A 72,089-nucleotide genomic window follows, 5' to 3' on the forward strand; every position below is an offset into this window, starting at 1 on the left:
TTTACAATATAATATTAGTTCCAGGTGTACAGTATAGTGATTCAGTATTTTATAGATTGTACTCCATTAAAAGTTATTACAAGATAATGGCTATAAATCCCTGTGCTCTACTGTATATCCTTGTTGCTTGTCTATTTTATACACAGTAGTCTGCCTCTGTTAATCCCATATCCTTAATTTGTCCCTCTCCTCTTCCAACTCCTCACTAGTTACCACTAGCTTGTTTTCTATATCTGTGAGTCTGTTTTGTTTTGCATATACATTCATCTGTACTCTTTTTCATTCCACATATGTGATATAAAATATGTCTCTGATTTTTGATATTCAAAGCTTTTTGCTGTGTTGTTCCTCACTCCTAACTGCAAGAATAGGAGCCATGGAAAATTTAGTGGTGCTATAGTTTCTTTAGCCACTCCTCTGTTTTTCTCAAGACCAATGTCTGAAACACTTGACAAATGTCTAAGTTTGCAATGTCTAAAAAGCTTTGCAAACCTCTGGGAGACTTTCCCAGACTTATGAACTGTGCTAGCTCAGATGGCATTTCTCTACTCAGGAAACTGATCAGTTCTCTATTTTTTTATGCAGTCCTGAGGTAAAGGGACATCTTCTCCAAGAACTCAAAATCTAGGAATTTATCATGTCTCTCCGTCCACTCTGAAACTTTTTCCACAATCACCTGGGGAGACAGGCTGAGCGCTCATCTTATTCACTCAAATTTAAAGGAAGTTTTCTTTGAGGGGAGAAGTTTCTGACTACACTTCAATTAAATAACCTCTCCTTGAGTGTGGAAATGTTGCACATTTAGACATGCATTTTTAGAAAATGACTTCTGATTGCAAAATCTGAGTTATTTTGTTTCATATTAGCCTAATATTCTGACCCAGATTCTTAATAAAGTAAATTTGCTTAATATAAATGTAAAACCATATTGACAAATCTAAAAAATAGTTATCCATTTGTCCACAAATATTTTAAGATCTTTTCAGTGTTATATTCCAAATCAAGTCATTGATAGCCATCATTTTTTAGTGAGATGGTAGAGTTTGGCTTGGCAAAGTTACTTTTAAGAAAATCAGGATAGTAAGATTATTTCTCAAAGGTGAATACCTAACCACAATTTAATAGTGTCAGTTATCTCTTTATCATCACAGTTGTATGTGAAATGCACTGTTAGATATGCATTGCTTTTCTCTAACACCGTGACAAGATTCCTTAATACTTACTTTAGTTTTCAGAGACACACATTTATTTGGTGAAAATGATCATTTAACCTTTACAGTTACTAAGATTTTAATGTTTCAAATACAACCTGTTCCTCAAGATTAGACCAGAAAAATTATAAATATTTTGAGAATAGAGGTTTTAAAGAGTTCTCCATTCTTCCTGAGGGAGGCATGTCATTTAACTACATATTAGTTTTTTGTTGTTGTTTGTTTGTAATGATTATTAATTTGTTTACTTATATGACTGCACTGGGTCTTAGTTGCAGCATGCAGGATTTTTGATCTTCATTGTAACATTCAGTGTCTTTTAGTTGTGGCATGTGGGTTCTAGTTCCTAGACCAGGGATTGAACCCAAGTCAACCTGCATAGGAGTATGAAGTCTAAGCCACTAGACCACCAGGGAAGTTCCATACAATGATCTTTTAATGTAGCCTATAGTCTATAATGTAGTCTACAATCTGGTAAATGGAAAAAGGAAAAGGCATGGACACAAATAGAAGAAAAATGTTATTGGGGTTAAGATGTAAATGTTTAAATATTAGTGTAGCCAAGCATAAGAGGAGTGGCTAGTTTTAAGAAAAGAAAGGAAAAAATGTGGGATAAATGCAGCTAGAATGAGAGGCAGAAATAGATCAGAGATGATATCCTTTAGGCTGAAAAAGTAGTAAATCTGAATATAGTTCTGATTGTTCTTAATAGTGCACACTTATGGCTTTTGGGGGGGGGGGCAAGGGGTTTCCCTGATAGCTCAGCTTGTAAAGAATCTGCCTGCAATGCAGGAGACCCCAGTTTGATTTCTGGGTTGGGAAGATCTGCTGGAGAAGGGATAGGCTACCCACTCCAGTATTCTTGGGCTTCCCTTAAGGGTCAGCTGGTAAAGAATCCTTCTGCAATGAGGGAGATCTGGGCTCGATCCCTGGGTTGGGAAGAGCCCCTGGGGAAGGGAAAGTCTACTCACCCCAGTGTTCTGGCCTGGAGAATTCCATGGGCTGTATAGTCCAAGGGGTCGCAAAGAGTCAGACATGCCTGAGCCACTTTCATATGGCTTTTAGTTCATAGTGTCCTTACTGGTGTCTACCCTTTCTCTATTCTGTTGACAGCTTTATTTACTCTGGTAGTAAGGAGTAACTGGGATTATTATTTAGTTATTGCACAAGGAGAATCTCATCAGTAATTTCATAAGACTAAAATACTACTCATTTTTCTCCAGCATTTAAATAGCTACTGTAGAAAGTGGAATAATGACCCCACCAAGATATCTAAATTATCAATCCCTGAAACCTATGAATTATATTTTGTTAGGCAGCAGAGGGGGAGAAGGCAATGACACCCCACTCCAGTACTGCTGCCCGGAAAATCCCATGAATGGAGGAGCCTGGTAGGCTGCAGTCCATGGGGTCGCTAAGAGTCAGACATGGCTGAGTGACTTCACTTTCACTTTTCACTTTCATGCATTGGAGAAGGAAATGGCAACCCACTCCAGTGTTCTTGCCTGGAGAATCCCAGGGACGGGGGAGCCTGGTGGGCTGCCGTCTATGGGGTCGCACAGAGTCGGACAGGACTGAAGTGATTTAGCAGCAGCAGTAGCAGGGGGCAGAAGAGAACAGGGTTGCAGATGAAATCAATGCTGTTAGTAAACAGACTTTACTGAGCATGCTCTGGTTTTCCCGGTGGGTCCAATATAATCACAAGGCTATTTTAAGAGTGGAAGAAGGAGTCAAGAGAAATAGATGGCAGCATGAGAAGGATTCAATCCGATGTTGCTGAGAATTGAAGATTTCCCAAAGAACCATGAGAAAAAGAGCAGATGGCCTTGAGAATTTGGAAAAGACAAGGAAATAAATTCTCCCCTAGAACATCCAGTGAAGAAAGTAGGCCTGCATCTTGATTGTAGGGTATTGAGACCCATGTCAGATTTCAAAACTGTAGCATAATAAATCACTTATTGGCTTTTTGGCCAAGATCAACTGTAACATGAGGGCTTCTGCGGTAAAGAGGTGGCAAAGTGGTAAAGAATCTGCCTGCTAATAGAGGAGATGCAAGAGACACACGCTTGATCCCTGGTCAGAAAGATCCCCTGGAGCAGGAAATGGCAACCCTCTAGTATTCTTGCCTGAAAAATACCATGTCCAGAGGAACCTGGTATGCTACGGTCCATGGGGTCGCAAAGAGTTGGATACGACTGAGCACAACATAATCAATATGTGTTAAGACTCCAAATTTGAGATATTTTTGTACAGCAGACACAAAAACAAATAGAGCTATCTTCAATAACCTCTTATTTGGGAACTTGAAGTCTATTTTTTGTTAATTTAGCCTGGCTCTCAACCCCTATGATAAAGTATGATAAAAGATTATCTGGTTTAAAAAAAAATCTGGCTTTGATTTAATCAACAGATATGTCTGGAGCCCTTGCTACAGACTAACAGTCCCTTCTTTTGTGGGGCTTAAAGTCTGATGAGGAAGTAGGAAAAAATAAAGCAAGGACTTTTATTAAGTGCAACCAAAGAAAAGTCCCACAAGCAATAAGCAGTTATAGGCAGACAAGCTAAACTAGAAGTTTGAAAGATCTCTTTCCATGAAAAAATAATATTTAAATAGTAACCTCAATGATGAACAGAAATTATCCCTAAGTAGCGCTTGGGTTGCAGAATTCTAGAGATCAGAATCTGTGACTGTTCCCTCAAGTGCAAAGGAGGTCACACATTTCAGTTCAGGGAATTGAAAGGAACCATTATCTGTTCTCTAACAGAACCCCTTGATGAGATTTCACTCACACCCTCCACTCACCAGTGTTTTTACCATGGTGTTTGGAAAGTCTCTTTCCCTCTCATAGCCATATATCCATACTTCATTTACTTTTCTAGTTCTGTATAAAAAAAATCACCTCTCACATCTCACGGCTGGAAACAGTCTTTCTGCCTACTTCTTTAGCACTTTATCTGTTCCTCTTCTCTGGCATTTATCACTCTCTGCTTTGTGGTATGGTTATTTTTGAGAATTTCTTACTTCCCAGACTAGACTATAGATTTTAGCTTTTCAAGTGTTCTTGGAAAGTGTGAAAGGGCAGAAAGCAGCATATGGTGTGAAAGCGCTGGGTGTGATACAGAGATTGAGTCAGAAAAAAATTAAAAAATTGGAAAGCTGAAAAACATGAACATGCTGCAAAAGGATGAGGAGCTGAATAGAGGCACTGGGAGCATTTAGCCTTTTTGATTTCTCACAAGCCCTGTAGTCACAGACGGATAATCACTTCTCAGTTAAACAATTGTTATGACTGCTATTCCCAGTTCTCTGCCAATTACTTCAATCTGGAGATAGACGACAAGTATCTATTTAAGTAAAATGTATCTAAAGGATTTTCAACTCTATGTCTCCAAATGAGCTGGCACATTCTAGTCACAAGCCTATACCTAACGTGAGAGCATATGGAAGAAAGTATAAAATATAAAGAGTTAACCAAGTTTTCACTGCTTAGCATAGACTATCTGAATATTTGAAAACACTCCCATATTGCATTTGGATATTTTAGTGATGGGCAAATACTGAAGGCATAATTTTAAAACTCTTATGTAAGATATTGTACAATATCTCACTATATATGTCATGATATATTGTAATATAACTTTAAACTCAATTATTTAAAGCAATAAAAGAGTTGTCTCTACATATAATTCAAAAGTTGCGTAGGGTCTTCTCCTCACGGTTCTCATCCAGGGACCAGGAGATGAAGTCTCAAGCAGCAGTCCCCAACCTTTTTGGCACCAGGGACCAGTTTAGGGGAAGACCATTTTTCCATGGAGGTAGAGGCGAGGGGTTCAGGCAGTAATGCGAGTGATAAGGAGAAATGAGGAACCACAGATAAAGCTTGGCTCCTTTGCCCCCAGCTCACCTCCTGCTGTGCTGCACATCCTTACAAAGGCAGACCTCTATCCTCTATCGTGACACAGGGGTTGGGGATGTGTGCACGTGCGCACGCACTCAGTCGCTAAGTCACGTCCCACTGTTCCCAACTCCATGGAGTGTAGCCCGCATCTGGGGACGTGTGTGTGTGCGCGCACGTGCGCGCACACTCCATCGCTAAGTCATGGTCTGCTGTTTGCAACCCCATGGAGTGTTGCCTGCCAGGCTCCTCTATCCATGGGATTTTCCAGGTAGGAATATTGGAGTGGGTTGCCATTTCCTTCTCCAGGGGATTGTCTTGATCCAGGGATGGAACCCATGTCTCGTGCATTGGCAGGCTGGGACCACTGAGCTAGAGGGATATTTGCTATGGCTGTGTGAAGACAGAGGATGAAAAATTGAGTTTGTAGTACCGCTCAGTTGCAGCATATTAACTTTTATCTTCTCGCAGGATTATGCCATCCTTACTTAAAGGGAGCCAGGAAACTCAGTGGTCTCACAGCCTGGCACCAAAGAGGGAAGGCAGAAATATCGGTGAATAGTAATACATCCTATGTTGATTTATTGATATACACCATTTAAAAATAGTATTTTAAAATGTTAAGGACCAAAAAATAAAACAGAAAAATAAAGAGCAAAATGTTGTTGATGACCAATGTGACTGTTACACAAATAACCTCTACTGAAAAATAGTAATTAAATGTAAGAAGTAAATACATTTCTAATTTCAACGCGAATCATATTCAATAATAAAAAAGGCCCCAGTTGACAAAGAAAGACACTTATTTGTAGAAGGATACTGACTATCTTCTCTTGTGGCTCAGCTGGTGAAGAATCTGCCGCAATGAGGGAGACCTGGGTTCAATCCCTGGGTTGGGAAGATCCCCTGGAGAAGGGAAAGGCTACCTACAGTATTCTGGCCTGGAGAATTCCGTAGACTGTATAGTCCATGAGGTCGCAAAGAGTCCGACAGGACTGAGCGACTTTCACTCACTCACCAACTAGTAATTATGGAAGGAATGCTGCTGCGGCTAACAACTGGGAGTTTGCAACACTAAGGAAACGATTGACTCCAGGACGGAGCGGCTTCGGTACTAAAATCAGTAGATGAAAGGTTGATTGGACCTGGACCTTCTCATAAAACCAGATTTTCATCACACAGATAGCTTGTGGCTCACAAGCAGGAAAATGTGGCTCCAACTTGGAGAGAGGTAACTCTGTTAACAATTACCAACAGTGGGGAGGGGGGAGTGGGAGAAACATGAGTCATTGTTATAAAGTATCACCTGTGAAGTTTTCTTCCAAATACATTTAACTTGTGTTAAATACATTTTTATCTAATTGTGTATAACATTCAAAAGATAAGAGATAGAAGTTAAATGACAAAAATCAGTACATAACAAATTTGTTCAGATGAAATCAGAAGAGAAAATATTCTACAGGATAACTAAGCAAGCCTCAATAAATTGATGTCATAGAAAAAACAAAATTTTGGGGAGGTGGAATTATTCTGTTTTAGAGACAGAGTATCCAAAAGCAAGCTATGTGGTTTTTGACTGAATCTTGATCTAAATAATCCAATAGTGGGAAATTTAGAAAATTTGAATATACCTATATGCTCTTAGGTAATTTTTGCCAATTTTTATGTATAGTAATGGCTGAGAGATTTTGTATTAGAAATAAAACAACCTAGCTTTATAGAGATATATACTAATATCTTTAGGAATAAAATGTAATGGTACACTTAATCTATTTAAAACTATCTTAGCAAGAATTAAGCAAGTATGGCAAATTGTTAACAATTGTTCCCTATGAGAGGAGGCTTTGTGGGTCTTTTGATTAGGAAGATTGAGAAGGCTGGCCAGGCTTGGGTCTTGTATTGTCCATGGGATCTGGCTGCTCAGGGTCGAAAAGCCATTAAAGAGGCCAGGTTGGTGGAAAGGAAAGTTGCTTTATTTTGGTTGCCAGCAACTGGGCTGGGGGAGGAAGTCTGTCCAAAAGCTGGTTCCCTGCCCACGACAGTGAGGGGGAAAGAGGTTTTACATAGACAGGGGGGCTACATGCAGAAACAGGATGGTCAGCTCTGATAGTCGTCTTCAGATCAGTCCTTGGTGGTCTGATCAGCATCATCTTTGTTGCTTTAGGTACAGTTAATCTTCAGTTTCAGAGTCAGTTAGTTTCCATCTTTGAGGCCAATTCTCAGAATTGTGGCAGCTTATGTCGTGGCTATGGCACCCCACTCCAGTATTCTTGCCTGGAAAATCCCATGGATGGAGGAGCCTGGTAGGCTGCAGTCCATGGGGTCGCTAAGAGTCAGACACAACTGAGCAACTTCACTTTCACATTTCACTTTCATGCATTGGAGAAGGAAATGGCAACCCACTCCCGTGTTCTTGCCTGGAGAATCCCAGGGACGGGGGAGCCTGGTGGGCTGCCGTCTATGGGGTCGCACAGAGTCTGGACACGACTGAAGCGACTTAGCAGCAGTAGCAGTAGCATGTCGTGGCTACATTCTGATCAGCATGGAGTTATCTTTTCCAGATGGTGGGGTTTCAGTTATCTATAAGACAGCTCACAGGATATGGCTCAGAATACATCTGTAGCCTTTGAGGAGGAACTAAACATCCTTGACTTTGCTTCGTGATTGCATTATCATCATTTGGTCACCTTTGACTGTTTTGCTTTGTTTTTGTACATTCGCACATCTTTCTCTGATTAAACTTATTCTTTGGCTAAAGTTTTTCCACAGATAAAAGGCAAGCAGAGGCCATGGGGTGGCAAGGATGATAGGGTCCTTCTCTGTTTCACACAGCTGAGGATGGAAGTAGATGATCAGTCCAACTTGAAATCATGGATGAAGAGTTAAAAGGGGATTGTTTCCTAAAAGAAAGTCAGGGTGTGATTACTTGGAAAAAATATAAATGGATTCTGGATCAGGAAAATAACTGGTAATTATTGATCCATGATTCAAATTTAGATGTCTGACTCTATAAATACTAGATTCTTCCAGCCACACTACACTATGGAATGAATCACTCCCTCTTTGTTCTTCCATAGCCCTTTGACCATAATGAATATAATTTATTTGTCATTTTGGTTTGTTGTACACATGTTTGTTCCTCTATGAGTAGAAACTGATGATTTTGTATTCATCTCTGTTTAGCTTGTGAGTAGCATCCAGTGGTCTCCAGTGATGTATGCTAGAGTGAATTAGTTGGGACTGGTGCTCAGCAAATACTTGTTTGATTATGAATAAATGAGATAATTGAAGTGAATTGTATTTTTAAAACTCTTATTGTGAGTGTGCTTTGTAGTAACAAATTCATATGCTCCTATAAAGTGTTTAAGAGTTTCTTGGTAGGTTCAACAACTTTGTTTTTACCACAGTAAAATTGGAATTGACTAATGTCTGGTGAAATCTGCAAGATGTCCCTGTACTAAGCCATTTAAATACATACATCAAAGTTTACAACTGAGTAAATTTTATTTGCTTGACACTTTTAATGCCTTTAATCACATATTGGCTTTTCTCCAAAACTGGAATTAATAGCTTCTATTGTCAATCAATGTTTATAAAACTGCCTGGAGAAATATTGTGTTTTTAATTTCATGTTTTGGGGAGTAAGCAAAGTACTACAGTAATTATTCCCATGAATAAACTATAACTGTTTTTATCTGTATGTTTATCTTAATATTCTCCTAAATTGTTTACTTCTCTCTACCAAGCCTATATCATTTAGCATGTTAATTCATTTATAATCTCTGAATTTTATTTGTTCTGTCATACCCAAACAGCTTTGAATATAAGACATACTTCTGCATTTATATTACTCTAATATTTTATCTGAAGTTTTTAAGTGAATTTGTCCATCCATGACCATATCAAACCTTTTTTGCCCACATCAGATAAGCTGGCTAAAATTGGATAAAATTTGTATTGCTATAAATAAAGGATATTTCAAAGCTAGCTTCCTCTTTAGATATTTTCTACCTCAGCAAGTGTGCTGAATATAACTTATAAAAATAACCTTTGTTGTCAATTTGCTTAGCAGCATAAATAATCTCATTAGATATTCCAAAAACCCTAAAGAAACATTTACTATCCCATTTTACATATATAGAAACTTACATAATTTCACTCGAGTCACTCAGCTCCAAAGTGGCATGTGGATGAATGCTTGCTTTTATACTCAGCCTATAAAAACTTGGAGTTTTCTAAAAGGCAAGCATGCATGCCCCACTTCTGCAAGGAACCATCTTGATTTGGTGGTGGAGGTGCCAGGCAAAGCTGACATGGAGCCTTGGGGAGATGGTGAGCCTGAGTGAACAGTGGGGACTGCTCAATTAACCTGCAGTACAATCTGATGCATCCAAAGATGAAGTAGCCCAGCAAGGAAAGTGCAATAGCAGTAGAAACCCCAGAATCCAGCTTGCTTATAAGCACAGGTAGGACACTCTAGTCTCCAGATAGACTTAGCAGACACTTAGGTGGATGTGGTTCTGGGTGAGCAGGTAGGTTAAACGCCATCAAGATCCCACTATTCCCATGGTATTGTCTCATCTGAAAGAAAGCAGCAGGTCTACCAGTGAATTTTGATTAATTTGATTTGTTTCTACCTGGATATGCTATAAGTTAGTCATTAAAAATATACCTTAATTTTTGTTCTAGTCAATAAAATTCATTTATCTCTAGAATCCTAAACTATAAGAATCCCACAGATGTTACTTTTTACATTAAAGAATAGAAAAGCTATTAGGGAGAAATGAATGGAAGAAGTCAAGAAAGTACTGGAAATCATGTAAAATAAGAATTTAAAACAACATTAAGGAAACAACAAAAATAATCTTGAAATTAAATAGTTCCCTTACTACATTAAGTAATTTAGTTTTGCCCAGACATCCTACATATTACATCTATGTTAAATTCAAAAATTGCTCTTATTTTTCATTTTTATTTAATGACACATATCTACCTGCCAAATTAGGGAGAGGCTATATATTATATATTTTGTTCAGTGAAAACTTTAAATGCCTCACTGAATTGAATAATGTCCTTGTTTCACTAATGTTTGAAGTCCTTAATAATAAGTCTTTAATGATCATATTCCTTGTAAATTTCTTTCAGAATAATATAAGGTATAATAATGTTTATTTATAGAAACTCTTGTCACCATATACAGGTCAAACCATTTGGCCAACCAAGAAAGCATTCACAAGCATTTTCATTACTTCTCCCTTGATAAATTATCATAAATAAATGAAGCATTCTGTTGTAAATGATCTATTGTTAAAAAACAAACAATAAGCATTTTGGTAACGGGTATAAATGAAAATTCAACAAGAGTTTGAGAAACTGTTGACACAATTTTTAAAGGTGAAATTTGTAAGTGTTATCATTTCCATGACGTTTTTAAGATCATCAGTGCATTGTGTAATACATAAGTGGTGCTTAGTTTACCAAATCATGAAAAACAACTTAAAGAGCAGCAATGACTGATCATAAATAAAAATTATAAATACAACAGAAGTCTCTTTGACTTGACCTTCTCTATTATAGGTTTTGTAGAAATAATGTCACTATTTTGACTTCACATTTATTTTTATACTATCATTAAATAGTCATTGTTGATCAACTTAATAATATAAAACACAAGTAAATTTAAGAAAACACATTGGTTTAATAAATTTTTACAATTCTCCACTGAGGAATATATACACCTAAAGTTTCATATAAACTTCAAAATGTTAAAAATATTTCCTAAAAAAAAATCCTTTCTCAATCTTTTTTTTTTTTTTTTTTTTTTACTTTGGCTACTCTTCCTAGAAATTAAAAAAAAGAACCATGGCTATACTTACCATTTTTTATACTACATATTTGGAGGAATCTATATTGAAATCATAGGTCATTTTTAGTGAATATTTTAGAGTTCAGGCAAAAGAATGCTGAGAACAAAATTTCTTAAAATTGTTTACCTTTTTCTGAGTCTTCAAATAAAACAGTTTTTTTTTTTTCACCATAATCCCTCAGTTTTTTGTTCCATCAATATTTATTGAATGTCTACTATGCACCAGACACAGTTTAGATGCTCTAAAATGTACACTGAATAAAAATCAAATCCCTTCCCTCCTATAGCTTATAGTGGGAAAGTCAGACAAGAAACAAATACATTATATGAAGTCACATGCTCTGTAGAAAATACAGCATGTAAAGAGAAAGCGTGAAACATTTGTGGAATGAGAAGTACTTAGATGCACATTTAAGACCAGAACAAAAGGGCTGGCTGATAAGGGGCAGGAAGAAGAGAGAAGGCAAAACTCACTCCTATAATTTTGAGGCTGAGCAGAATTAAATGTAGCTGCCATTGTCTAAGCTTGGAGGAAGACAGGGGATGTAATTAGTATTGAGAAACATGAATTTATGTTTTGCACATCTTAAACTTAAAAAAGCAGTCCAAGAGGAGATGTTAAATAGGACACTGGATATATGTGTCTGGTATTCAGATAGAGGGGCAGAACTCATGTATAATTTCAGTAATCAACATATACATGGTTTTCTATGTAATCTTTTTAGGAAACAAATTTATATTTCTTTCACATATTGGGTGGGGGAGATTTCAACATTTTATATCTGTATGGCTGATAGGATCAGATAGGAGTCCCTTCTTTCCACCAACTCACAATCTGCATAACTTGGAATGGTTACAAAATTCTAAGACTTCTGCCTCATAAATCTTCTTTCCTATCCTTTCTTTTGCAAAACAGTGTTTGAAAACAACTGAAATAAAAACAGACATAATAATAATTTGAGAGAGAGCTCAGAAGTAATTGAATAGTCCATCAGTTCAGTTCAGTTCAGTCGCTCAGTCGTGTCTGACTCTTTGCAACCCTGTGACTCTTTGCAGCACACCAGGCCTCCCTGTCCATCACCAACTCCCAGAGTTTACAAAACTCATGTCCATTGAGTCAGTGATGCCATTCAAACACCTCATCCTCTGGCGTCCCCTTCTCCTCCATTCTTCAGTCTTTCCCAGCATCAGGGTCTTTTCAAATGAGTCAGTTCTTCACAACAGGTGGCCAAAGTATTGGAGTTCCAGCTTCAGCATCAGTCCTTCCAATGAATATTCAGGGCTGATTTTTTTTAGGATGGACTGGTTGAATCTTCCTGAAGTCCAAGGGACTCTCAAGAGTCTTCTCCAACACCGCAGTTCAAAAGCATCAATTCTTCGGTGCTCAGCTTTCTTTATAGTCCAACTCTCACATCCATAGCTTAAACTAATTAAAAAAAAATCTCCAAACATGAAATGATAATACTCTTTTTAAATACACCACTGTAAAAATATAGCCAATTCTCTTTTTGGGCTGTTCTCAGCTTTTAAATTCACATTTGTAAGCTGCACTAGATAATTTATATTTAGGAATGTTCTTTGTCAGATTAAGGAAAACTAGTTTTAATTATCCACATGTTTTCCCCAAACTCTTCTTGTGTCCAATTCCTATAATGATAAATTTGATGCCTGTGGGTAGGAATGTGAACTTTAGTTATAAACAGAATAAAGGCTTAGTTTTGAACCTTAACTGAATAAGGAGTTAAGGTTCAAAACTAACTGAATAGCAAGATATTGTGTAATCTGTTCAAGTTCACATCATCTCTAGGAATGGACAATAGGTGATTTTTTTTTTTTTTTAGCACTTACAGTATGAAAGTCTATATTTATTCAATAGTCCACAGATGTTTCTTGAACATCTACTTTGGGTTGAACAATGCCTTGGTATTTAAAATACATCAAGAAGAAGTCAGATCTAGAAGCATGAGCTTCTAGAAAGGTGAGCTATTTGTAAAAGTACTACTAAAAACAAGCTAAAATATTAGTTCAAATAATTAGATGAAATCCCTGTAAAATCAGATACATACAAGCTAGACAACCATTGTTATTTCTACTAGGGTTGCAATTGGTGGGCATGTGTGTAGGTGTGTTAGTCTCTCAGTTGTGTCTGACTCTTTGCAATCCCATGGACTGTATAGCCCACCAGGCTCCTCTGTCCATGGCATTCTCCAGGCAAAAATGCTGGTGTGGGTAACCATTCCCTTCTCCAGAGGATCATCCTGACTCAGGGATGGAACAGGGGTCTCCTGCATTGCAGGTCAATTCATTACCTTCTGAGCCACTGGGGGGCTAAACAGGCTAGAAAAGGCAACCAGGAAGTATCCTAGCTCTATCATTTAAAACATTCAACAGTTACTGATTTTTTTTTTTTACTTCATTTTCATCATTTGTAAAATTTAAATAATTACCTACCTTGTCTAGAGTATTGTGAGTTTTGAATATGTTACTAAATGTACTTTAGATGAATCCTAGGACATAATAAACTCTCAATAAATGTTACCCTTTAGTATCATCTACCCTTTTATTCAGTATTGGATTGGAGTTCCTACTCATGCAATAAGAAAATAATCGTGCATCGAACCTGGACTGGCAACTCATTTCATACATGATATTTTACATGTTTCAATGCCATTCTCCCAAATCTTCCCACCCTCTCCCTCTCCCACAGAGTCCATAAGACTGTTCTATACATCAGTGTCTCTTTTGCTGTCTCGTACACAGGGTTATTGTTTTTAAAACAAGATTTTGAAAAATAAAACTGCTATTATGATAAAATATTTCAAGAAAATCTTCAGAAAATTTTAATTTACAAGAAAAGCTCAATTACTCACCATGGTAGCAAATATATACAGTGCCAAGAATACATATCAGAGAAGGCAATGGCACCCCACTCCAGTACTCTTGCCTGGAAAATCCCATGGATGGAGGAGCCTGAAAAGCTGCGGTCCATGGGGTCGCTGAGGGTCGGACAGGACTGAGTGACTTCCCTTTCACATTTCACTTTCATGCATTGGAGAAGGAAATGGCAACCCACTCCAGTGTTCTTGCCTGGAGAATCCCAGGGACGGGGGAGCCTGGTGGGCTGCCGTCTATGGGGTCGCACAGAGTCGGACACGACTGAAGTGACTTAGCAGCAGCCGCAGCAGCAGCAGCAGGACTAAATATAACAAATTATTATAAGACATTTATAAATATTATAAAACTCAGTGGAATAAAAGAGAAACAATGTAGAGATATACCATTTTAATGGGTGTGATGAGTTAATTTGTTTTAAAAATCCTTTTAAAAGCAACTTATTATAATTGAAGTTAAAATAATAATAGAGAATATATATGCTTATGTATGCTGCTGCTGCTGCTGTTAAGTCGCTTCAGTCGTGTCCAACTCTGTGCGACCCCATAGACGGCAGACCACCAGACTCCCCCGTCCCTGGGATTCTTAAGGCAAGAACACTGGGGTTGCCATTTCCTTCTCCAATGCATGAAAGTGAAAACTGAAAGTGAAGTCTCTCAGTCGTGTCCAACTCTTAGCAACCCCATGGACTGCAGCCTACCAGGCTCCTCCATCCATGGGATTTTCCAGGCAAGAGTACTGGAGTGGATTGCCATTGCCTTCTCTCATGCTTATGTAACTTAAAAAGCTGGTTTTGACAGGCACAGAGAAGGTATATGAGAGGTTTCCTTCCCCACGGGATCTTCCCAACCCAGGGATGGAACCCGGGTCTCCCGCATTGTAGACAGACGCTTTACCGTCTGAGCCACCAGGGAAGTCCATAGGAGAGGTTAGGCAATTTTAAATATTATATATCTTTATACATGACTTGAAAGTGCTAGTCACTCAGTTGTGTCCAACTCTTTGGGACACCATGGACTGTAGCCTGCCGGGCTCCTCTGTCCATGGAATTCTTCAGGCAAGAACACTGGAGTGGGTTGCCATTACCTTCTCCTGGGTATCTTCCTGATCCAAGGATTGAATCCCAGGTCTTCTGCATTGCAGACAGTCTCTTTAACCACTGAGCCACCAGGGAAGACACTGATACATGACTTAAACACCAAAACATATAATAGTTGTATAGAGGGTGCTTTTTTTTTCCTTAAAAGAGAGTGCTTTTCATGTAAGATTAATCAAGTAGGCCAATGGAAGAAAATGGCAAGAACAGAAGCACTTATATGTGAATATAAGCCATTGATACATACAAATCACTCAGGAAGAGGTTAGTAAATCATGTTGAAATAATTAGCTATCTCCCTGAAAGTTAGTGCTCTGTCTCATAAAGAAAGACAAATTCTATATGTTAATGACCTAAATGTAAAAAGCATTTTGGAAACATTTCTTCAAAAAAGGTAAAATGCTTTAATCACACAAAAAAATTAATCTTATCTCAAATTAAAACTATAGCAAAAGCACACCAGTAACAATATTAAGCTACAAAAAAAAAAAAAGGCAACAGAAAAAGGTAAAAGGAGTCATAGATTGGCAGAAGATATTTGTAATACATTTATGAAGGGCAATGGACTCAAAATTCATTCCACAAATCAGTAAGAAAAACAGCCACAAGACCATTTCAGACATTGCAAATATATAAATAGGTGATTCACAGAAGAGGAAACAGGAATGACCAAAAATAAAAGTGACAATCTTGCCATTATGCATGAAGGGTGAATTTAAATAATGATACAGCATTTTACATTTGTCAGATTGACACAGTTTGGCAATGTTGAAAATGCTGTTGGGGGCGAGGGGAAATGAAAATGTAAATCCGGTTCATTGAGTGGCTCACCACTGAGAAGGGCATATTTCAGGCATTCTCCCAGGCAGAGAGAAAACTCAGCTAAGTGACTTTGTAACTCTTAATTGAGTATCAACCTCTGATGTAAAAAATGCACAAAACTAAGCTATAATTTGTCCATTGAAAGCATTTTCTGTCATATACATTTTAAAGTAAGGGTTTGCCTTCCTGGAATCACAATACTTCATGAATCAGAAACAATAAGCAGAGCAATTCTATGTGAACAGGAATTAGGAAAGCAAAGCAGTTCTAAGTGAACAGGAATTAGGAAATGGAACCGTTATTCTGATTTAGACCAAGTATCCAACATAACCTCCTCACATTTGGTATCCTGTGGCGCTTGTGTTGCAATACACAGTTCCTTATTTCGAGATTAAAATTTCAGATGTGACAATCCTAGAACATCAGCGAACAGATGAGAAGAATATTAAAGTCCCCTAGCAGCTGTATGATCGGATTATATACTATTATACTAGATAGGGGGCGGGGGCTTTCCCTGATGGCTCAGTAGCTGAAAAATCCACCTGCCATGCAGGAATCACAGGAGACGTTGATTCAATCCCTGGGTCAGCAAGATCGGCTGGAGGAGGAAATGGCAACTCACTCCAATATTCTTACCTAAAAAATCCCATGGACAGAGGAGCCTGGCAGGCTATAGTCCACAGAGTTGCAAAGAATCAGATATGACTGAGTGACTAGGCATACTAGGTTAGACACATTTTCAAGAACCTAAACTAGAATTTATGTATGTATAAAATACATATTAGGCTTTAATCCACAAGAAAAAGATCAAATAGATCAAACATTTCCACAATTCTAATTACTTGTGTGTACTCTTTAAAGGTCTCCCAAAAGCATGTGGCAACTATCATTCAAAGATCACACTCAATCTCACTTCAAGGTCCTCAACATTCAGTTAAAAATGCCAATTTATGACTTTGGAGATAAGTTGAGATCTCAGTTTCTCAGTTTGCTTATAATTTACTCTTACATTCATTAAATGCATATGAATATAAAATTCTATTTTGTCTTTATATATGAAACTAATAGACTTGGCTGAAATATGTTAGTGTTTTTACATTTGAATTATATATTAAAGCTTAAGGAAAATACTCCTAATATAGGAAAAAAGAAATTTTGCCTTTCTGAAGAACAGCATGAAAGTCACATGAGCAAGTATACAAGTTTTGAAGTGAAAAAAGAGTAGAGGTTGAATTCTGATTCTGCTATCTAACAGCAATACCCTACTTAAGTTAGTTTTGCTTGCTTTTTCTTCATTATCTCATTTTAGACTTGGAAATATAATCCCCTCTCTCTCAATAACGTTTGGGTCCTATGTGTCCTCTATTGGTACGTAAAAATTGTGTAGTCCTTCCCCACACTGAATCTGGCCTGGTCTGTGGCTTGAATTAACCAGTTGAAGGTAAGACTGAAGAATCTAGATATTAAAGACTTCAAGCTTCTACTTTTGACCTTTTGGAGTACCTGAGCTACTACAAAGAAATCTAGTTACCCTCTGGAAAGATCAAGTGGAAAGGGGACATGAAGAAGGAGAGTTTCTGAGTGTGTACAAATGGCAAAGAAGCCTGGCCATCCCAGTATTACATTAGAGGCCCCAGCAAACATCTGTCTGGAACCACATAAAGAATTAAGTGAGATGACCAGAACTCCCTAGCTAAACCGAGTCAATCCACAGACCCTTGAGACACATTGAATGATTGCTGTTTTAAGCCATCAAATTAATTAAAAAAAAAGGAAAAAATAAGCCAAAAACAAAAACCTAAATATGAAAAACATTTTATCAAAATATTTTGTAGAGCCTTCAACTCATTCATTAAAATAGAATTTGTTGAGCTTCTATTATGAGCCAGACCCTATAATAAGGATAGAGTGGTGAACTCAAACAGTAAAACATTTCTATATAAAATTAGAGTCTAGTAGAATTATATACATGAAGACAAAATGATTACAATGAAGTGCTGTGATGGAAAGTTACAAATACTGTGAGGAAGTGTTATATGAACAAGACCATCATGCAGAATCCTGAAAAGGTTAGATTGGAATTGACACCAGGAGAAATAGAGGCTAAGTAGGCAAAGTCACAGTGGAAGATGCATGGTGTGGTGGAAGGGAAAGCTTGTGCAAATATTCTTTAGCTACCGAGACTGGAGCACTGTGAGTAAAGGTGAAAGGAGAATGAGTTTGATTAAGGCCAGATTAGGATGAGCTTTGCAGACCATGGTAAAGGAGAACTGATTTAGCTACAAAGAGCGTACCCTCAATTTCTTTCTAATTATATATAGAATGATCTAACTCTTACCTTAAGAGGGTTATTTTTTTATGATTCAAGTTTGTCTTTTTGAGGGAGGACAGTCTTATAGAAATGGATTTACAAGTCACACTTGAATTTCACTGAGTGCAAATAATCAGAAGCTGCATATCAGAATTCAGTGTGTGTGTGTGTGTGTGTGTATTTAAAGGTCTTTTTTCACTTCTGATGCAAAGGATCCATAGACATTGGTATTACGGAAACACAGGTCTAGAGGAGCAAAAGCTAAGTATATGTACTGTTTACTTTATCTGCTTTATCTCACTTAATCCTCACAGTTCTGGGGCTTTCTCCATTTTATAACTAAAAAGGCAGAAATAAATGAAATTCAACAGCATAACTAAGTTGCAGAGTTAGCAAGTAGGGTAGTTGAAATTCTAATGCAAGCAACTTGACTCCAGAACCCATCCTTTGAAGCCATCAACCACAGTAGACATTAATCCCATCTTTAATACTGACTTGAACAAGTGGTTTAAGTTTCTCCTTCTTCTTTTTCTTTTTGGCATGTGGGATTGTAGTTCCCCAACCAGGGATCAAACTCATGCCCTGGTAGAGGAAGTGCAGAGTCTTAATCACTAGACTGTGCAAGGACACTGGACTACCCTATTTATTTAGTCACTTTAAACAACCCAATCAAAAAATGGGCCAAAGAACTAAATAGACATTTCTCCAAAGAAGACATACAGATGGCTAACAAACACATGAAAAGATGTTCAACATCATTCATTATCAGAGAAATGCAAATCAAAACCACTATAAGAAACCATTTCAAGCCAGTCACAATGTCTGCCATCCAAAAGTCTACAAGCAATAAATGCTGGAGAGGGTGTGGAGAAAAGGGAACCCTCTTACACTGCTGGTGGGAATGCAAACGAGTACAGCCGCTATGGAAAACAGTGTGGAGATTCCTTAAAAGACTGGAAATAGAACTGCCATACGACCCAGCAATCCCACTGCTGGGCATACACACCGAGGAAACCAGAATTGAAAGAGACACGTGTACCCCAATATTCATCACAGCACTGTTTATAATAGCCAGGACATGGAAGCAACCTAGATGTCCATCAGCAGATGAATGGATAAGAAAGCTATGGTACATATACACAATGGAGTATTACTCAGCCATTACAATGAATACATTTGAATCAGTTCTAATGAGGTGGATGAAACTGGAGTCTATTATACAGAGTGAAGTAAGCCAGAAAGAAAAACACCAATACAGTATACTAACGCATATATATGGAATTTAGAAAGATGGTAATGACAACCCTGTATGCGAGACAGCAAAAGAGACACAGATGTATAGAACAGTCTTTTGGACCCTGTGGGAGAGGGAGGGGGGGATGATTTGGGAGAATGGCATTGAAACATGTATAATATCATATAAGAAATGAATCGCCAGTCCAGGTTTGATGCAGGATACAGGAAGCTTGGGGCTGGTGCACTGGGATGACCCAGAGGGATGGTATGGGGAGGGAGGTGGGAGGGGACTTAAGGATGGGGAACATGTGTACACCCGTGGTGGATGCCTATTAATGTATGGCAAAACCAATATAATATTGTAAAGTAAAAAAATAATAAAATAAATAAATAAATAAAAAGAATTTTGTCTACCTTTTCCCCTAGATTTGGGGAATGGGCATCAGTGTACAATATGAGAACATGAAAGAACTCACTGATACTCAAGTAATCACATAATTACTTCCATATACACGAGGTATGCCATTAATTTGCACTTGCAGGTTCTATATCTCCAGAACAAAAGAGGCCTCCAGTCATGTTTCAAAGAAGCTAAGATCCTATTAAAACAGGAATAAGCAGGATAAGTGGATTAATTTTTCAGAGTGTAGATTCATTGCTGGTGTCTGGTTATTGACCTGAGTGAGAGAAAAACACAGGTACCACCTGTGGAGCTGCAGGTGAGCCAAAACACTGGTGTTAGCTGACGCCTGAATCAACTCAAGCACATCGTCAAAATACGGTAGATCAGCTTAAAGGAGATGTTGAGTTTTGTGAACATTGAAAAGAAATGAACTAATGATATGTTAGTGTGATCGATATTAGAAAAACTGGTAGAGCTTGAGGAATGGTGAAGTGGTGAAAAGATAGAAGTGCTTTAAGGGCTTTTTATAAATTCCCCGTGGCATCTTTTCTGGGTCAATAAGGCCACACTAAGAGGGACCGAATTTTCTTCTCTGTCCACCTTTATCATGAGCCAACCCATTTTATCTGATGCGTCTTTGGGGCTGAATGAATTAAGAAAGGAAGTTCTGAATATACAACAATATTTTTATCTGGAAAATATCTGTCAGTGTCAGATTTTACTTGTTTCAACAACTCAATTCACTGTGGTGAATGAGAGGATAAGTACACTGCACACTTGAAGGATTTTAAAATAATTATTAAGTGATAATTATTAACATAACCTGAATTTATTAAATTTCTTTATAAATCCTGTTTAACTTCAAGGGATTATGTAGGCACAGAAAACTCCAAGGTAGTTTTCATTAAAATAATACTCTTCCTTCCTCTACAGACAGTTACAAAAATTTGTCCTTGAATGAATGTCACTGAACTAAAGTCTAAGGCATAAATGATTATGAGATAAGATAAAGGCAGACGTTTTTTCATCAGTTTACTGTCTAATGAACAGTTTCTAATCACTTCCTCCCATATCCCCAGCATGGAATAAATATCTGACAAGAAATGAGTATTTTTCAGAGTAGATTTCTAGGAGACTGAATTATACAGGAACATTTCCATCTCAAATTTTATGATGTGGGTTTTGTTTTTCTAAAGAAGAATTACTCTCATGGCGAAATGATATTTTAGTGTATCATACATAAAATAAATTCAGTTATGAAAGTAAAGGATAAATAATATTTTAAAGGATCAAAGAGACAGTTTTTTTGAGGTCTGCAGTTGGTTTTATCTATCTTCAATTATTATGATCATATGCCAAAAAAATATCCTGAAATGATGTGTCTCTGTTAATTTGGAAGTAGTCTTGGTATATTTTTATAATTTGTGTCTTTCACAGTATCATGTAAAACTTGAGTATTCCATATGCCAATTTGGTTCCTTGAAATACTTGATCATTAAAGTTATATATTGGAGTATTTCCATATTTAAGAGCTATAAACCTGAGGAGACAGATGGCTAAATGCTGGGAAGATAAATAAAAATGATGAATAATTCAAGAAAGGTTACTAACAGTACATTTGTCCACCACTTTAGTTCAATTTGTTTCTGTCTAGACTACAGCTTGATTACTGAGGAAATATTCAATGAGGAAAATAATTTTTATATTTCATTTCCTTGATTAAACATTACATGTTACTTGAAACCATATATCTTATATATGTTACATTTTGTTATAGATACAGTTAAATATATTTTGTATTAGCCCATCACTCTTAAGTAGAGCATATCTTAGTATCTGTTATCTGAAATTATAGCTTGTATTTTCAAAAATTCTTAGATTTTTACTAAGCTTGTATCACTTTGATGTTTTAAGTATGAAGGATTTAATTTAAAAACTATCCCTATAAAAGACTCTGATGCTGGGAGTGATTTGGGGCAGGAGGAGAAGGGGACAACAGAGGATGAGATGGCTGGATGGCATCACTGACTCGATGGACGTGAGTCTGAGTGAACTCCGGGAGTTGGTGATGGACAGAGAGGCCTGGCGTGCTGCGTTTCATGGAGTTGCAGAGTCAGACACGACTGAGCGACTGATCTGATCTGATCCCTATGAATCAATGCTAAATATATTGAGCAAAAATTACCAGAAAACAATTTAGAATTTGAGCTTAAGGCATATTAAATATGTTGAAAGCTTATTTCAAATCTCTTCCCTGCCTTTCTCATAGAACATAATAAATGAATAACTCAGTAATCACATAGATTTAAAAAGAAAAGAAAGGTTAAAACTTAAAAAAATAAATATTTGAAGATCTTTTGTTAAATTTGATAGCTTAAACACATGAGCTTTTAACCAGTACTTCCGGAAATCCCACTAATGTTTAATGAGTACATGAAAAAGTTATAAACTTCTGGGTAAAGATGTGAATTACTAAAGAATAGATGTCAAAAACTTTGCAAAAAGAAAGTGAATTGTATCCAAAATAAATTAGCAAAATACAGAAAGCTGAAAACTTAAAAATAGCAAAGGATAAGCCAAAGCAAGTTAAAAAATTGGAGGCACTCATTAATTGTGAAGATAGGTAGGGGATATAGTTCGATGAAAAAGTATGTAATTAGATACTCAGAGTATCACTAAATCAGGTTAGTGTGTGTGTGTGTGTGTGTGTGTGTGTGTGTGTGTTAAGTTACTTCTGTTGTGTCTGACACTTTGCGACCCTATGGACTGTAACCCTTCAGGCTCCTCTGTTCATGGGATTCTCCAGGCAAGAATGCTGGAATGGATTGCTGTATTCTCCTCCAGGGGATCTTTCTGACTCAGGGTCCAAACCCAAGTCTTTTTAAGTCTCCTGTGTTGGTGAGCAGATCCTTTACCACTTACACCACTGCACACATATACAACTGGACAGTTTGAACCACAGACCCCAGGGACTACAGAAGGAAGAGGTTTGCTCTTCTACCGAATTCTGGGCTGGGAGAGTAAGTGAGAATCCATCTAGGAATGCTAACCCCAGCAGCTAAATTTATTAAATCATTTCCCTTCCCTAAGCCCCCACTATAAACACATATATATGAGTGCATAACATGCACACACCCTCTGAGCTCCATCACACCAGCAGAATAGTGATGAGACCAAGAAAGATGACCTGCAGAATGGTTTTGTTCTCACTTGATTATCCTACTTGAAAGCCCCAAAATAACAAATCATACTCTCATTAAAATGTTTTGTAATCATTTTCTAGGGCTGCCAGAACAAATTAACACTAACTGGTTGGTTAAAAACAACAATGATTTATTCTCGTTCAATTTTAAAGGCTAGAAATTCAAAATATAGGTGTATGCATGCAAGGCTATGGTCCCTCTAAAAGCACTTGCCTTGTCCTAACTTTCGGTGGTTGCTAGCAATCCTTCGGAGAAAGCAATGGCACTCCATTCCAGTACTCCTAACTGGAGAATCCCATGGATGGAGGAGCCTGGTAGGCTACAGTCCATGGGGTCGCTAAGAGTTGGACACGACTGAGTGACTTCCCTTTCACGTTTCGCTTTCATGCATTGGAGAAGGAAATGGCAACCCACTCCAGTGTTCTTGCCTGGAGAATCCCAGGGACAGAGGAGCCTGGTGGGCTGCCGTCTATGGAGTCGCAGAGTCGGACATGACTGACGCGACTTAGCAGCAGCAGCAACAGCAGCAGCAGCAGCAGAACCAATCCTTAGTTTCTTTGGCTTAGAGTTATCCCTCTGATCTCTGCCACCATCTTCACCTGACCTTCTTTCCTCTGTATCTCTGTGTCTGAATTACCCTTACTTATAAAACACAGTCATTGGATTTAGGGCCCACCCTAATCCAATAGGACTTCATCTTGACTTAATTAATTACATCTGCAAAGGCTATTTTCAAATAAAGTCAAGTGGATATTAATTTTGGAAGACATTATTCAACCCTAGTGCAGGTTCCTTGCATTTTGAAAGTGGATAGACATAAAAAATTACTAAGCATTTGAGAAAAGCATAGGAGAAACAGAACTGGATGACTGGGAAAAAAAAAAAAGGAACTTGAGAAATGTGTAAATGTAAGAAGATAATGAAACCAAAATCAATATTTTTAAAGATCCAATAGAAGATATACTTATGAAATAATAAAATGATTTGTTTTAAAAATCAGAAAATATAGAACAAAATATTAAAATTATAAATATGATAGTAAAAATATATTTTTAAAACCTATTAACATTTGAAAAATGAAGTTGAGGGACTATTCCAGAAAATAAAATTTTATAAAATAAGAAAAAATAAAATACTAGTAAAAAGATGAGAAATTTAGAGGCTCAATCCAGGCATTTTAGTATCTATTAGAACTTTCAAAAAGGGAGAGGAAGGTAAATAAATGGTAGGAAAAAAAAGGTTGTTTTTTTTTTTTTTCCAGAAAAAAATGAAAAAGCCCAATAGTAGCCAACATTATTGAGATAAAAAGAGTTATATCAGGACATATCATTGTAAAATCTCAGAAAACCAAAAAAAGGATTTCTTTTAAGATTTTAAGAAGGAATTCAGGGAATAGAATAAGTAGTATGGATTGATCATCAGAATAGTAGTAAACTGATTCAGAGCTATACCGGAATCCAAAAGATACTAAATTAATGCTTTAAAAATTTTGAGTCAAAGCTCTGTGGGAGAGGGAGAGGGTGGGAAGATTTGGGAGAATGGCATTGAAACATGTAAAATATCATGTATGAAATGAGTTGCCAGTCCAGTTTCGATGCACGATACTGCATGCTTGGGGCTGGTGCACTGGGAGGACCCAGAGGGATGGAATGGGGAGGGAGGAGGGAGGAGGGTTCAGGAGGGGGAACACATGTATACCTGTGGCGGATTCATTTTGATATTTGGCAAATCTAATACAGTTATGTAAAGTTTAAAAATAAAATAAAATTAAAAAAAAAATCTATAGTTCTTGACCACTAAGCCAGTGTTTGGGCTGGAATGATAGATGATATAGAAATAGATAGGTATCTATTCTAACTTATATGGTACCAAGGATATTTTTCTCTGCATGCTTTCTCATACTTCTAACACTATCTTCTACCAATTTATACCACATATTTGATTCATTGTGAAAGAACACTGATTCATTATTGCTTAAACATAGTGAACAAAATAAAAATTTCAGGTAGACTTTCTAGCATAGTTGGATGCATTTTCTAGGTTTTAATAGAACCTTGTCTCTAAGTGACTTTGTCTATAAACCCTACTTTCCTTCATTTGGCTTCATTCTCAGTGTCTCTCTCCCCGTCACTGAAAAGGACCCTCCCTCAGTGTCCTCCAAGGAAAACCATTCTTGGAGGTTCCTTTGGAAGTCACACGTCTCCCTGCATTTCAGTTCACTCACACACACACAAAATCACTTGTATTAAGATATTAGTTTCTCTCTTTGTCTAACCTGTATCTTCTTTTCTTCTTTCAATAGAGGAATAAGATTATGTGATTGACAGATAGAGGCAGATACATAAGAGGAAGGAGAAGGAAATCTCTTGTTTTTATCTCAGGAGAAATAAAAACAATCCAAACAAACAGAAGATGCCTACCAGAATAGCTTTTGGTTCTATTAAATTTTATATCTAAAATGTATTTTACTCTGTTACTAATACAGATTATATGCATGGCAGGTACTTGTGACAAGTGTGATTAGTATTCACAGAGATTCCCTACTTTTTGAAAGTTTGTTCAGACCACTTCACTTTTAGGAAAGACTTACATGAGCACCACTTTTGCTAACCAAAAGATAAAGGAAGAGGAATTTCACTTTTATGAAAAAAGGCAAAACTCAAACATAGCATTCAAGGTTTGCTTTGCAGTGAGCTATTAAAGAGGCAATGCCTATGGCTGATTCATGTTAATATATGGCAGACAACAACACAATAGTATAAAGTAATCATCTTCCAACTAGACATGTGATGGTAGCCGCTCAGTCGTGTCCAACTCTTTGCGACCCATGGACTTTTACCCACCTGGCTCCTTTGTCCATGGGATTCTCCAAGCAAGAACACTGGAATGGGTTGCCATTTCCTTCTCCCACCAATTAAAAATAAATAAATTTAAATTTAAAAACAGAGACAGTGCAAATCTGGAGCAAGGATAGTGGTACAACCAAGCTCCTTTCCTGGGAACTATGCATAGCAGCAACTAACCGTCATATTTTGAACTGTGTCTATGAGTATCCGTGTTTTATCTGAATTTATTTTATGCACCCTTTAGCAGGATGTCTCCTAAGGTGATTGCTTCTTTGCTTTAAGTCTTTTTGGCTTACAAAAATTTCGTAAGAGTGCTCTACTTTCAGATAGCAAGGGAAACCTGTATTGAGATTTATGCCTATCAAAAAAAAAATGTACTATTTTCATCTTCTACCTGAGAAATACAGTCTAATGGGTATGTTGATTTAAAAATCAGAGCAAAATATACTTGAAGCACATGAACTCAGTAACTTAAATATTTTCCCTCAGCTATAGTATAAAGATATATTCTTTATTTCAGGATATGTCGTGGATAAAAGAACTATTCAGAATTTAATTTCTAAGATCGTTTTTGAAAATAGGGTCAACCTATCATTAAATCCTTGTTTTCACAATAATCTTATTTTTCCCAGGAAAATATCAAGCAAGCAAATTCAAAGTCATGCATCAGCAACTGGCTCTGTGTGATTTATTTTTGAAAAGAATAAAAGCAACTATATTTATTTTTCTTTTTCATATCTTCCATCAATCCTAAACTCAAAAGCACAATTCAAGTTTCTGACAACATCTTTTTTTCCAATATGACTTCTATGTTTTATATTTCAAGGTATTTACTTGTTCTGCTAGAGTAAATTTATGATTATACAATCATTAAGAAAACATTTTTTATATAACTCTGGCTACTAATTCTTGTGTAGTGTAACAGGCTACTTAACCCTAAGCTTCAGTGTTTTCATTTGAAAAGAGGGATAATAATGTCTACTTTATCAAAACAGTATGAGAATTAAATGAGACAATGTAATTATAGCACTTAGCAACATAAGAGACATGTCCATTCATTCATTTATTCATACTAATTATCTTAAACACGTAGGGCTTCCTTGATGGCTCAGATGGTAAAGAATCTGCGTGCAATATAGGATACCCTGGTTCGATTCCTGGATTGGGAAGATCCCCTGCAGAAGGGATAGGCTACCCACTCTAGTATTCTTGGGCTTGCCAAGTGGCTCAGATGTTAAAGGATCCACCTGCAATGCTGGAGACCTGGGTTCAATCCCTGGGTTGCAAAGATCCTCTGGAAGAGGGCTTGGCAACCCTCTCCAGTATCCTTGCCTGGAGAATCCCCATGGACAGAGGTGCATGGCAGGCAATGGATTGCAGATTCGGACATGATTGAGTGACTAAGCACAGCCTAGTGTATCAATTATTATATTATTATTTTAGATATAATTTTGAATGAGTAAGTGGAAAATATGACCTCATGAAATTTAGGACATTAAATGCCTAAGAAGTGGGGACTGTAGCCCACCAGGCTCCTCTGTCCATGGGATTCTCCAGGCAAGAATACTGGAGTGGGTTGCCATTTCCTTCTCCAGGGGATCTTCCTGACCCAGGGATCGAACCCAGGTCTCCTGCATTGGAGGCAGACGCTTTAACCTCTGAGCCACCAGGGAAGCCCTAAGAAGTAGGGACTACAGTTACTAAAACTGAAACTACCTATGAAGATAAATGCTACATTAAAAGGATCAGCATAGCATGACTATAATTATAAACTTATGAAACTATATTTGCCACAGATTAATTTGATTATTTGTATTAACCAATGCATGCATGGGCTCGATAAAGGACAGAAATGGTATGGACCTAACAGAAGCAGAAGATATTAAGAAGAGATGGCAAGAATACACAAAAGAACTCACAATGGTGTGATCACTCACCTAGAGCCAGACATCCTGGAATGTGAAGTCAAGCGGGCCTTAGAAAGCATCATTACGAACAAAGCTAGTGGAGGTGATGGAATTCCAGTTGAGCTATTCCAAATCCTGAAAGATGATGCTGTGAAAGTGCTGCACACAATATGCCAGCAAATTTGGACAACTCAGCAGTGGCCACAGGACTGGAAAAGGTCAGTTTTCATTTCAATCCCAAAGAAAGACAATCCCAAAGAATGCTCAAACTACCGCACAATTGCACTCATCTCACACGCTAGTCAAGTAATGCTCAAAATTCTCCAAGCCAGGCTTTAGCAATATGTGAACCATGAACTTCCTGATGTTCAAGCTGGTTTTAGAAAGGGCAGAAGAATCAGAGATCAAATTGCCAACATCCGCTGGATCATGGAAAAAGCAAGAGAGTTCCAGAAATATATCTATTTTTGCTTTATTGACTATGCCAAAGCCTTTGACTGTGTGGATCACAATAAACTGTAGAAAATTCTGAAAGAGATGGGAAAACCAGACCACCTGATCTGCCTCTTGAGAAATTTGTATGCAGGTCAGGAAGCAACAGTTAGAGCTGGACATGGAACAACAGACTGGTTCCAATTAGGAAAAGGAGTACGTCAAGGCTCTATATTGTCACCCTGCTTATTTAACTTAAATGCAGAGTACATCATGAGAAACACTGGGCTTGAAGAAACACAAGCGGGAATCAAGATTGCCAGGAGAAATATCAATAACCTCAGATATGCAGATGACACCACCCTTATGGCAGAAAGTGAAGAGGAACTAAAAAGCCTCTTGATGAAGGTGAAAGTGGAGAGTGAAAAAGTTGGCTTAAAGCTCAACATTCAGAAAACGAAGATCATGGCATCCGGTCCCATCACTTCATGGGAAATAGATAGGGAAACAGTGGAAACAGTGTCAGACTTTATTTTTCTGGGCTCCAAAATCACTGCAGATGGTGACTGCAGCCATGAAATTAAAAGACGCTTACTCCTTGGAAGGAAAGTTATGACCAACCTAGTTAGCATATTCAAAAGCAGAGACATTAGTTTGCCAACAAAGGTTCATCTAGTCAAGGCTATGGTTTTTCCTGTGGTCATGTATGGATGTGAGAGTTGGACTGTGAAGAAGGCTGAGTGCCAAAGAATTGATGCTTTTGAAGTGTGGTGTTGGAGAAGACTCTTGAGAGTCCCTGGGACTGCAAGGAGATCCAACCAGTCTATTCTGAAGGAGATCAGCCCTGGGATTTCTTTGGAAGGAATGATGCTAAAGCTGAAACTCCAGTACTTTGGCCACCTCATGCGAAGAGTTGACTCATTGGAAAAGACTCTGATGCTGGGAGGGATTGGGGGCAAGAGGAGAAGAGGACGACAGAGGATGAGATGGCTGGATGGCATCACTGACTCGATGGATGTGAGTCTGAGTGAACTCCGGGAGTTGGTGATGGACAGGGAGGCCTGGCGTGCTGCAATTCATGGGGTCACAAAGAGTTAGACACGACTGAGTGACTGATCTGATCTGATCTGATGCATGCATGGCAACCCACTCCATTATTCTTGCCTGGAGAATCCCCACAGACAGAGGACCCTGGCGTGCTACAGTCCATGGGTTCACAAAGAATCAGACACAACTGAGCAACGAAGCACATGCATGCTGTTCAGGTCATTGTTCCAACTATTACTTGATGTTCAGTGTTTGCTCTACATTCTGTTTCTTTGAAATCTTGACACAAGCTATAAATTTATGTTGTGTCCTGATGAAATAGTACAACGGATGAAACCCCTTCCTACCATAAAACTAGTGTGGAGTAACTAGCCTGAGCCATCCCTCTCTACACACACACTGACACACACACACACACAGTGCTGCAACCTAGCACTGAGTCATCAGAGATAAGATTGCATGCCTATTTATCTTTGTATCCAACAGGGTGATGAGGACAGTGTTTCATATTTCAGAAAGTCATTTTGGAATTGAAATGAATTGTATTGATTTTGGTGTTTAGTCACCACTATTATCCTAATTGAGCAATTTCCTCATTTTTCTTGTCAAATTAAAGGGTTAAACAAGAGGATCCCTCCTTTCCCTATGCTACCCACAACTGTAACTTATACTTACCTTCATCATAATCTTCATTATATGCAGTTATGATTTGCCTACTATATAGTAAAAACTTCAATATGTGATTTTGTTAATAGTATCTACTTGATACATTCACTTAGAAAATATTTGTTAAATAAATAAATGAACTGCAAACTTAAAGAATGCATCCTTATTATGTTTATAACACATATAATAATAATCTAATGTATTCCTGACTACATGCCTTATTTTAATTATTGAATTGTGCTTATTTCCACCTAAAACATTTGAGAACGCCTAATGAGCAGTTAGGGAAATATAATATTTTATGAGGGTTGTTAGATAAAATATTGAGTAAGGATTTTCAGCACACCTGCACAAACTCATTTGCAAACAGAAGATAGAGAGTTGTTTGTCTAGCAGAACAGTGCCTTGGTGATAAAACAGAAAATACATGCATTATATTTTATTTCCAGATGGCACAGTTTTACAAAAGTGAGTCCAACTAAATTATTGTATGAGATGTCTATTCTTTAAAAATATGTGTGCATAATAAATTACTTCTAAAATTCTAAGGACTGAGTTTGCACTATTCATGCAATAAAAATTGCACACCTAACAGTGAAATTCCAATTAAATATCAGTAATTTCCTTTTTCCTTTGGCTATTAAAAAAATTAGAGGAGCCTCATTTGAAAAGAGCAGCTTGTTCAGTACATCATAAGCTCTGATTTACAAGTCAAAGTGATTAAACTGTTCAGCAAAAGAAAATGTCATTGAGAATGAAGAAGGTCTTGTGGATTAAAACAATATCAATCACTTTAAATAATTATTGAAAAGCATGTTTATATGAATATCCAGCAAAACAAAGAAGGAAAAAGATACTTCTGAATTGAAGTATAGTTGATTTACAATATTAGTTTCAGGTATACAACTTGGTGGCTCAAAACTTTTCTAAATTTATTGTAAAGTATTGGCTATATTCCCTGTGCTGTAAAGTATATCCTTGTAGCTTATTAATTTTACGTTTAATAGTACAGACCTTTTAATTGCCTATCCCCACTTTGCTTCTTCTCCCTTCCTTATCCCCCTGATAATCTCTAGTTTGTTCTTTCTGTGAGTCTATTTCTATTTTTTTATATTTATTCATTTGTTTTATATTTAGATTCCACATATAAGTGGTAGCATACAGTATTTGTCAGTCTCTGTCTGACATTTCGTTAAGAATAATTCCTTCCAGGTCCATTCATGTTGTTTTGAGCGGCAAAATTTCATTCTTTCTTATGGCTGAGTAGTATTCCTGATGCTGGGAAAGATTGAAGGCGGAGAATAAGGGGATGACAAAGGATGAGATGGTTGGATGGCATCACCGACTCAAAGTACACGAGTTTGAGCAAGGTCCGGGAGTTGGTGATGGACAGGGAAGCCTGGCGTGCTGCAGTCCATGGGGTCACAAAGAATCAGACATGACCCAGCAACTGAACTGAACTCTATATTCCATTTGTGTGTGTGCATGTGTAGGGAACAGTAAGCCCTATTTTCTTTTATCTATTCATCTGTTAGATTGCTTCCACATTTTGGCTATTGTAAATAATTCTGCGGTGAACATTCAAAAGCTACTTTTTCTTTTTTTTTTTTTTTTTTTAAATTTTATTTTATTTTTAAACTTTACATAACTGTATTAGATTTGCCAAATATCAAAATGAATCCGCCACAGGTATACATGTGTTCCCCATCCTGAACCCTCCTCCCTCCTCCCTCCCCATTCCATCCCTCTGGGTTGTCCCAGTGCACCAGCCCCAAGCATCCAGTATCGTGCATCGAACCTGGACTGGCAACTCATTTCATACATGATATTTACATGTTTCAATGCCATTCTCCCAAATCTTCCCACCCTCTCCCTCTCCCACAGAGTCCATAAGACTGTTCTATACATCACTGTCTCTTTTGCTGTCTCGTACAAAAGCTACTTTTTCAATTCTGGCTTCCTCAGTGTGTATGCCCAACAGTGGGATTGCTGGATCATAAGGCAGTTCTATTTCCAGTTTTTTAAGGAACACATGTATACCTGTGGCTGATTCATTTTGATATATGGCAAAACCAATACAATATTGTAAAGTTAAAAAATAAAATAAAATAAATTAAAAATTTTAAAAAAGCTACTTTTTAAAAGGAAAGAAGAATGGCTTTTTTCTGTATGCTACAATACTCTTTTCACTATTGGGTGATGTATTAGCATTCTAACTGCTGACAAAAAAAAAAAAAAAAAAAAAAAAAAAAAACCTCTAAAATTTCACTGACTTTAGCCAACAGAAATTCATTTCTTGATCATTTAAGTTCAATATGGAAGTTCCTAGTTCATGGGATTCCCTGGTGGCACAGATGGTAAAGAATCCACCTGCAGTGAGGGAGACCTGGGTTTGATCCCTGGGTTAGGAAGATCGCCTGGAGGAAGGCTTGGCAACCCTCTCCAGTATCCTTACCTGGAGAATCCCCAGTGACAGAGGAGCCTGGTGGGCTGCAGTCCTGGGGTTGCAAAGAGTTGGACACGACTGAGCAACTAAGCACAGTTCCTGAGTAGCTTTCCATTTCAGGGCTGGTTAGAGATGCAGGCCTCTTTCTTTTCTGTAGTTTCACTATTCCTAGGGCTTCATAGTCTTCTTCATTTAGCTAGCAGATGGGGAAGAGAGAGTAGACAATGTAAACAGTTACAACTGTACATGGAACAACAGACTGGTTCCAAATAGGGAAAGGAGAATGTCAAGGCTGTATATTGTCACCCTGCTTATTTAACTTACATGCAGAGTACATCATGAGAAATGTGGGCTGGAAGAAGCACAAGCTGGAATCAAGACTGCTGGAAGAAATATCAATAACCTCAGATATGCAGATGATACCACCCTTATGGTAGAAAGAGAAGAACTAAAGAGCCTGTTGATGAAAGTGGAAGAGTAGAGTCCAAAGGTTGGCTTAAAACTCAACATTCAGAAAACTAAGATCATGGCATCCTTTTCAAACACTTCATGGTGAATAGATGGGGAAACAATAGAAACAGTGAGAGCCTTTATTTTTTGGGGAGCTCCAAAATCACTGTTTCTCATGATGTACTCTACATATAAGTTAAATAAACAGGGTGAAAATATACAGCCTTGACGTACTCCTTTTCCTATTGGGAACCAGTCTGTTGTTCCATGTCCAGTTCTAACTGTTGCTTCCTGACCTGCATACAGATTTCTCAAGAGGCAGATCAGGTGGTCTGGTATTCCCATCTCTTTCAGAATTTTCCACAGTTTATTGTGATCTACACAGTCAAAGGCTTTGGCATAGTCAATAATACAGATATAGATGTTTCTCTGGAACTCTCTTGCTTTTTCCATGATCCAGCAGATGTTGGCAATTTGATCTCTGGTTCCTCTGCCATTTCTAAAAGCAGCTTGAACATTTTGAAGTTCATAACTCACGTATTGCTGAAGCCTGGCTTGGAGAATTTTGAGCATTACTTTACTAGCGTGTGAGATGAGTGTAATTATGCACTAGTTTGAGCATTCTTTGGCATTGCCTTTCTTTGGGATTGGAATGAAAACTGACCTTTTCCAGTCCTGTGGCCACTGCTGAGTTTTCCAAATTTGCTGGCATATTGAGTGCAACACTTTCACAGCATCATCTTTCAGGATTTGAAATAGCTCAACTGGAATTCCATCACCTCCACTAGCTTTGTTCGTAGTGATGCTTTCTAAGGCCCACTTGACTTCACATTCTAGGATGTCTGGCTCTAGGTGAGTAATCACACCATCGTGATTATCTGGGTCGTGAAGATCTTTTTTGTACAGTTCTTCTGTGTATACTTGCCATCTCTTCTTAATATCTTCTGCTTCTGTTAAGTTCATACCATTTCTGTCCTTTATCGAGCCCATCTTTGCATGAAATGTTCCCTTGGTATCTCTAATTTTCTTGAAGAGATCTCTAGTCTTTCCCATTCTGTTATTTTCCTCTATTTCTTTGCACTGGTTGCTGAAGAAAGCTTTCTTATCTCTCCTTGCTATTCTTCGGAACTCTGCATCAGATGCTTATATCTTTCCTTTTCTCCTTTGCTTTTCGCTTCTCTTCTTTTCACAGCTATTTTTAAGGCCTCCCCAGACAGCCATTTTGCTTTTTTGCATTTCTTTTCCATGGGGATGGTCTTGATACCTGCCAGAGTCTTTTCCAATGAGTCAACTCTTCGCATGAAGTGGCCAAAGTACTTGAGTTTCAGCTTTAGCATCATTCCTTCCAAAGAAATCCCAGGGCTGATCTCCTTCAGAATGGACTGGTTGGATCTCCTTGCAGTCCAAGGGACTCTCAAGAGTCTTCTCCAACACCACAGTTCAAAAGCATCAATTCTTCGGTGCTTAGCCCTCTTCACAGTCCAACTCTCACATCCATACATGACCACAGGAAAACCATAGCCTTGACTAGACGAACCTTTGTTGGCAAAGTAATGTCTCTGCTTTTGAATATGCTATCTAAGTTGGTCATAACTTTCCTTCCAAGAAGTAAGCGTCCTTTAATTTCATGGCTGCAGTCACCATCTGCAGTGATTTTGGAGCCCAGAAAAATAAAGTCTGACACTGTTTCCAATGTTTCCCCATCTATTTCCCATGAAGTGATGGGACCGGATGCCATGATCTTCATTTTCTGAATGTTGAGCTTTAAGCCAATTTTTCCACTCTCCACTTTCACTTTCATCAAGAGGCTTTTGAGTTCCTCTTCACTTTCTGCCATCAGGGTGGTGTCATCTGCATATCTGAGGTTATTGATATTTCTCCCAGCAATCTTGATTCCAGCTTGTGCTTCTTCCAGTAGAAGAGTTGACTCATTGGAAAACACTCTGATGCTGGAGGGATTGGGGACGACAGAGGATGAGATGGCTGGATGGCATCACTGACTCGATGGACATGAGTCTGGGTGAACTCCGGGAGTTGGTGATGGACAGGGAGGCCTGGTGTGCTGCAATTCATGGGGTTGCAAAGAGTTGGACACGACTTAGTGACTGAACTGACTGACTGACTGACTGAAAATCACTGTAGATGGTGACTGCAGCCATGAAATTAAAAGACACTTGCTCCTTGGAAGAAAAGCTATGACCAACCTGTACAGCATATTAAAAAACAGAGACATTACTTTGCCAACAAAGGTCCATCTAGTCCATCTAGTCAAAGCTATGGTTTTTCCAGTAGTCATGTATGAATGTGAGAATTGGGTTATAAAGAAAGCTAAGCACCAAAGAATTGATGCTTTTGGACTGTGCTGTTGGAGAAGACTCCTCAGAGTCTCATGGATCAAGGAGATCCAACCAGTCCATCCTAAAGGAAATCAGTAATGAATATTCATTGGAAGGACTGATGTTAAAGCTGAAACTCCAATGCTTTGACCACCTGATGGGAAGAGCTGAAAATAAAATATGCACAATGCATTTTAGAATACAAGGGAAAGGGGGCCACAGATTTTTGATGGAAAGTTTATCTCTACTTCATTCACTCAGGGTCCCTCTTGCATAGGAAATTAAGTCATAATCTTACATATTGCTTTAACATTCTGACTTGAAACTCACTAAGAGTTTAATGTCTATGTCTTCCTCTTTAATTTGGGAATGGAGGGTCTAAACAATAAAGTAATGCTGACAAAAACATTTTATAAGCAGATAGTTAACAGATAAAGATTTTCCATAAATCAATTAAGATTGAAAATTTCTGATCCATGCTCCTTTTTGTAACACCTGATTATCCATCTTTATAAAGAGCTTTTGCTAATAGCTATAGCATAAATATAGATATTTCATCTAACTGAGCTCTTCCTTGTGACCACCTTTAGATAATACATGAAAGAGATTATAATCTTTAATAATCTACTTTTTTTTTCAGCAAGGAAGGCTTATAGTTATCATCAATTAAGCCAAAATTAAAATTTAAGTCATTGTGAGACTCTTCCCTGAAATAGTATTCAGGAAAATATGTATTGGAAATGAGTTAAATTGAAATTAATATAAAATTTTATTTTAACAATTGGATTATATCTTCTAGAGTATTTTAATTATGACACAAGGGAAATGTTTTGAAGTAGAATTTAAATTTCTCTTTTTGATCTTACAAGCTACCTGAACGGTGACTCAAACTGTTAATAAATACCATGGGAGACAGGGAAGACAGAAATGATTTGAACTTTTTAAACTAAAATATCTACTCATGGATTATGAAGACAGAAATGATTTAAACTTTTATAAACTATCTTCTCCTGGCTTATGTGTCTTTTGTGTAGGAGTCTCATATTATTTACATGAAAATAAAATATGCACAATGTATTTTAGAATATAAGAAATATTACATGATGCTGCTTGTGAGTAAAACCTGAAATTCTCATATTGTTTGTTTAGTTATTCTTTATTGCATTTTTATAATTTTCATTTACAATTAATTTATCAATCTTATATCACCCACCTTTCTTAATTATTATTATCCCTCTGGCCTCAATAAATTCATTTTCTGTTGCAGTTAAGACAAAAACCATTAACATTATCTGAAAGATTCTGCATGATCCAAACTTTGACTACTGTGTCAGACTTCTCTGCATCTTTCACCACTATAGCGCCAATGTGCAAAAGTTGTTCACCTATAATTCTGGCATGTCTAAACTGGAAATAATTGTTAAATATTACCCGAACTGATTGCTTCATTCATTCATTCATTCATGTAAGAATACTTACTGATCAAATGTTCTGTGCTACACATTGTACTTTGCCTAGAGATATGGCAATGAACAATATAGATATGTTCTCCATGATCATGAACTACTTTATTCAATAGCTACAAACACACACACACACACAAGCCTTTTGAAACTTCATAGGTATATACATAAATATACATTTGCATACAAATATATTTAATATATATTTATATATTTAATATAATATATAATCATATATATATTTATCCTTTGTCCTTATTTATTTTTACCTACATCTTAAGGATCAAAACCTCTATCATTATTTCTTTTTTCTTATTCCTATCGAATATAAATTTTTTTCAAATTGTAAGTTATACTTAAAGTTTACCATCTTTAACCATTTTTGTGGCTACAGTTAATTATATTAAGCATTTTCACCTTGTTATGCAACAAATATCCAGAACTTTTTCATCTTGTGAAATTGAAACTCTATACCCACTAAACAACTCTCCATTTTCTCCTATCCAAACCCTGGCAACCACCATTCTTTGTGTTTCTATGAATATGACTACTCTAGAACAAAACCTCATTTAAGTAGAGCATACTGTATTTTTCTTTTTATGTTGGCTTATTTCATTAAGCATAATGTCCTCAAGGTTCATCCATATTATAACATGCGCAAGAAATTCCCTTTTTTCTAAGGCTGAATAATAGTTAATTGTATGTATATACCACGTTTATTTATTCATTTATCTGCTAATGAACACTTGGGTTGCTTTTATTTCTTGGCTATTTTAAATAATGCTGCTATGAATATGGATATACAAATGTTTCATGTTGCCAATTTCAAATTTTTTTCTGATATGTACTCAGAAGTGGGATTGATGGATTATATGGTATATGTCTTTAATTTTTAGAGGAACCTCTATACTATTTTCCCACAATGACTGCACTATTTTATATTCCCAACATACGAGAGTTCCAATTTCTTTACATCCTCTTCAATACTTTATTTTTTTTTTTTAATTTTTTGCTGCATTGGCCTAAAGTTGTTTATAAAATGTAGTTCTTTTAATATCTTTATAATCTATAGTGAAATTTTCTATTTAGTTACTTGGGATTCTGTGTTTTTTTCTCTTTATATCCTTGATTATAGCGATGTGTTATGGAAATGTACTGTACAACTTAAAAATCCTTGGGACATTTACAGATGTTCTTTTTTTTAAAGATTTCTAATTAAATTTCATGTATTCATATGGAATATGACTGATTTCAAATTTTTGACATTTATAGATACTTATTTTATGAACTAGCAAGCACATGGTCTGAGTGACCATATGCTCTTAAGAAGAATGATTATTCTATATTTATAGGGAGAATTGTGCTATAATATAAATTAGGTTTACGTGGTTGATAATGTGTTCATATTTTATAACCTTATTATCTTTTTGAATAGAAGATATTCCAACAATTATTAAGAAACTGGTGTTAAATTTTCAACTTTTAGATTTGTCTTTATCTCCACTAAGGTTGTTGTTTCTGATGAGTTGACTGTTTCATCATTGTATAATGTCCATCTTTATACTTCAAAATACTCATTTTCTTGAAGAGCATTATTTAGTAATAGAGCTGCTCTAGCTTTCTTTTCGTTATTGTTTCAGTAGTATATCATTTCCTTCATTTAGAAAAATAATATTTCAACCTGTACCTTTCATATTTAATTTGCCTTTTGTACACAATATAGTAAATAATGTCTTGTTCTGGGGAGTATGTGAATATGAGTCTGGCAATGAGTGACCTGATAAATAGCCCCTAAGCATCATCCAGGTCATTTTTATAGTCTTTCGGGAAGCTAAGAGTGCCAGTCAAGATTTTTAAGGACTGACTGCCTTTTGTACTCACCAAAGATAGTATTTGATAGAGTTATGGTGGGCACCTGTATATTAGGCATTATGTCATTATTTGTTGAATTGTATCGAAGTCCAGGGATAGAAAGAAATTTGGAAGCTAGAGGAGGTAGCTCGTCTTGGCCACTGCCTCTGACCTCGGTGTGCGGTAGCTCGTCTCGGCTGCCATCCCTGACCCTGGATGTGGGTAGCTTCTCTCGCCTGCTGCCCCTGACCACACACCCAAGGTCAGGGGTGGCGGCCAAGAGGAGCAACCCCACACCAAGGAGCTGTGGCTGCGTGGGCGCAGGAAGGCCGAGGGGAGCTACTCCACGTTCAAGGACAGAAGAGGTGGCCATGAGGAGATACCCCTCGTCCAAGGTAAGGAGCAGTGGCTGCACTTTGCTGGAGCAGCCATGAAGAGGAACCCCACGCCCAAGGTAAGAGAAACCCAAGTAAGACGGTAGGTATTGCGAGAGGGCATCAGAGGGCAGACACACTGAAACCATAATCACAGAAAACTAGCCAATCTGATTACATGAACTACAGCCTTGTCTAACTCAATGAAACTAAGCCATGCCACGTGGGGCCACCCAAGACCAGTGGGTCATGGTGGAGAGGTATGACAGAATGCGGTCCACTGGAGAAGGGAATGGCAAACCACTTCAATATTCTTGCCTTGAGAACCCCATGAACAGAATGAAAAGGCAAAATGATAGGATACTGAAAGAGGAACTCCCCAGGTCAGTAGGGGCCCAATATGCTACTGGAGATCAGTGGAGAAATAACTCGAGAAAGAATGAGGGGATGGAGCCAAAGCAAAAACAATACCCAGCTGTGTATGGGACTGGTGATAGAAGCAAGGCTCGCTGCTGTAAAGAGCAATATTGCATAGGAACCTCGAATGTTAGGTCCATGAATCAAGCAAAACTGGAAGTGGTCAAACAGGAGATGGCAAGTGTGACATCGATATTCTAGGAATGAGTGAACTAAAATGGACTGGAATGGGTGAATTTAACTCAGATGACCATTATATCTACTACTGCAGGCAGGAATCCCTCATTAGAAATGGAGTAGCCATCATGGCCAACAAAAGAGTCCAAAATGCAGTACTTGGATGCAATCTCACAAACAACAGAATGATCTCTGTTTGTTTCCAAGGCAAACCATTCAATATCACAGTAATCCAAGTCTATGCCCCAACCAGTAACGATGAAGATGCGGAAGTTGAACGGTTATAGGAAAACCTCAAAGACCTTTTATAAATAACACCCAAAAAAGATGTCCTTTTCATTATAGGGGACTGGGATACAAAAGTAGGAAGTCAAGAAACACCTGGGGTAACAGGCAAATTTGGCCTTGGAATACGGAATGAAGCAGGGCAAAGGCTAATAGAGTTTTGCCAAGAGACACACTGGTCATAACAAACACCCTCTTCCAACAATAGAAGAGAATACTTTATACATGGACATCACCAGATGGTCAACACCAAAATAAGATTGATTATATTCTTTGCAGCCAAAGATGGAGAAGCCCTATACAGTCAGCAAAAACCTGACTGGGAGATGACTGTGCTTCAGATCATGAACTCCTTATTGCCAATTCAGACTTAAATTGAAGAAAGGAGTGAAAACCACTAGACCATTCAGGTATGACCTAAATCAAATCCCTTATGATTATACAGTGGAAGTGAGAAATAGATTTAAGGGACTAGATCTGATAGAGTGCCTGATGAACTATGGACTGAGGTTCGTGACATTGTATAGGAGACAGATCAAGACCATGCTCATGGAAAAGAAATGCAAAAAAGCAAAATTGCTGTCTGAGGAGGCCTTACAAATAGCTGTGAAAAGAAGAGAAGTGAAAAGCAAAGGAGAGAGGAAAGATATACCCATTTGAATACAGAGTTTCAAAGAATAGCAAGGAGAGATAAGAAAGCCTTCTTCAGCGATCAATGCAAAGAAATAGAAGAAAAAAACAGAATGGGAAAGACTAGAGATCTCTTCAAGAAAATTAGAGATACCAAGGGAACATTTCATGCAAAGATGGGCTCGATAAAGGACAGAAATGGTATGGACCTAACAGAAGCAGAAAATATTAAGAAGAGATGGCAAGAATACACAGAAGAACTGTACAAAAAATATTTTCATGACCAAGATAATCACGATGTTGTGATCACTCACCGAGAGCCAGACATCCTGGAATGTGAAATCAAGTGGGCTTTAGAAAGCATCACTACGAACAAAGCTAGTGGAGGTGATGGAATTCCAGTTGAGCTATTATGATGCTGTGAAAGTGCTGCACTCAATATGCCAGCAAATTTGGAAAACTCAGCAGTGGCCACAGGACTGGAAAAGGTCAGTTTTCATTCCAATCCCAAAGAAAGGCAATACCAAAGAATGCTCAAACTACCACACAATTGCACTCATCTCACATGCTAGTCAAGTAATGCTCAAAATTCTGCAAGTCAGGCTTCAGCAATACATGAACTGTGAACTTCCAGATGTTCAAGCTGGTTTTAGAAAAGGCAGAGGAACCAGAGATCAAATTGCCAACATCAACTAGATCATGGAAAAAGCAAGAGAGTTCCAGAAAAAAAAACATCTATTTCTGCTTTATTGACTATGCCAAAGCCTTTGACTGTGTAGATCACAATAAACTGTGGAAACTTCTGAAAGAGATGGAAATACCAGACCACCTGATCTGCCTCTTGAGAAATCTGTATGCAGGTCAGGAAGCAACAGTTAAAACTGGACATGGAACAACAGACTGGTTCCAAATAGGAAAAGGAGTACATCAAGGCTGTATATTGTCACCCAGCTAATTTAACTTATATGCAGAGTACATCATGAGAAATCCTGGGCTGGAAGAAGCACAAGCTGGAATCAAGATTTCCGGGAGAATTATCAATAACCTCAGATATGCAGATGACACCACCCTTATGGCAGAATGTGAAGAAGAACCAAAGAGTCTCTTGATGAAAGTGAAAGAGGAGAGTGGAAAAGTTGGCTTAAAGCTCAACATTCAGAAAATGAAGATCATGGCATCTGGTCCCATCACTTCATGGGAAATAGACAGGGAAACAGTGGAAACAGTGTCAGACTTTGTTTTTTTGGACTCCAAAATCACTGCAGATGGTGATTACAGCCATGAAATTAAAAGATGCTTACTCCTTGGAAGGAAAGTTATGACCAACATAGATAGCATATTCAAAAGCAGAGACATTAGTTTGCCAACAAAGGTCCAGCTAGTCAAGGCTATGGTTTTTCCAGTAGTCATGTATGGATGTGAGAATTGGGCTGTGAAGAAAGCTGAGCACAGAAGAATCGATGCTTTTGAACTGTGGAGTGGAGAAGACTTGAGAGTCTCTTGGACTACGAGGAGATCCAACAAGTCCATTCTAAAGGAGATCAGTCCTGGGTGTTCTTTGGAAGGACTGATGCTGAAGCTGAAACTCCAGTACTTTGGCCACCTCATTCTACGAGTTGACTCATTGGAAAAGACCCTGGTTCTGGGAGGGATTGGGGGCAGGCGGAGAAGGGGATGACAGAGGATGAGATGGCTGGATGGCATCACCGACTAGATGGACATGAGTTTGAGTAAACTCTGGAAGTTGGTGATGGTAGGGAGGCCTGGTGTGCTGTGATTCATGGGGCCCCATAGAGTTGGAAAAGACTTAGGGACTGAACTGAACTGAGAGGAGGTAGGTTTTTACCAGCAGTTCAGTATGTTACAAAGAGGTGCAATTGTATCAATGTGCTGGGCTAAATATCAGCCTTGTTTATATGCACTCTTATCTTCAGTAAGTAATAATTTTCTCTTAGCATCTTTATTTTCTATTTCAATACTGAGGTATCATTCTCCATTTAGTTGGTGTCCATGTTTATACTAATATATTAATTTTTGGTTTCCCTGGTGGCTCAGATGGTAAAGAATCTGCCTGAAATACAGGAGACCCTGATTTGATCCCTGGATCAGGAAGATCCCCTGGAGAAGGAAATGGTAATCCACTCCAGTATTCTTGCCTGGAGAATTACATGGACTCAGGAGCCTGGCAGGCTACAGTCCATGGGGTGCAAAGAGTTGGACATGACTGAGGAACTAATATGCTCAATACTAATTTTATTTCATGCAATTATAAAATATCTTACATCTAGCAGGCCATTCTTTTCCTTTGTCCATCTTTTTTAATGGAATAGTTTTCCATTCTTATAAATATTACAAGGAATTTCTTGCATTCTTAAAAAATTCAATGAGAGTTTTAATTACTATTTCTTCAAATATATAGATTGTTATATAATTGTTATGTTTCCCAAGTGGTTCAGTGGTAAAGAATCTTCCTGCCCAGCAGGTGATGTGGGTTCAATTCCTGGGTCCAGAAGATCCCCTGGAAAAGGAAATTGCAACCCACTCCAGTATTTTTGCCTGGAAAATTCCATGGACAGAGAAGCCTTGTGGGCTACTGTCCACGAGGTTGCAAAAGAGTCAGACACAACTTAGTGACTATTACAACAACATAGTTGTTATATTCACTTCTTTATTGTACCACTCATGATTATGTTGTAAATCTTAAAATCATTATAGGAAAAATATCTTATTAATTGTAAGTTTAATTAGCATTTTAGAATACATTTTTAGTTATTTTCTAAGATTGCCTTAATTGTAATTTTTTACCTTGCTTTATATTTATAATATATATTTATATATATTTATATTTATTTATTTTTATTATTTATACATATATTAATTAATATTAATTAAAATTAAATTAAATTTAATTAAAATTAAAATTAATAAAAATTAAAAATTAAATAAAATTTAATTAAAATTAAAATTAATAAAAATTAAAAAAATTAAATAATAATTTATTATTATTATATTTATTTATTATTTATTTATTTATTTATTAATACATTTTTAGTTATTTTCTAAGATTGCCTTAATTGTAATTTTTTACCTTGCTTTATATTTATAATATATATTTATATTTTATATTTATTTATAATATATATTATTATTCCTGGTACAGGGGTTATTTAATAAAAATTACATTGGATAGTAACATACATATGGAAAAGTGTATAAATCATACATTTATACCTTAGTAATCATCACAAGGTTGAATATAATTGTTTAAACTTCATCTGGTCAAGAAATAATACTCAATCTTCTAGTGCTTCCAACTAAACACTGTTCTCTTCCCCACTCAAATACTATTCCAGATTTTATGCCAAGATTTGTTTTATCCTTCATTGAACATTGTATAAATTAATTCATATAATAAATAGTATTTGGCCTGGTTTCTTTCATTTAAAATTATGCCTTCAAACTTATCACTGTTTTCTGTGTCTCATAACTTCATTCATATTGTGGTTTTGAGATATTCCATTATATAAATGCATCATTATTTCAAAATCTAAATTCGATGTGCTTCCTTGAGATGTTTCTAGTTTTGCCTACTATCACTTATACTACTACAAGTGTTTTTGTCCATATATTTTGGAGCGTATATATAATGCATTTTTGTTGGATGAATACCTAGGATAGAATGGTTGGGTCCCTAGGGGATGTGCATGGATACTATATTGAGATTTCTTCAAAGGGTTGGGATCGGTTTATGTTCTGTTTCATTTTTGGTCAGTTTTGGTATTGGACCTTTTTTTTTAAAATAAGCCTTAATAGATGTGTGAATGGGAAATCATGAGCATGTCCATAAGGAGCTTTGGGCTGGCATGATTTAAAAATGGAACTTTATTTTCTCTTCTTGAAACTCTCAATTTTATTGTCATCTGAAAAACTACTGTATTCTATTTATACATCTATTAATCTTCCTTCTTTGTTATCTCAATCAGTCTAGGTCAAATCAGGAAAAAGAAACCATAGAGTAATTTGACCAGGATAAGTACAGCATAAGGAATTATTGACTACAAGATGGAAGTAGAGCAATAAGAGGTCGACAAGTAAGCAGTAGAGAAAACTTTAAAGATGATAGGAATAGCAAATTTATAAAATAGTAATGGAAATAATATACTATGTCATTACTCAGAGAGCTGATATAGAACTCCCAAGTAAGAGTTTCCTCCCTGCCAGAAATGTGATCCATACTTTGTTGGGGTGGGGCCGGGGGGGCCGGGGGGGCGGGGCCGGGGGGGCCGGGGGGTGGGGGGGGCCGGGGGGGGCAGGGGGCGGGCGCATAACTGTGAGTAACTGAATGGCAGAAAAATTGCTGTAGTGATGGCAGAACTTGCAGGAAATCCACTCTATAGAATGCCAGGAAAAGCTTTTCACAAGGAGGCATCTCATTAGAAATTCTGACTACAAAACAGTCTGATGAGGTTGCTGGCAAAAGTTGTTGGCTTTGAGTGGTGTTAGGTGCTGTGAATTGAAAGAGCAGGGCCATGGGGAAACTGTGCTCTGCACGAAAGTGATGCTGGAGAAGCTGCCTGCTGTGCTATATGAGGGCTGCAAAGGAGCTCACCCAAACCAGGAAGCAAATTTTTTTCTCCTGCAATGTCCCTTCATTACCCTTGATTGACAAAACATCATGGCGGCTGGCAAAGAAAAATCACACTTAAAGGGCCAAGATTCATTTTCACAGAGCAGGCAAAAAGGATGAATTTGGTGCTGAAAGGCAATAAATTAATAATTTGAGAAAGCCCTTTCTGCTCTTCTTCCTTTGTTCAGGTACACAAGGATCAAAGTTTTCTTTCCACACTTTGAATTTTGGGCCATCATTTCTTATCACTATACATAAGGAAAATGACTGATTTTTTTTTCCATTGTATGCTCCTTAACTTTCAAAGCAGCTGGAATATAGAAAGAAAACAATGAATATTTTTGACTTAGTGAGTGAATGCTGAATAATGTAAAGTGCTGTGCTAAGTCACTTCAGTCGTGTTCAACTCTTTGTGAGCCTATAGACTGTAGCCCGCCAGGCTCCTCTGTCTATGGGGATTCTCCAGGCAAGAATACTGCAGTGGGTTGCCATTCCCTCCTCTAGGGGATCTTCTCAACCCAGGGACTGAACCCTCATCCCTTACATCTTCTGCATTGACAGCTGGGTTCTTTACCACTAGGGCCACCTGGGAAGGTGGCTCAGATGGTAAAGGATAAGGTAATACTGAAATCTGTATCTCAATATGATGCTTTTCCCTAAGCCTCTGGACCCATTCACCTGACTGCCCTAGTACAAGCTGAACTCATTGTTCTTCAGATCTGCTCCTCTGTGTTTCCTGTGTTAGTAAATGGGACCACTTCAGGCACAGTGGTCCTATGACTCAACATAGCAACCTAAAGTCTCCTTTCCTCCCTTTCATTCTATGAACTTAATCAGCTAGTCCAGTTTATGCAACTGTTTCTCATTTATTGACTACATTCCCAACTGTTATTTTCTTGACTCAGGTTCTAGTCACTTGCCCTTTTAGATTATCGTGAAGTTCTCCCTGTTGGCCTTTTTGTCTTTGGTTTTACAAGCCTCTGATTTAGCCCTCATAGTATTACCCCAGTTATCTAATAAAATGAAAATCTTACCATGTAACTCCTTTGCTTAAATCCTTCAGAGGTTTTCTATCTCTTAAAGTAGTGCTTTTCACCTTGTGATTTCATGAATCCCCAAGTGAATACAGTGACCTGCAGGTCTTATGAAAAGGAAAAGGAAGAGAGAGGGCTGGATTCTGGGACTCACATTATTTCTTCCTGCTGAGAAGCTTAACTTTGTCTCTTTTACATATCTCTTGTAATATTTTGTTTGAATAATGTTTTGCACTCTAAGCAACTACAACAAAAATTCAACCAAACAGTTTTGAAAACAACTGCACTAAAGGATAAATTCCAAATATTTGAAAAGCATACATGGTCATGTACAATCTGGTTTTTGACTAAAATTTAGCCTTTTTTGTAACCCTTCACGCCTCACCAAGAAAGCAAAAATCAACCACAGCCATACTTAATTATTTAAATTTCCCTGAATATGTCACATTTTAAAATATATTCATTATTTGAAGAAGTAAATCTTGAGTCCCTGCTGTATGCAAACTACTATGCCAATTGCTAGAAACATAGTGGTAATACAGATAGAAAAAAATTTCTAATATATAGAATGTAAGTACACGATAAGTGCTATGGAAGTTAAAAGTAAGATATTGAATTTATACACCATTTTTGTTTCCTGTCTAGAGAATATCCTTTAGTATTTGTTGGAGAGCTGGTTTGGTGGTGCAGAATTCTCTCAGCTTTTGCTTGTCTGAAAAGCTTTTGATGGTGTATAAATTCGAACCCAAAACAATAAAGTAAATGGCAACGGGGTCATACTTATCAGTAATTACCTTAAACGTAAATGGGTTGAATGCCCCAACCAAAAGACAAAGACTGGCTGAATGGATACAAAAACAAGACCCCTACATATGTTGTCTACAAGAGACCCACCTCAAAGCAGGGGACACATACAGACTGAAAGTGAAGGGCTGGAAAAAGATTTTCCATGCAAATAGGGACCAAAAGAAAGCAGGAGTAGCAATACTCATATCAGATAAAATAGACTTTAAAACAAAGACTGTGAAAAGAGACAAAGATGGTCACTACATAATGATCAAAGGATCAATCCAAGAAGAAGATATAACAATTATAAATATATATGCACCCGACACGGGAGCACCGCAGTATGTAAGACAAATGCTAACAAGTATGAAAGAAGAAATTAACAATAACACAATAATACTGGGAGACTTTAATACCCCACTCACACCTATGGATAGATCAAGTAAACAGAAAATTAACAAGGAAACAAAAACTTTAAATGATACAATAGACCAGTTAGACCTAATTGATATCTATAGGACATTTCATCCCAAAACAATGAATTTCACCTTCTTCTCAAGTGCACATGGAACCTTCTCCAGGATAGATCACATCCTGGGCCATAAAGCTAGCCTTGGTAAATTCAAAAAAATAGAAATCATTCCAAGCATCTTTTCTGACCACAATGCAGTAAGATTAGATCTCAATTACAGGAGAAAAACTATTAAAAAATCCAACATATGGAGGCTGAACAACACACGGCTGAATAACCAACAAATCACAGAAGAAATCAAAAAAGAAATCAAAATTTGCATAGAAACAAATGAAAATGAAAACACAACAACCCAAAACCTGTGGGACACGGTAAAAGCAGTCCTAAGGGGAAAGTTCATAGCAATACAGGCACACCTCAAGAAACAAGAAAAAAGTCAAATAAATAACCTAACTCTACACCTAAAGCAACTAGAAAAGGAAGAAAGGAAGAACCCCAGGGTTAGTAGAAGGAAAGAAATCTTAAAAATTAGAGCAGAAATAAATGCAAAAGAAACAAAAGAGACCATAGCAAAAATCAACAAAACCAAAAGCTGGTTCTTTGAAAGGATAAATAAAATTGGCAAACCATTAGCCAGACTCATCAAGAAACAAAGGGAGAAAAATCAAATCAATAAAATTAGAAATGAAAATGGAGAGATCACAACAGACAACACAGAAATACAAAGGATCATAAGAGAGTACTATCAACAATTATATGCCAATAAAATGGACAACGAGGAAGAAATGGACAAATTCTTAGAAAAGTACAACTTTCCAAAACTCGACCAGGAAGAAATAGAAAATCTTAACAGACCCATCACAAGCACGGAAATTGAAACTGTAATCAAAAATCTTCCAGCAAACAAAAGCCCAGGTCCAGATGGCTTCACAGCTGAATTCTACCAAAAATTTAGAGAAGAGCTAACACCTATCCTGCTCAAACTCTTCCAGAAAATTGCAGAGGATGGTAAACTTCCAAACTCATTCTATGAGGCCACCATCACCCTAATACCAAAACCTGACAAAGATCCCACAAAAAAAGAAAACTACAGGCCAATATCACTGATGAACATAGATGCAAAAATCCTTAACAAAATTCTAGCAATCAGAATCCAGCAACACATTAAAAAGATCATACACCATGACCAAGTGGGCTTTATCCCAGGGATGCAAGGATTCTTCAATATCCGCAAATCAATCAATGTAATACACCACATTAACAAATTGAAAAATAAAAACCATATGATTATCTCAATAGATGCAGAGAAAGCCTTTGACAAAATTCAACATCCATTTATGATCAAAACTCTCCAGAAAGCAGGAATAGAAGGAACATACCTCAACATAATAAAAGCTATATATGACAAACTCACAGCAAATATTATCCTCAATGGTGAAAAATTGAAAGCATTTCCTCTAAAGTCAGGAACAAGACAAGGGTGCCCACTTTCACCATTACTATTCAACATAGTTTTGGAAGTTTTGGCCACAGCAATCAGAACAGAAAAAGAAATAAAAGGAATCCAAATTGGAAAAGAAGAAGTAAAGCTCTCACTATTTGCAGATGACATGATCCTCTACATAGAAAACCCTAAAGACTCCACCAAAAAATTACTAGAACTAATCAATGACTATAGTAAAGTTGCAGGATATAAAATCAACACACAGAAATCCCTTGCATTCCTATACACTAATAATGAGAAAACACAAAGAGAAATTAAGGAAACAATTCCATTCACCATTGCAAAGGAAAGAATAAAATACTTAGGAATATATCTACCTAAAGAAACTAAAGACCTATATATAGAAAACTATAAAACACTGGTGAAAGAAATCAAAGAGGACACTAACAGATGGAGAAATATACCATGTTCATGGATTGGAAGAATCAATATAGTGAAAATGAGTATACTACCCAAAGCAATCTATAGGTTCAATGCAATCCCTATCAAGCTACCAACAGTATTCTTCACAGAGCTAGAACAAATAATTTCACAATTTGTATGGAAATACAAAAAACCTCGAATAGCCAAAGCGATCTTGAGAAAGAAGAATGGAACTGGAGGAATCAACCTACCTGACTTCAGGCTCTACTACAAAGCCAGTTATCAAGACAGTATGGTATTGGCACAAAGACAGAAATATAGATCAATGGAACAAAATAGAAAGCCCAGAGATAAATCCACGCACATATGGACACCTTATCTTTGACAAAGGAGGCAAGAATATACAATGGATTAAAGACAATCTCTTTAACAAGTGGTGCTGGGAAAACTGGTCAACCACTTGTAAAAGAATGAAACTAGAACACTTTCTAACACCATACACAAAAATAAACTCAAAATGGATTAAAGATCTAAACGTAAGACCAGAAACTATAAAACTCCTAGAGGAGAACATAGGCAAAACACTCTCCGACATACATCACAGCAGGATCCTCTATGACCCACCTCCCAGAATATTGGAAATAAAAGCAAAAATAAACAAATGGGACCTAATTAACCTTAAAAGCTTCTGCACATCAAAGGAAACTATTAGCAAGGTGAAAAGACAGCCTTCAGAATGGGAGAAGATAATAGCAAATGAAGCAACTGACAAACAACTAATCTCGAGAATATACAAGCAATTCCTACAGCTCAACTCCAGAAAAATAAATGTCCCAACCAAAAAATGGGCCAAAGAACTAAATAGACATTTCTCCAAAGAAGACATACAGATGGCTAACAAACACATGAAAAGATGCTCAACATCACTCATTATCAGAGAAATGCAAATCAAAACCACTATGAGGTACCATTTCACACCAGTCAGAATGGCTGTGATCCAAAAGTCTACAAGTAATAAATGCTGGAGAGGGTGTGGAGAAAAGGGAACCCTCTTCCACTGTTGGTGGGAATGCAAACTAGTACAGCCACTATGGAGAACAGTGTGGAGATTCCTTAAAAAACTGGAAATAGACCTGCCTTATGATCCAGCAATCCCACTGCTGGGCATACACACTGAGGAAACCAGAAGGGAAAGAGACACGTGTACCCCAATGTTCATCGCAGCACTGTTTATAATAGCCAGGACATGGAAGCAACCTAGATGTCCATCAGCAGATGAATGGATAAGAAAGCTATGGTACATATACACAATGGAGTATTACTCAGCCATTAAAAAGAATACATTTGCATCATTTCTAATGAGGTGGATGAAACTGGAGCCTATTATACAGAGTGAAGCCAGAAAGAAAATCACCAATACAGTATACCAACACATATATATGGAATTTAGAAAGATGGTAACAATAACCCTGTGTACGAGACAGCAAAAGAGACACTGATGTATAGAACAGTCTTATGGACTCTGTTGGAGAGGGAGAGGGCAGGAAGATTTGGGAGAATGGCATTGAATCATGTAAAATATCATGTATGAAACGAGTTGCCAGTCCAGGTTCGATGCACGATACTGGATGCTTGGGGCTGGTGCACTGGGACGACCCAGAGGGATGGAATGGGGAGGGAGGAGGGAGGAGGGTTCGGGATGGGGAACACATGTATACCTGTGGCAGATTCATTTTGATATTTGGCAAAACTAATACAGTTATGTAAAGTTTATAAATAAAATTAAATTAAAAAAAAAAAGAAAAAAGTAAGATATTGAGGGTAGAGAATTTAGGAGCAGTAGTCTTAATTCTAAACATAGAGGTTAGGGACATTCTAATGAAGACAGTGGCATATTATTAAAGCCCCAATATTAGTAAAGCAAGCAGTCAAGACACCTGGGGAAAGAGCTTTCCAGGCAGACAACAGAAAAATGACAATTCTGTCAGGCAAGATCATGTCTAGAATATTGGAGGTACAACAGCAACAACAAATGTGTCTATAGCAGAGTTGCTGTTCAATTGCCCAATCATCTCTGACCCTTTGTGACTCTATGTACTATCGCATGTCAGGGTTTGCTGTCCTTCACTATTTCCTGGTGTTTGCTTAAACTCATGTCCATTGAGTTGGTGTTGCCTTCCAATCATCTCGTCTTCTGTTGTCCCCTTCTCCTCCTGCCTTCAATCTTCACCTGCATCAGGGTCTTTTCCAGTAAGTCAGTTCTTTGCATCATGTGGCCAAAGTATTGGAGCTTCAGTATCAGCATCAGTGCTGCCAGTGAATATTCAGGGTTGATTTCCTGTAGGATTGACTGGTTTGATCTCCTTGCAGTCCAAGGGATTCTCAAGAATCTTCTCCAGCACCACACTTCTATGGCATCAATTCTTAGGCACTCAGCCTTTTTTATAGTCCAATTCTCACATCCTTACACGACTACTAGAAAATCCATAACTTTGACTATATGGACCTTTGCAGGCAAAGTAATGTCTCTACAGCAGAGAGAACCAAGCAAAAATTAGTGAAAAATGAGATCATGGATAAGATGGGAACCAAACTATTAAGGACCAAACAGGTCATTGTAACACTTTTTTCTTTTACTCAGAGTGACATGCTGTATGAGATGCTTAGGGCCACAAAACAAAGTACCACAAGCTGGGTAGATTAAAACAGCTTACATTTATTCTGTCACAGTTCTAGTGATCAGAAATTTGAAACTAAGATTTCAGCAGTGACATTCTCCTTCTACTGTCTCTTGGGGAGATTTTCTTCCTTGATTTTTACCAACTGCTGGTGGTGATCTAAGAACCTTAGCATTTCTTGGCCTTTATCTGGATTATTCAGTCTCTGCCTCTGTCATCACATTACATTCTTCCTGTGTGTGTGTCTCTCTCTCTTGTGCTTATAAAGACACCAGTTGTATTTGTTATCCTCCGTTATAATAAGGATCACTCATATTCAGTTCAGTTCAGTTTAGTTCAGTCGCTCAGTCATGTCCAACTCTTTGCGACCCCATGGACTGCAGCACGCCAGGCCTCCCTGTCCATCACCAACTCCCAGAGTTTACTCAGACTCGTGTCCATTGAGTCGGTGATGCCATCCAACCATCTCGTCCTCTGTTGTCCCCTTTTCCTTCTGCCTTCAATCTTTCCCAGCATCAGGGCCTTTTCCGATGAGTGAGCTCTTCACATCAGGTGGCCAAAGTATGGAGTTTCAGCTTCAACATCAGTCCTTCCAATGAATATTCAGGACTTATCTCCTTTAAGATGGACTGGTTGCATCTCCTTGCAGTCCAAGGGACTCTCAAGAGTCTTCTCCAACACCACATTTCAAAAGCATCAATTCTTCGGCTCTCAGCTTTCTTCACAGTCCAACTTTCACATCCGTATGTGACTACTGGAAAAACCATAGCTTTGACTAGATGGACCTTTTCTGGTAAAGCAATGTCTCTGCTTTTTTAATATGCTGTCTAGGTTGGCTCTCATATTGGCTATATTTTAACATAATGGAAATAGATCATTACAGATGTAATTAGCTTTGTTAATATGATATAGCTAAATTAACAAAGTGCATCTATAATGACATATTTACAAATAAGTTTATTTTCAGAGGGACTAGAGAGTTAGGAATTCAATTTCTAGGGATACAATTCAACCCATTACACACAGGAAGCAAGAGAATTTTCTTGTAGAAACTACACAATCTATGATTTTAAAAACTATCTTTTTGGCTACTATGTTTAGAGACTGCATACGTGTATGTGTGTGTGTGTGTATGCATGCACGGGAATGTTCTCAGTTGCATCCAACACTTTGCAAGCCCATGGACTGCAGCCCACCAGGTTTCCCTGTACATGGAATTCTCCAGGAAAGAATCCTGGAGTGGGTAGCCATTCTCTTCTCCAGAGGATCTTCCCAACCCAGGGATTGAATCCAGGTCTCCTACATTGCAGGCAGATTCTTTACCCCTGAGCCACCATGGAAACCATTGGAAGCAGGGAGACCAGTGAGGAGATGATGATAATTATTAACAGTGTTGGGGGAAAAAAACAAAACAAAACAGTGTTGGGCCAACGTGGGAATGGTTGAGAGGATGTAGAAGTGGTAGAATTTAGATATAATTTCAGAGTTAAAGTTGATGGGACTTACAAATAATTTCAGTCTAAGTTTGAAAGACAGCAGTATAAATAATTTCAACATTTTTGAGATAAATAGAAACATGAAATTGTTAACTTGAGGAGAAGATTAAACAATAGAACGTGGAGGATAATGTAAAGAATTCAACTTAACACAATAAATTTGAGAAATGCTTTAAACAGGTTGCCTGAAAAGTTTTGGTTTATACCTGTTGCCTGTATCAAGTATAACTCAGCATGTCTCCTGGCATTTTATATCTTAACAAAACAGTTCAATTTTAACAAAAGGTTCATATTAGTAATAATAGTTTACTGTGGCTGCTACAACAAATTTCCAAACAAAACAAAACTGTGGCTTAAACCAACAAAGTTTATTCTTTCAGAGTTCTGGAGGTTGAGGTCAATTCTTAAAGTTCTGAGGAAGAATTCTTTCCATGCCACTTTTTTAGGTTCAAGTGGTTCCCAAAAATCCTTGGCATTCCTTGACTTATAGATGCATCACTTCAAACTCTGCCTCCGTATTCACAAGGCTTTTTACTCTGTGTATTCCCACCAGGGAAGCCCCTGGTGGTGGTAGGAGAGACATTTAATACCAGATGCAAAATACTATGGCCTTGATTGTGCTTGCAAGTAGCCACAAAACCCCAGTTTTTTTTTCCACTAATTTTTTCCAAATTAGTGGAAACTTACAACAAATATAAGCTAGGTATATGGCAAATATGGACAAAAAATAGCTGAGAAGTCCTGCCAGAGAGTATAAAGACAATAGTCTGGACACTCTTGCTATAGTCATTTTAGCACTGAATTTATAGTATAGCTATAAAAAACATTTTTTTAATTTTATTGTTCAGTAATGCAATAAACACTTTGACAGTACAAAGGTCAAATAAATGAAAATGATTATTTAATTAACATTTAATACTGAAAATTTGTTTTTTAAGAAAGTTGATAATGAATGTGTACTTATGCAATATAGTTGGCCTTTTCTCATCTACTATTTTGGTGCTATAGAATGAACTCTGTTCCCCCGAAATTCATATGTTGAAATTCTAATCCCCAATGAGAATAAAGATATAATCTTTAGGGAAGTAAATGAGGTCATAACAGTGAGGTCCTAACCCAATAGGACTGGGGACTTCATAAGAAGAGAAAGTGCAGTCCCACCTTCCCCATAAGGGCCATGCAAGAGCACAAGAATAGCTATCTGAAATCAAAAAGGGAGTCCTAACCAGAAATCAGCCATGCTGGCACTCTGATCTTGGACGTCCTAGCTTTTAGGATAGTAAGAAATACATTTCCTCGTTTGAGTCACCCCGTCTATGGTATTTTGTTATGACAGGCTGAGTGGACTGACAGTGGGCCAAAGTGGTTCTGCTGATGACATGTAAATCAGAAGACAAAAATCTAGGTCAAATATGCATAGTTATTTTACAAGCATAGTTATTTTAAAAGATTTGCTTGATGAAAAGGATTTAATGCATGTTTAAGTACTTTCTGGTGTTTGACTTTTCATTTAGATGAGTTTTTCTTTTTTTAAGATGGAATTTCTCTTCTTCTAAAACAATTTCACTCATTTAGAATTTTGAGTTTTCTTGTGCACATGTGAAAAATGAAGTGATAGCTCCATTGACAGAAGCATTCCACAGTTAGATGATACTAGTTTTATATCAAAGACTTTAAATACTTCAGATAGAAAAATCATTAATTTTAATCACACTTGACATTTTCATTCAAATTCATAAAAGTCAAAATGTTGACAATGTATAGTGATCAGATAGAATGACAAAATTGTGGCTATGGTTTATTTTAAATTCAACTGAATGGTTCAACATTTAAAATAGAATGAATTGATACTAGGAAAACAAATTTTGCTGCAGAAAATCCAAGAGATTAATAATTGTGAAAGTTACTAAATTGAAAAGTTTGAAATGCATTTACCTATATAGGGCTTCCCTGGTATCTCAGCTGGTAAAGAATCTGCCTGCAATGCAGGAAACCCTGGTTTGATTCCTGGGTCGGGAAGTTCCCCTGAGAAGGGATAGGCTACCCACTCCAGTATTCTGGGGTTTCCCTGTTGGTTCAATTGGTAAAGAATCCCCATGCATTGCGAGAGACCTGGGTTCTATCCCTGGGTTGGGAAGATCCTCTGGAAGAGGGCATGAGAACACACTCCAGTATTCTTTCCTGGAGAATTCCCATGAACAGAGGAGCCTGGCAGGCTACAGTCCATGGGGTTGCAGAGTCAGACACAACTGAGCGACTAAGCACACACACACACACGTGCTACATGGGGGTTCCCTGGTGGCTCAGCTGTAAAGAGTCCACTTGTAATGCAGGAGATGCAGGTTCAATCCCAGGGTCAGGAATATCTCCTGGAGAAGGAAATGGCAAGCCACTCAAATACTCTTGCCTGTGAAATCCCATGGGCAGAGGAGGCTGGCAAGCTACAGTCCATGGAGTCACAAAAGGGTCAGACTAAACAACAACAAGAAATACATGCTACAAATCACATAGTAAATTGATTGTAGTTCAAGTATTTCATGTCAGAACTGGTGTTAAATACAAAAAATGTCTCCAAGTATAACAGTGCTTAGTTTGTGTTCATGTGGAGATATTTGAGTCTTTGAAGAATCACTTTGTAAACGAACAAAAATGTCCTTTAGTCATATTGAATGATTTTGTAAAGAAGTCCCCTAAATTTTGTGTGTATTTTATCCTCTTAGTTTTAGCACTATTTTAAATTTCAGAAGTCCCAGTTAAGATAACTTATGTGAACACTAACTTTAGACATCTGACTGAATGTTTCAAGAAAGCAGTCAGACAGGTGTGTAGGGAATGCAGGAGAGAGGTCTAGGCCATCAGTATATAGATGGAAATTTAAGCCATAAAACAGGACTTTTTCTTCTACTCTGAATGAATGAATCACCAATCTTTATATGTGCAATTATAGGCAGTAAAGAATCTGCCTGCAATGCAGGGCATCTGGGTTTGATCCCTGAGTTGGGAAGATCCCTTGGAGAAGGGGATTGCAGCCCACTCCAGTATTCTTGTCTGACGAATTCCATGGACTGAGGAGCCTGGTGTGCTACAGTCCATGAGGTCACAAAGAGTCAGACATGATGAGCAACTAACACCCATGTAATCCTCATTTAAGTGTGTATTAAAAACTACTTTTCAATCTGAATGCCCTTACATTAACTCCTTTCTGGAGTGTTGTGTTTTCCAGAGTGTTGTTTTTTCATAATAGATTTTCACTTAACCTAGATTAATAGAGCTGTGAATACAGACACAAATATCTAGTACAATAAAATTATGTAACATTCGTTTCATATTTTTTCATACTTAATGGGAATTAAGGAGTGGCAATTGCATGTATTATTTTTATGGTTGCATTCTCTAAGCAGTTTAGAATAAATATTAACAGTTTTAACAAAAATTCTGTATTTCATTGCAAGGAAAAGGCTGAGCATAAAAGAGGTTTATACCCAGATTTCTATCTGCTTGGTGGTGCAAATAAAAAACTTTATCTGAATTTTCTGTCAGAAACTCAAAACCAAATGTAGAAAAAGCTAATTACAGTTTCTTGGCCCTTCTAATTATTCTCCAAATCTTTCTTTCTTTTACATTTCTGTTTCTACTTTGGAATCTCCAGTTTTGAATGATCTTAGCTTTAAAATAATAGAATCACTTCAGATACTTTTCATTTTTCCCTAAATGATTCTATATATCCAGCCTTGCAGTGTTCCACTGCAGTAACTCTCATATCCAAGTCTCCCCTCTCGACCCTTTCTGTCCTCAGTTTGTTCTGGCATCCATTTGACATATACTGAATGATTAAAATATGTTGCTAAGGAGTATCTCTGCTTCTGATCTGTCCTATACCCAAAACTTCTTACACAGTGCTATCAGTTTAAACTCTCATAAGAATATCCAAAATATTCTGATTATTACATAATCAGATCATCTAACAACATTTTATGTCTTATGGTCTCTGAAGAAATTTATATTCCTTGAATTATCAATTGAATTTTATTCTACTTTCTAATTCTACCTTTTGCTATTCTATTTTACACAGTATGATCTAACCAAACCACTTCTTCCCACATATAATACACATTTTCTCTCCTCAATTCCATTCCTGAAAAGTTTTTTTCCTGCCCACTTCTTCGTTTTCTCACTTTTGCATGTTATAAAGTATGTAATTCAAATGTCACCTGGTCTCAGAATGTCTTGTATAAAATTGAGCTGCTGAGTTATTTTTGTACTTAGTTCTGAATGTTTATTTTTATAAAATCAATTTATATATATGAGCTATATAAGTTCATATAACTTTACGTAACCTACTAGAGTTCAAACCTTTATTCTATTTTCCTTACAGACCCATTTTTCCTATATATGTTTGTTTATTTTGGTGGTTATTTCCATAACTCCAAAGAACATATTTTGTTCTTTTATCAATTTAAAAAAATCTAGATTAAAAATGGAAAATTAAAGGCAATTTTTGAAGGTTTTTACCTTCCAAAGTCTACATGTTAGATAAATCTTTCTTGGTTGTTACTTGCTTTAACAAAAAGCAGTCCCTAGATAATGGCTTTCCAGTCTGTCCACAGGCTATTGAATACTCTATTTCAAAGCAGCTTCAATACTGCCTGGCCACCTTTCCTAAGGGTTCTATTTCTTTTCTTCCTATACTTTGAGGATAGACATTTTTTCTAGACTCCCCACAGTAGTAGTAAAAGCAAAATTTTAAATAAGATCAGAGATAACAAATTGCCTTCCAACAGATAGGATGAGAGTCAGCTATTTCTAATTATGGTTACTCTCAGATCCAGTCCCACGATTCAAAATATCTGGGAAATGCCCCTCCTAGCAGGGATGGAGGAGCCTGGTGGGCTGCCATCTATGGGGTCGCACAAAGTCGGACACAACTGAAGAAACTTAGGGTTAGGGTTAGGGTTAGCAGCAGCAGCCCAGCTCTTGGGCTGCCTTCTATGGTTAATGTCAGCTTACCTTTACAGACTCGGAATGCCCTTAGTCTACACTGCTCAAAGTGTAGTTGCAAGAACATTCTCTAAGGCATGGAATGCCCCTCCTCTAAGGCAAATTATACCTCCTGAAACCTTGTTTTTTCTCTTTAGATCAGCAGTCTTAAGACAAATGAAAAATTAGAATATCTTCTTTCTTTAAGAAAGACCCACAAAGTGGGTCTTACAGCCTTTAAGTTGTAATCTCCAGAATATATATTATGCCTGTTATCCAAAAATTAGATTGTTCAGCTATAAATAGTACCTTATGTAGGATAACATATGTTATTATAACAATGTTAGAATTCTAACAGTAGAATAACAATGTTCTATTCTAGGTTGAGCTTTTGCAATTATCAGACTCTGATTTATTAACCTTATTCAATTGAGAGTTGGGTATTTTGTTAACCCTTTCTAAAATCTTCCCAATCTTACAGGATGCTATAGACACTCACACACTTTTTAAATAATCAGGTCATAAGGAACATGCTTGGTAGAGATGAAATCCATAATTAAAAATGAAAGTTTTGCTAAGAGAAATATTATCTGTACAAATGTAACTTTTCTTCTAAAAAGTGGCCTCCTAAGTGATCATATAGAAAATTATGGTCTCCTTTCTTCATAACACTTTAAACAATTTCAAAACTATATCAGGTTGTTGCTGTATTCTGAATACTTACCAAAAAGAAAACTATTTACTTAATCATTAGAGTACATTATTTGTTTCTCTATTTTGTAACTTTCTTTTTTTTATTTATTTTTGGCTGTGCTGGGTCTTTGTTGCTTTGCACCAGTTTTCTCTAGTTGCAGTGAGCAGGGCCTGCTCTTCTTTGAGGTGCTCAGGTTTCTATTGTGGTGGCTTCTCTTGTTGCAGACCCCAGGTTCTAGGCACTCAGGCTTCAGTAGTGGCAGCTCCTGGACTCCAGAGTGTGGGCTCAGTAGTTGTGGCACATGGGCTTAGTTGCTCCGAGGAATGTGGAATCATCCTGTACTAGGGATTGGACCCCTGTCCCCTGCATTGACTGGGCCACCAGGAAAGTCTTTTTATAACTTTCTTGTTACAGTTTTAAGGCCCCTGGGACTAGTACTTAGAACTTCCAGCTCAAAGGACCAAGTTCTTCCTCAACTTCTTAAAAACTGCAAAAGGAAAATTTGCTATTCTTGTAGCTGAGAAAGGCAGGTGTATAATCTGGAGTTTCCTTTCTTCTTGTGTGCAGAGAGGTTGATGCTTGATGGTTGTTACCAGGTGACAGAAGACAATGGAAAAGCTACTTCTTTTTGTCCTTTTCTGTAGTAAGATGCTAAAATTATATAACAAGATGTGGCATACCAAAGCTAGGTGACACTTAAATATGTGTAATTTACCAAGGAAATGTATGATAACATATTCAGTAACATGTGGACCTCTCATTCAGATCAAGGTTATAAAATATTCAGAATGTGAGTTTTGAAGAAAGAATGTAGTTAGTAAAATTACCTTAAGAGAAAATGTAGTATATGGCATTTTCAAAGTTGATCACAATAATCTCAGAACATTGATATTTGTTATCTAGAAGCAAAGTCAAATTCTCTCCACTGAATCTTCAGTGTGACTCACTTGTAAGCAACAGAAAGCGGCAGAGGTGATGCTGTATATTTCTGAGGCTAGGCCAGAAAAGCTAAGAAAGCTTCCACCTGTTTAGCTGGATACTTGGCTGGATCCTAAACTACATGTATAAAATCCAACTGTATCAAGGCCACTGGAAAAAGTAAAACTAGGTGCCTGTCCAAAACTTCTGTAGAGGCCATAGTTGATAGCTAGAATCAATTGCTCTCCACTGACTGAAAATATCTCCAGATGATTTAATGTCCCAGTGGTCAAGTCGCCTCCCACCTTCAAGAGTTCCCAGGATGGGCTTCCAGGTAGCATGGCTTCCAAGTCAACCCAACTATAATTCCTGACCCACCAAGTGTGCTAGCACTGTAACGTGAATTACTAAACAGGAAGTTTAAAGTGGTTTGCTACACAGCATAGGAACCACAGTAGCAGAACACCACGCTGTGAGGACAAATGGGAGAGAGGTGGAACGTTCCTAAAGAGGCGCCTGAAACCTGGAGCATCCCGAAGCCTGATTTGCATGTCCTGTGTTGGAGGACCCAAGGACTGACACCTGACACAGCGAGTGTGGTGGTGGCAGAGCCGAAGTTGTCCCCAGAGGGCACAGTAGATGTTGAACACTCTCACTGAAGACAGGGGATATAGGACTGTTTTCTGTAGATCAGAGGTAGGCAAAGTGGAAGACATCTTGCATAGAGACTTTATGTCCTCTCGAAGATTGCCTGGGAGGGTGAGGAAACTCTGCAGTTAATGTCTGAGAGTGGAGCTTAGATCAAAGTGTCTAGCTGAAGAAGAGATATCAGATACATCAAGGGATCTTTGGTTAGGAGGGCCCAGCAGGGAACTTCTGAAGAACATTGAAAGTTGTCCAGGATAGAAACAGTTTTAATATCTGCAAGGGCCAGAGAGTTAGAAACTCAGAATATAATATTAGTACAGTACTATACTATACCATAGTAGTATATATTAGTATAAGTGTATGAGATAAGAAATTTCTTATTTTCTCTTCCTTTTTTCTCTCCTCAACAATTCCAATTATATTTAGGGCAGAAATTAGAGGAAAAATAAAAAGTGAAAAAACAAAAACAAAAATCCCAGACCTTTTGTAGAAAAGGAGAATTGACCTAGTGGGTCTGCAGTTTAACCCATAGTACCAGCTAAAAGGCAGAGTATGTGGTCCCAGCACAGATGGGTGGCTGTAGTTGTCAGAGTCAGTGGAAGATCTGTTTTGATTCCACTTGCCCTACATTTTCTGAATATTTAATAGGATCATCATCAAGAGTGGAGCTGGAGAAGAATATGCATGTTTGAGGAGAAAGAGAAGCTATAAAATAATCATCAGGAAGAGTGACTAGTGTTACTGTTTGATTGTGTATATGTGCTTGTTGTGTCTGACTCTTTGAGATCCTGTGGACTGTGGCCCGCCATGCTCCTCCGTCCATGGGATTCTCCCAGGCAAGAATATTGGAGGGGGTTGTCATTTCCTCCTGCAGGGTATCTTCCCAATGTAAAGATTAAACCTGCATCTCCTGCATTGCAGGTGAATTCTTTCCTGCTTAGTGACTGCCATCAATATTTCATTTGAAGTTGGTGATCCAGAATTGAAAGTGATGAAGACTCAGTATGGGGATCTATTACTCTCCAGCCATTGGCTCTTGAATGGACATATAGTTTAGAGAAACGGCTGGATTTGACAAATTTTGAAGTTTTACCAGATAAGGGTACTGTGTGGTAATGTAAAAAGGGGTGATTTTGATGTGAAGGGGTGATGAAATGTAAAGCCTGGTAAAGGAAGGTAGAAGGCTAGTAGAATAAAAGCTGGAGGTTCTGAGCAGTTGGAGTGGGGACAAGAGAGGAAGTGAGTTAAAAAGATAGCAGATGGTTATCTTAATAAATCAGTGAGAAAATTGAAGCTTAAAATATGTTGATCCATTAGAAGGAGAAAATTGTACTGTTAAGAATTATATGTTATATATAAATATATATTATTATATTATAATCAATTATACTATTTATATATTAATATACTTATTATATCGATAATGTATTATGTATAATATTATTATGCATAATAATTATATATTAAAATAATTAGGTTAATCAGCAAATTATAAGTTACCAAGGATATAGCACTCAGTTCTTTGTATCACATATATCACATATTACAATTTTACACTACGTTCAAAAAATATGTTTACAATTTCTGTTTGTTTTTAATGAAAATGTTTGTTCTACTCAACCTACCTGAATTTTTTTTTTTGAATGAGCAAATACAATGTCTACTTTAAATGGCAGCTATTTTGACAGGTATTGAGAAGGCTAGTAATTATAAATCTTTTGAAATTCTTCAAAAATTAATTTTGTTGTTTAACTGAAATGAATTCACATACTGCTCTCCATTACACACACACATTCTGACACATTCATCACCATTTAAGAAAGATGAAAAACAATCAGAGAATTAATATACAGAATTGCATTCCCTCTCTCAGTATAAATTATAATAGCTACAAAAGAATATATATGCGATATTTAGTATTCTGTATTCTTTTCCAGTTCTTCTTTTTAAGTGATTTAATTTATTCACCAAAGCCTGCAATTTTCAGATTATTTATAGATACAGAAGCCATTAAGCCTTGCTGCATAAATGGTAAATAATGACACCATGAAAATAATCCTTTAATATTACTTTATGAATATGTATGATGTTATTGTGAGTAATATTCATTTCTCAAAACTTCCTATAAATGGGATAAGTACACATAAAATAAGTGGAAGGTACCCAATCATATTGGTTTTGTATATACTTTCTATATAAACAGTTTATATAAATATCCTTTTAACTTTTTGAAATTTTAGTTCTCTTGTACTTGTTTTAAAAAATAGCTTATAAATTTCTCTTTGCTACTAAGTAATAGAAAAGAAGAAAAATCATATTGTAGTGTAGGTGAATGCTGCCAAGTGGAAATTCAACTTCTTTCTTTATAGTTTTTAGCAATAAGGTTCAGATATTAAAAAAAAAAAAAAGCAAGCCCAAATCTACCACCTGCTGAATTGTGTACTTCAAATTTGAATGTAGTTAAGTAAGAATTTTATTTTCAGTATTGCTTTCATTATTGACTTTGAATCCCAACTATACTGAGAGATTTAAAAGCATTTTTATTGTCAAAAATGTGATACTTTGTTAGAGCTAGATGCATCATAAAAGCTGAATTGTTATAGTATTCCTTTATGAAAACTTGTTTTTCTCAAATTATAATTATTAGATACCTATTATAAATGCCATACATATCAAAAATGGCAAAATGATTTTAAATTTGCTCTGGAACATGGTTTATGAATTTAAATTGGCCAACCTCTGGTAGACATGGACTCTTTAACAGGAGACAATCCCCACTCAGAGTTGTCTACTTTTGTTTTTTCATTAATTATCTAAAGTGCAATAAATTTGGTAGAAATATATGGTTAAATATAGGCTTCCCTGGTGGCTCAGATGGTAAAGAATCTGCCTGCAATGCAGGAGACCTGAGTTTGATCCCTGACTCAGAAAGATCCCCTGGAGAAGGAAATGGCAGCCCACTCCAGTGTTCTTGCCTGGAGAATTCCATGGACAGAAGAGCCTGGTGAGCTACAGTCGATTGGGGTCACAAAGAGTGGGACACGACTGAGCAACAACACTTTCACATGTTTAGATCTGTCACATGAGTGTATGTTTCTCGGTTTTTGTCTCATCACAACAAAGATTTGGAGTGATGGACATTAAAGCCCCCTCGGCGTGTCACAGCTCTCGGGTCTTGGACAGACCATGTTATAGCTGTCAGGTCTTGAATGGACCATGTTATAGCTCTAAGACAAATCAGTGTTACAGCTCAGTGTTACAGCTCTATTTTATTTAGAAGATAGCAGAAAAATCCATCTTCGAGGTGTGAGGGCACGTTGATCCAAAGATGCAAAGAGAAGAGCGCCCCAGCGCGTGGGAGAGTGAGAGAGAGCTAAGTTTGGCTCCTCTATTTATATGTTTTTCTCTCCCTGGGCCTGTCCTATGTAAATTGGGCCAGCCAGGAGTGTTGTTTGTTTTACCTGAGGTCCTCACTCTGGTCCTCGGACCTTCCTTTGTTCTATTTTCACGGGCTTTTCCCTTCCTTGTCTTTTAGCCACTGCCATTCTGGACTCCTTTTCCCTATTCTACCTACCTAACAGATCTTATTATGGTTAATAACAATAACAATTAATGGGATTATCCTTCATGAAAAAGTCTTGTATACAATTTTAGGTAAGTAATATAAATAGCTATTTTGACAAATAGTAGGATAGATTTTAAAATTATTACTTTATATAAAGAAAGGCTTTCAACAAAGCAATTACTACCCCCCCTTTTTGAAACAAAGTAATATAAGATATTTTAAAAGAATATGTACTTTCAACACTTTTTTCTCAATACAGTTCCTTACTTTATTATCTTTTTCAAAAGAATAAATTCAGTGTTTGAAATTTCAGACCCAGTGGAATATCTTAAAAACAAAACAAACAAAAAAACAGCTGTTAAAAAAACACACTCGAGTAAATGTGAATATGGGGAGAGAGAAGGACTTCGTCAGGCAAATATAATTTTAATCTTGCTGCTGAGTCACTTCAGTTGTGTCCGACTCTATGCGACCCTATAGATGGCAGCCCACCAGGATGCCCCGTCCCTGGGATTCTCCAGGCAAGAACACTGGAGTGGGTTGCCATTTCCTTCTCCAATGCATGAAAGTGAAAAGTGAAAGTGAAGTCGCTCAGTCGTGTCCGACCCTCAGCGACCCATGGACTGCAGCCTGCCAGGGTCCTCCATCCATGGGATTTTCCAGGCAACAATCCTGGAGTGGGGTGCCATATCTTGGGCTTCAGCATTTCCTTGCTTTGTTAATTTGAAAAAAGGTGCTTACTTTTTATGGAACTTTAGTTCCTCTTTTAATATGGAGAACATAATATCTAACTTAAAGGTTGTTTTGCGGATTAGAAGAAAACTGTAAAGAGTGTATGGCAGAGTCCTAGCATACAGAAGACAGTGGGTGCTAGTGATTTCCATTTGCAGTGTTCTTGAAATTATCTCATAAATATAGCAACCTTACCTACTTCACAGCTTTACTTCACACCAAAGAGTAGGGTGAGTTATGCTTTAAACCTGAGTGTGTGTGTGTTTGTGTGTGTGCTCAGTGGTGTCTGACTCCTTGTGACCCCATGGGCTGTCTATGGAATTTTCCAAACAAGAATACTAAAGTGGGTTGCCATTTCCTGGGATCTTCCCAATCCAGGTATTGAACCTGTATCTCTTGCATCTCCTGCATTGGCAGGCATATTCTTTACCACTGTGCCACCTGGGAAACCCCAAAGCCGAGAAGTGGCTGAAAAAGTGCCTGTCCCTTTATGAAAAAAGGTAGGCAATCTGGCTTAATGTAATCACATTTAGGTATCATAATATCTCAATATAAAATTAATACTACGCTAGAGAGTTTAAAGTAATGGCATTAATGATGACAATTTTGAAAATAAGGAAATTAGTATGGCAGGTGTGATGAAAGCTTTCAAACAATAATAGGACAGTTTCCTATTATTTCTGTATATCAGCAATTATATTGTATTGAGGTTTAATTACTGTGACATCTTATGCTTCTCTTCCACAAAAAGGATAAAAAAAAGAGGTGATATTATCCTTATTTACTGGAGGGGAAAATAAGGCTTAGGAAAATTAAGTCACTTAGCAAGGTCATTAAACTCGATAGGACTTTACTGCTTCCTCAGTTCTTTCTTTGGTTCTTTGTATCACCAGCCCTTCTCAGCCTTAGTAATAACTTAAATGACATGCAATCAGAAAGATCTTCCCTAGGAAAATAAAGTAGTTGTCTTGTATTTTTGATCATACATTAGTATTTTTCATCATATTTATCATGTTTTATAATGGTTTCATTTACATAATTACCTACTGTGTCTTTCTGACACTCCAATGTAAAGTTCCTCAGTCTGGTGGAAGACTGGTGGAAAGTTCCTAGTTTTTAATCTTACTAATTATTTTATCCTCAACTTTTAAAGAGTACTTAGTATATAGTAGGTCCTCTACAAATATCTGTTTGAAAAAGAAAAGGAAGGAAAAAAGAAAATACTATTCTTTGTTTTGATTTATTTCCTTTTATTTGTTATAAAATGTAGTGGACTAAATGGTAACCCCAAACATTTTAGATTCTAACCCCTGAAAACTATGCATGTTACAAGATAAAATTTGTGCTAAATGAGCTTAGATTAGCCACGTGTGCCTTAGCTGCCATCACAAGGGTTCTAATTGGAGAGGCAGAGAGAGATCAGACACCAAGGAGAAAGTGATGTGAAAACAGAGGCAGGGAAAAAATTGATGGGGCTTCAAGCCAAGGAATGCCAGTACCGAACATAACCTGAGGAAGAGAGGAATGGATTTTCCCCTAGAACCTCCAGAGGAAGAGTGGTCCTGTCAACACCTAGATTTTGGCTTAACAAAATTGATTTTGGACTTCTGGCCTCCAGAATGCAAAACAATAAATATCTGTAATTTTAAACTACCTACCATTTTGTGGTAATTTATTATACCAGCCATAGGAAACTAACTCATATACTATTTAAAACATAGAAAAAAATAAAAATAGTAACTTAATTCCTATATGTTCCTACCAAATATAATATTAATATTTATCATATATGATGCAGATATTTTTAGAAACAATGAAGCTACAGTAGTACTCTTTCCATGCCAACCAAACTCCCCAAGGGTAGGCACTACCTTGAGCTAAGTGTGAATTCTTCCTACGCATGTTTTCATATTTCACTAGACATTTATGCATCTCTAATCAATATAAGATTGTGTTAAAATTTATGTCACTGTTAACTTTTACATAAATAGTGGAGTAGGAAATGGCAACCAACTCCAGTATTCTTGCCTGGAAAATTCCATGGACAGAAGAGCCTAGCAGGCTACAGTTCATGGGGTTGCAGAATCAAGACAACTGAGCAACTGAGCTCACACACACATTTATGTCTATATACAATGTTTAGTCACTAGACATTATGTTTCTAAAAATTTTTATCTAAATGTTTATTCTTCTAGTTCACTCATTTAAAATGTAAGACCATTTTGTTTAAGACCAAACATCTATTTATTTTCTTTTGATGAATATTTATGTGGTTTCTAATTTGTTTTCTTTTTTTTTTTTAATTTTATTTTATTTTTAAACTTTACATAATTGTATTACTTTTGCCAAACATCAAAATGAATCCGCCACAGGTATACATGTGTTCCTAATTTGTTTTCATTGCAAACAATGCAATTAACATCTCTGAGCAGGTTTTCTTGTATATTGTTTGAGACTTTATCTAGCGAATATTCTTAGAAATGGTCCTGCTGAGCTGTTGGAAAAGCACATATTCACCTCTATTGGCTACTGACAAATTTCTATACAAAATGATTATACCATTATATAATTCACTGTGAGTTCATGGCTGTTTCTATTTCCACATTCTGTGTAAATTGGTACCTCAATTTTAAAAATATTTTCATTTCCCTACTTACAAATGATATTTTACTTTTGCTAATTTGATTGCTTGCTCTTTGGATTTTTGAATTTTTCAATGAATATCCTTTGGCCCTTTGTGTGTATATTTGTGTATGTGTGTGTGTGTGTGCTGGGAGAGGGTAGATATGTTACTATTTTTAGCAGTTTTTTTTATATATCATGAGTCATACTTTAGTTTTATGTTCAAAATGTCTTCTACCAATCTTCTGTCTATGATTTACTTTTTATCAGGTCTTTTCTCATATGTGTTTTTTTTTTTTTTAATTTTAATGAAGTCAAATCTACCTTTCTTGTAATTTATGGGTTGTTTTGCATATGTGTTTCATAAAAGCTATCCCGTTATATGTTTAAAACATTAAAGCTTAGTTTTCTGCACTTAAGCCCTTAAACTTTCTGGAAATTACTTTGTGGGTGACAGAGTAAATATTTCATTTATTATTTCCACATGATTAGAAAAATTTGCCTCCATATTTAACTGAATTATTGTGAATCAATTCAATGGAAAATGGGCAACTAAAAATACAGGCTATTTAAAGAAGTTTCAAAATTAAAAGAAAAATGTGGTGCTCCAAATAACTCTGTAACTGTTGAGTTTAATCCTCTGTCTTTTGAAGCAATACTCTAGGACACTCCAGGCATCAGCACATATTCATCTTTGGTTCTATTGTTGACACACAAGATCTAGACTTAAACAGAAAATGGTGCTTGAGAAAATAGAAAAGTTCATCTCTAAGTCAATATTTAGACAAGCATCTCTCTTGAATTCCATACTAATTATAGTTCAACCTACAGGAAAGTTTTATACTGACAAGTGGTTATAGTGATTTCTAAATGTCAAATCTGCTGTGGTAATGCTGACTTCATTCACTCAGATTACAGGTATAGGTAATAGTATCCTGAGTGAGAAAGTCAAGGTTCCTGAACCAAGCACAACAAAGGGGGAAGATAGACTACATAATTAGGTACATTAACAAATAAGAGTTATTTTAGTAATCAATAGATGCTATGCTGCTACTTCTGCTTCTAAGTCTCTTCAGTCGTGATTGACTCTGTGCGACCTCATGGACTGCAGCCTACTAGGCTTCTCTGTCCATGGGATTCTCTAGGCAAGAACACTGGAGTGGGTTGCCATTTCCTTCTCCAAATAGATGCTATACATAACATAAAACAAATTGATGTAACAGAGAGTGATGAGGGTAAGATTCTGAGGCAGGATGATCAGGAAAAAAGTTCCTGAGGGAGTAACAACTGATCTGTGACCTTACTGACAAGAAGTAGCCTATCATGCTAGACATGGGGACAGAATGCTCTAGGATGAGGAAGTAACATGCACAAATAACACACATGAAAGTGCTCGAGGAAGAATAAGAAAATTAGTGTGACTGGAACACAGGAAGCCATAAAGACAAAGTCAAAGAGGTGTATATGTGTAATACTAATTTTACTTTAAATGTAGCATAAAAACCTGGAGTGGTTTTAAGTAGGGATGTGGATTGGTTTAGTTCATGTTTCAAAAGACACTTCAGAAGGCCTTTTGGTTAGCTCAGTCAGTAGAACTGACTGAGACCACTCAAGATAATAATAGATGAATGTATTGTAAGAGACAAAAGTGGCCTGAGTGACCAACCAGGATGTTGTTGTAGATTTTATAGTATTCTGGCAAAAATATTGAAGTCCTGGGCTAATGTTGTTTGTAGTAATAATATAACTACACATATTATATATATATATATATATATATATATATTTGAGTTAAATATTTTATATATACATATATATATATATTTGAGATAATTTTTCAAGGTAGAACAAGGATGACCTTTTAATGAAGGAACGATGGATGTGGAAGGAGGGAAAGAAGGAAATCTTGCATGGCTTTGTGGTTTGGGACTTAAAAACAGTGTTGTGAGTATATCATTTACTACCATGGATAAAATGGAAGAAGGGAATATTTTTGTAGAGATGAGGTAGATGATGATTAAGTTCTGTAATATTTCTGTCATGATATGCTTATTATTTATTCAGGTAAGAAGTGACAATAAGCAGATGATCAATTAAAAAAAATGTGTATTTCTACTCTTTTGCCCTAAACCATCTGATAATGAACACAATTTTATTTACAATAGCATAAAAATAACAAAATGCATAAGAATTAATATAGCAAAAGTAAAGCAAGACTTTTTACAATATAAACTATAAAATATTAAAAGAAATTAAATGAAAATAAATAAAAGGAAAGTAATTCCATGCACAAGACTGAATATTAAGATGACAACATTCTTCAAATTGATCTACAAATTTAGCATAATCCTTATTAAAAATCCCAAAGACTATTTCTCCAGATTTGGAGTAGTAGATGCTTAAAGTTGTTTGGGAATACAAGGGGGTCAGAATAGCCAAAACAAGTTTTGTAAAGAGTGGCAAAGTTGTCTGACTCATAACTCTGTTTCAAATTCAGGTACTACAAAGCCACAGTAATCTAAACCTCACTAGGATGGATATCTTGATCAACGAGATAGAATTGCAATCCAGTAAATAAATCTATACGTCTGTAGTCAGCTAGTTGACTTTTGATAAGGGTGCCAAGATAATTTAATAGGGTGAGAACAATCTCTTCAACAAATGATGCTGTGACAATTGGATATTCACTTGTGGAACAATGAAACTGGACCCCTTCAGACCAAAAACAAAAATTAACTCTAAGTAGGTCAAAGGCTTAAATGTAAGATACAAATCTATAAATATCAAAGAATGATCCATAGGGATAAGTCTTTGTGACCTTGGATTCAGTAATGCTTTCTGACATGTCACACCAAAAGTACAATGAAGAAAAGTTAAATAAGTTGGTCATCATAAAAATTAAATACTTTTGTGCATCAAAGTGTAAGGAATGCAAAGACAACCCACAAATGAGAGAATATTTTCAAATGAAATAACTGATAAAGATCTATATGAAGACTAAATTAAACAAAAAACTTATAAATCAACAACTAAAAAACAAATAAAAATAGGGAAATGGTAGTAATAGGTGTTTTGCTTGATAAAATGTACAATATGTGCATGAAAATTGCTCAACATCATTTGTCTTTAGGAAAATGAAAAGCACAACTACAATAACTACATTTGAATAACTACATTCAAAAAGATGGACAAGAACAAATGTTTATGAGCATGTGGAGAGCTTAAGTTCCTAACATACTGTGTTGATAATATAATGGTGCAACAGCTGTGGAGTTGTGAAAAGCTAAGCATCAAGTCTTTACATGACTAAGCAACTTCTACTCTTGGGTATATTCCTGAGAATAAGAAACACCATAGGCACCCCTCCCCCAAACACATACACACACAAGCCACTTGCATGCAAATGTTCAGAGTAGCATTATTTATAATAAACAAAATGTGTTTTAAACAACCTAAATGTCCATCAAACAATGTGTTGGTAAATATGATATATCCATACAATGGGATATTAGTAATTATTAGAAGAAATTAGTGATACATGGAGGAACTACCTTAGCTACAACATGGATGAACTTGGAAGATATTACCTAAGTGAAAGGAATTAGTCACAAAACACCACCTATTATATGATTCCCAAGATATACATAGGGAGAAGGTAGATTAATGGGTTGCCAGGAGCTGAGGAGAGAGGAGATTGGAAGTAACTTCTAATTGGTACTTGGTTTCTTGGGGGGAATAAAATATCCTAAAATTAGATTATCATAATGGTTTTACAACTCTGTGAATATAGTAAAAATGTTGACTTGTGTATGTTAAATAAGTAGATAGCATGGTATGTGAATCCTATTGCAATAAAACTGCTAAAAAATTAAAACAAAAAACTGGAAATAAGATCTACAATATGAATATTATCAAAACAGAATTTTCTTTTTTAGAAATATGACTGCATAAAGCCTTTATACATCTTTATATAATAATTAAGATGAATGTTCATAGAAATATTTCATGCAATAATATCATTTTCAATGTTTGCAGGTTTTAGAAACTTCTCTTAAAAACATTACTTCCATATTTGAAAGTAAATGCAATGAAAGGGATGTGAGATAGGAAATAAGTAACTGCTCCTGTTACACTGCTTTATCAATGGCAAAAATCATTGATAAAATCTCTTCATACATTTCTGTACAGAAAGCATGTATTTATGAGTAATGGGTGACATACAGGTGCACTTAATATCTAAATACCAGTATTACTTAATGTTTAAGAACACAGTCCTCAAAGTCAACTTGCTTTGTTGTCTTTGAAAACAGCAACAATCAAAAAACATGACTCAAACAGAATATTTTGCAGAATGAATTTTTTTATTCATATGAAACAAAAATAAAAAATAGCTTAATTTCCTCCTACTGCTAAATCCAGTCAATCAACTTACTGTATTTAAATGCAGTGTGAAAGCATTTGGCCAAATGCCTAAATGCAATAGGAAGAGCTGCATTTTTATGTATGCTAAAGGGGTCACACAGTATTTACTGCTAATGAAATGAAGAAACATTTCTATAGTAGAACACTGACAATTGTTAGGAATAAAAATAACTGAAAGTCCCAGCCTTTCATATATATTCATATATGTGAATATCTGCAGAGATGATGAAAACCTCCTCCATGCCTGCAAGAAATAATAGCAAGGTCACTTATTGAAAAAAATTAATT

The 72,089-nt window shown here is 36.8% G+C and overlaps 1 non-coding gene across 1 annotated transcript; it reads right to left on the reverse strand.

The window, feature by feature from the left end:
• Nucleotides 1–27,382: 27,382 nt before the first annotated feature.
• TRNAW-CCA (transfer RNA tryptophan (anticodon CCA)) lies at nt 27,383–27,455 on the reverse strand. The gene has a single exon. It is a non-coding gene; the product is annotated as a tRNA-Trp (tRNA).
• Between the last annotated feature and the right edge of the window lie 44,634 nt (nt 27,456–72,089).

This window comes from Bubalus kerabau, chromosome 14, assembly GCF_029407905.1.
Source record: "Bubalus kerabau isolate K-KA32 ecotype Philippines breed swamp buffalo chromosome 14, PCC_UOA_SB_1v2, whole genome shotgun sequence".
NCBI lineage: Eukaryota > Metazoa > Chordata > Mammalia > Artiodactyla > Bovidae > Bubalus > Bubalus kerabau.